A 70,024-nucleotide genomic window follows, 5' to 3' on the forward strand; every position below is an offset into this window, starting at 1 on the left:
TTGAAGATTACATTTGGAGGTAAGAAGCTATTGCTTGTCAGTTACACTGATTCTGACATGTCGGGAGATGCTGATTCTAGCAAGTCTACTTCGGGTACTTGGTAACATTTGCGGGTGGAGCTGTGGCATGGCAGTCAAGGCTGCAAAAGTGTGTTGCACTATCTACCACTGAGGCAGAGTTCATTGCCGCAACTGAAGCTTGTAAAGAGTTGTTGTGGATGAAGAACTTCTGTGAAGAGATCGGTTTCAAGCAAGAAAAGTATGTGTTGCTTTGTGATAGTCAAAGCGCTATTTGTCTCGGGAAGAATTCTACATTTCATTCGAAGTCAAAACACATTCAGAGGAGGTATCATTGGATACGTGATGTGGTTGCTTCTAAGGAAGTGGAACTTGAGAAAGTTCATACGGATGATAATGGAGCTGATATGATGACGAAGTCATTACCGAGGGGGAAGCTTGAGGTATGCCGAGAGATAGCCGGAATGGTTGTCTCTTCCATCTAGTCGGAGGGGGAGTTTGTTGGGTCCCTCCTAGATGGAGAGGACCAATTGGGGTGAACTTAAGAAATAATAATGTTCCCCCTTGTCACTAGACACACAATAATAGAGTTTTGACAAAAGAAGAGAGAGAAAAAGGAGAAAAAGAGAGAGAAGGAGAAAACTCGTAAGGTGTTTTCAAGACTGGATTTGGAGGGTCAAACGGATCCTGATCGGGCTGATATTTTGTGGGAAGCTTCTTCAGTCAGTGGGTTAGAGGTTCACCGAAGGGATTTGGATTTCAACGGTTGGATCTTCTGTTGTCTGGGTTTTCTTGAAGCTGGTCGCCATAGTTCTTCAGCAGAGCAGTCTTGGGTGTTTGGTAAATCCAACGGTGAGATCTTCTCTTATTGAGCTGAAATTTGGCAGAGGTATTGTCGACTTGTTTATCTTGGATTTGTACGGTTGGATTAGTTTCTGGAAGCCGGAATCTTTGTGAGCTGAGGTCGTTTGGTTGCTGCCGGTTTTGAAGCTTTGTGTTGCTCTCTTGTTGTTGTTGTTTGTGTTGGAGATAGCTATTTGTAGCTAGATTCTCTGTTCTGTTCAGGCTGTTGAACAGGGAGGACGTGGTTGTACTCACAAACATTTATATAGTGGATTGTTGAATGGACTACGGTCCCGTGGTTTTTTCTTCTCACATCGAGGAGGTTTTCCACGTAAAAATTGTGTGTCTCATTTAGTTATCGCAACTTTGATATCTTGCCATCGTCTAAGTATTTTCCTCACAGGTTCGCACAAGGTCAGGGGAACACGACCATTAGTATTTCCGCTGCGCCGTGTGACTTTCCCCAACATGTAGCTGTAGCTTTATGAACAACAAGGTCTTGAATTGGATGACAGAGTTAGTTTGCAGTTTTAAAAAACGAGGCTTGGGTGGAGTTTGGTCTTTAATTAGATGTTACTATGTAGCTGATGATGTCTTGTTTTTTTCTTTTGTATTGGAGATAATAATGATCTAATGTTGTGCTTTTTCTAAGGGTGGTATCATACAAAATAGTTTTTGGATAAAGCCTTTTGTGCCTTGGTATCGTGTTAAGAATGTGTCATGTCTTACGTGTATGATGTGTTGATGTTCTCTTGTGTTGTGCTTTTCTTAAGGCTAATATTATACAAAATAATTTATTTGTAAAACCTTTTGTGCCTTTTTATGGTGTTACGAATCTCTCATAGATATGCGGTGTTGATGTTCTCTTACTTATTCCTTCCGTTCTCCTTTGTTTATGATTGCAGAGATGGTCTATGCAGGAAGATGGTTTGATCCGCTATGGACGCTTTCATGGAGAAGTTAACCAAGAAAACAGCGGGTTCCGTAACACTGAAGCTGTACAAAGGATCTGTGTCGGTGACAAGGCGTAAGAGTATTTGACCCCTTGGAACAAAACATTGTGAAAATACTAAATGCAGTATTTGACCCCTTGGCAAGGACATAGCCAGTGTAGTGCATGACTTAGTTGCAGCTGGATCATACTGCAGAAACAACCCGTATCCAATAATAACCCCGGTGATCATGCCCTTGGGGTCTCGCCTTTGTCCCTTCTTTCTCCGGGAGCGCAGAGGTTCCTATCTCTTATTGTGGTTATCTTTGTTCTATGTGAGAAAGTTCTAACTCTGTCAATGGTACAGCAGGATCATGAATGTGACAGATGGAGAGTCCGCCATAGTTCACATCTTCTAAATACATCGTAGCTTCTCTGGAAAAATCGAAGGCTCCCGTACAATTGCAAAGTTTGCCGAGAAGCATAGGCGAATTATGAATTCATTTGATAGGCAAAATCCAAGATTACTAGAGATGTCCCTTTCAACGAATCTAAGGCACCAAGGTTGAAGGATTTTGGAAACAAGAAAGGTGAAGGCCATTGCATATAAGTGTTTGCTGAGCTTATGTGCTGGAAGATTCATACAACCAGTTACGTATGCACTCCCCATAGGGTCTAAAAGGACGTCTGAATGTGCAGTTTCAAGTTGAAGAATGTTGCTGGTGGTCTTACAAGATAATGGTATAAGTTAGTTTCAACAATTATATTTGACATATGTACAGTCATTGTTTCAAATCAAAGATAATTTAAAATATGTTTCCATTTCTTGACCGAGAACTCAAAACTATATTTGATGAACTATGTAACTGTTTCTCGAATTATAAATTAATAAAGATTTTTCTGATATTGTATCTTCGTCGTATCTGAATAACATAAGATTGATAACCAACGTTGATGTGAGTACTGCTATTAGATTGCAGTATTGAATCATATTTGTGCTCTGGAATATCAAATTATTTAATTAAAGTAGAATATGCTCAAGCGCTAGCTAAAATAGCCTTTCCAAGATTTACATGCCAAATACGTATCCAGTTACATCATTTTAATATTTTGAAAATTGACTAATAAGCATTTGAACTATTAAATGAGCTTTTTCATCTATATAGTAGAACTCTTTCATTCTTTCTTCATGTTTCTTCTCATTTTAATTTTGTTTATTTTTATTATCATTTAGATATTTTATGAGATATTTACTAAGACCATTTTCGATGGTTTACTCATTTTTCATCAAAACAGAAATATTCTAGAAGCAACTATTAAAACTTTAATATTTTATATAACAGTATCTAATAACAAATCATATTAATTAATTTTGGTTATATTCACTCTTTATTCACTTCATTTTAGATGCATAGTGAAATTTTCATCAACCTAAAGAATTACAAATAAAATAAATTAGTGAATATTATACATGATTAAAAGAAAAATATAAAATCAATTAGTTTATTTTTTCTAAAAAAAATTTCACTCATTTGTTAACACGTTCTTGAGTCTTAGGTTTTAATGAATTCTTGCATGTTTTGAGGGGTTTTAAATAAATGATTTTAAGAAATACCAAAACGAATTACATATCATCACCGGATTTACCAGTTAGATCACAGATCCGTGTCAGGTTTAAAAACATGAGATATTTATAAAGAATAATTAAAATTATTTTTTACCATTTGAATTAACATGAAAAATTGTTTCAAATTTGTATAAAACTTTTTTTCTCCACATTCAGTTAACTTTTCTGTTTACCAAATATCCTTTCTAATTTAATTTTTCGTTACTTCCACGTCATTGGAGATGTCCCTCATGTGTGTAGATATTCCAAAGTTATATATAGTTTTCAAACTGTTTTGGGCCAATATTCAACAAAGATATCATTAATACTATTTATATGTAAGAAAATTTAAGGAAATTAAAATGTTTATTCGATATGATCCGCACATAATGCTCAAAATATGGATGTAGAGAATTTGGTTTTAGACATTTTTACGTGGTAGAACGGAAAACCATACATATTTAGATAGTGAAAAAAATTGTGAGAGTTTTACTCATTTTAATTTAATTTATTAATTTTATAAAGTTGTTGTAATATATTTATTATAAATGTAAAAAATATTTGTATAAACCCGGGCGTAGCCCGGGCAAAAACTCTAATCCCACTATATAAAAGAAGCTAAATTTGAGCTTCGTAAAACTATCCACGTGTGCACAAATATTCAGGACGAACCAAAGTGTCAGGTCATCTTTGTGGGCTTGCAATTTTAAAAAAATTTGTCACCTACGTGGCCCGTATGACCCATCTCTCCCGAGCCTCTCTTCATACCGTATTGGTCGCAGCCCATTACCCATCTCTTGATATGGTTCGGGTTACATCGCTGTCCTCTCTGAAATATCAAAATCACTAACCCTAATCACCGTTCTCTATCTCTTTGTCGATTCTCTTCCTCCCCCAAACTCATCCCGATCTCTTTGTCGATTCTCTTTCTCTCCCCAAATTTTGATTTTGTTTAGCGACCAAGGTACTTCAATGTGCTCTCATAAAGCCTTCAATGTTTTCTTCAACCATGCTGTTGCCTGTTGGTGATGTTTTCAATTTAATATGCGGAGAGGATGAGATCGACTTGGGGAGAGGAGGTTATTGTTTGGAATTGAAACCCGAAAATGGATTTCACAATCGTAAGCTCTCACTTCTTTGGGCTCGCTTCGTCTTCTTAAAGAGGCTTTATCGGCTGCGTTGAGGCTGTATCGTCCGGTGCCGGAGTTCTTCAACCCCGGCTTGAAGGGCGACAAGATACGACATGGGACTTTTGTTCCGCAGTGATGTTTTTGATTTACTTGGCTGGGAGGATGAGATCGACTCTGGGAGATTTTTTTTCGAGTTCAAACCGGAGAGATTGACTTTGAAATCGTACGCTCTTAGTATACATAATTATGGGCCAATACACACAGATTACGATACAAACAGCAACTAAAGTAAGATTCCAAATTCGTCCTCTGTTCAGCCTCCAGTCAATTTCTTTCACTTTTTTAATCTTTGCCTAATGTTCATTACTGTGATCAAAAATAACTCGCTTGCATATGTCTTCTTTTTCAGGTTGTTACTTGGCTTTCTATTTCATGAAGCACAGAACGTAGTATATAAAAGGAAACAGGAATACACTTTGCAAATATTCTCTGTGACTTTGGATTCTTGTGATGTAGATAGATACAAAAGCTTCTTACGGATCTCCATGGAGAATTCATGAAGGTAACCTGAAACAACTCTCTATCTCTTGCAAGTGGATGCCAGACTAATGTCATAGTTTGGTAAAATTCCAGATTAAGTTTTGGTGAATGACGTTGTGTTTTGTACCGAAGATAAGAACTCATGTTCGTTATGGGAAGCAGTTATCACAATACAACCTTACTTATCGAATTTTCATCAAGTAATATTACATGATTTATAATTAGTTGTGTATTTTATGACTTTTTACAAGTGTGGTTGACGATAAAAATGACAAGCTATCACAAAAGATACCTCAAGTTCAGGTATTTTAGATATGGGACTCTCTGGACCTTTAATATGTGATAATGTATCGAAGTTTTAAGTCTTCTTCCGACAATACTCTAATTCGATTTTGTGGTGTATCGATACATTTCCTGAAGGGCTTACTCGGAAGCTTCCAGTTACCAACAAGTATGTGAAGCCAATATGTATAGGATTTGGAGAGGCGGAGGACCACGACCTTGAAAATCTGAAGAAACAGCTCGAAGATGATGATCTCATCAGAGGTACAATAACTGCGGAACATCAAGGCAGTGAAGGTACAATTTTACCTGTGCATGTCAAAACCGAACTCTGTAGCCATCTCCCTACACCGGTTTAGTCATAACTGTCATTTGATTAACAAACAGAGTCTGGTGTTAATTAGCTGATACAAAAGACAACCGCGCATACAGCTGAGAGGGTCACGTGGTCTAAGTCTTGAATTAACGTTTGAGTTGTTCCGTTCAGTGACAAAGGCTTCTGTCCATTCCAAGTCAAGCAGGTACACATATGAATCCGTCTCCTGTGTTTAGAATCAAGAAACAAAGTTCCTTCGCGTCAAAGGCTTGTGTGCGAGTCTCTTCAGTGCTCTCTTTGGCTTTCTTATGTTCGATTCACACAAGTATTGGTCTTCCACAACAAAGACTCATCCACATTATTACATGTTCTGCTATAAACCTTTTCTTTTACCTCTAGGCTCATTGTCAATACCAAAATACAGCTGCGTTTTGACCTTGATTAGGTGTGATTGTGACTCTCTTTCACTTCCTCGATGCACATGGCTACACTTTTCTTTGCGGTGGTTGAGATGTCGATAGACATAATCACTCTTGGGAAAATCAAGGGACTGCTCAGCATGGGTCGCCTCTTCTGCTTGAAATATTGGAGACCAATGAGTTAGAGTTTAGAGACATCAATTGGTAGATTCATACAATATAAGCTTAGAGTTTTGTTTCTTCTTTGTTTTTCCGGTTGATTGGTTTTAAGAAATGGAATCCTTTCTCTCAAAAGATTATAAGCATATTGTAGTGTCAGATGGCTTGATAATTCTTCGATTTTGAAACCAGAAATCTATATTCCTGCCAAAATGCTTCTTTGTTATTGTTACATAGTGGAGTGTTTAAAACATTACTAAACCAGTTCAGTCAAATTTTAATAGAACGAAGCAAAACGATTAGAACCAGTTGTATTTTTATATCTTTGTAAAACTCAGCTTCTCAGGATCAATCTTATCACTACGAATCATCATCACGAGGCTACTATATTCTATAGAAGAAGATGAAGTCGGATTTGGAAAGCGTTTGGTAATTTTTAGAAGTTTGAGAAAAGGTAATAGAAGTTGTATTAAATAGTGGATATAGTGGACGTTTGAATTAAGTTTGTACACTTCTCGGATTGATACATTTATTCACGTTTTGAAATTGAACACATCTATTCATTAAACACGTTCCCAAAGTCTTAGAAACAAATACATTATCAATTCAAATCCCATTAGAATAAGTTATTGTTCATACGTTCTAAATATTTAATAATAAATTAAACAACAAATTATTTATATCTACAAAATTTTCATCATAACATAAGTATTTTTATCACGTAAAATAAATTGAAATGCATTTGAAATATTTAGTAAGAATTAAGTATCCAGTTTTTTAATATGACAAAAAATATCTTTTATCACGTAAAAACTTGAAAACATCCATATATAAAATTATATACAATCTGTGTAGACATTTATCTCTTTTGAAAAAATATTAAAAAATATATGATGTAAAATATTTTTTAATGATAACACAATACAAACTATATATAATGATAATTATCAAATCAATAAAATTCATTTCTAATTTATGGTTAAGTATATATTAACAAATTTAATTATTTATTAAAGTTAATAAAGACTTTGTAACACAGTATAATTTAGTTTTGGACAATGATAATTATCAAACTAATATTTTAAAAAATTTATGGTTAATTATATATTAACAAATCTAATTATTCATTAAGAATAATAAATATTTTAGCCGCTCTACATTTTAAAGTGAAAGTTTAGAAGATGAAAAAACTCACTTCACAAATAATATTATAAATTATTTAAAATAAACATAAATAAATGATTAAATATAAGTTTGATTATAACAAACAATCCGCGCAGGGAGCGGATAAAAAATCTAGTAATACTAAAATCACTAAAAATTAAGGAATTTACTTTGCTAAAACTATTTTGGATAAAAAAAAAAAACAAATGCTAATGATCAAAAGAGTCATTATGACGCAAAAGCAAAACTTTTTCAGCGGCCCATATTAGAGTCCAATTACGGCCCATTAAACAGAACCGCCTTTTAAGACCGGAACTCACGAACTAAACTCATATATGTGTTCAGTCGTTTCAGATTTTTCCCAATCTCCTCCGTCAGTTCGATTCCACTCCGACCTTACAAACATGTCGAAGGATCACCAAGCAATCGCCATCAACGATGCGGTTCACAAGATCCAGCTCTCTCTCCTCAACGGCATCACTTCACAAACCCACCTCTTCTCCGCAAGGGCCCTGATGTCCCAGTCGGACTACGAAGACGTCGTCACGGAGCGAACCATCGCCAAGCTCTGCGGCTACCCTCTCTGCCGATCCCCCCTCCCTTCCGACGACGTTTCCAGGAGAGGGAAGTACCGCGTCTCCCTGAAGGAGCACAGGGTCTACGATGTTCGGGAGAGTCAAAAGTTCTGCTCGGGGGAGTGTCTTGTTAGTAGCAGAGCGTTTGAGAAGAGTCTGCAGGAGGTTCGTACCTCGGAGTTTGATATGGTGAAGCTTGGTGGGATTGTTGGTTTGTTCGGTGGTGGTGGTGGGGATGTGGTGGAAGAGGAGGAGGGTTTGGGGTTGGGGAAGTTGACTATTTGTGAGAAGAGTGATGTGATGAGTGGTGGGGAGGTGGATTTGGAGGAGTGGATGGGTCCTTCTAGTGCTGTTGAAGGTTATGTTCCTGTTGATCGAAGCAATTGCAAATTTAAAGATGGCAATAAGGGTAAGTTGGATGATGAAAACCATATTCTTTCACTTACTATTAAAAAAAATCAATGTTCAAGAAATTTTATATGAGATTAGACTGATTTCTTTTAATAATTGTTTCATTTAGGTCCAATTTGCCGACTATACATTAAAAGAATTGTAACTGGACATGTTATCTGTTTGGTTTTTGTTTTCTTATGTATGTTAGTAGTTTGGTTTACTGTCGCTATACTGGTTATAATATGAGATTTGATTCTTGACAGATTCCAAGGCTACTAAGAATAGACAAAAGAAGCAGGAGGATCCGTCTTTTAGCGAGATGGGTTTTACTAGCACAGTTATTGTTCCTGATGAGTGTAGTGTAAGCAGTTACAACTCCAAACAGGGTAAGTTAGATGATGAAACCATATCTGTTATAAATTCTCCATTATAAAGAAGAAAGGAGACAAAGGGTTTGAAGGAGGAATGGTTTATTGGTTCAGCACAAAATAGAGTGTTAAAATGGAATCATGGCTATAAGTTAGGAAAAGATAGAATTTTATTTCTGAATTCTATAGATAAGTTACACTTGATGTGAAGAAAAGAACTTTTGAATTAAATTTAACATTCAATTCAAAAAAAAAGAAAAAAGAAACTATATCTGTTTAGTTTGTTTTCCCATATTTCTAAGTAGTTTGGTGTCTGTCTCTCTGCTGCTTATAGTATGTGCTTGGTTTTGAACAGATTCCAAGGCTAAGAATAATCAAAAGAAACAGGCGGATCCGCCTTTTAACGAGATGGGTTTCACTAGTGAAGTTATCATTCCTGATGATTGTAGTGTTTCAAAGGTTCCACCACAGACCAAACAAACTCCTCCTGTGGTGAAACCCGAGGATGGCCAAGGGAAAACCCCAAAAAAATCGAGTAAGCACTAAGGAAGTGTTAAGATTAGCATTAAGTGTTTAAAATCTTGTGATGGTTACTAGGCCATTTCTTGCTGATGTGTGTGGCAATAGATACCGTTATATACCATTCTCTCTCTCTCTTTATCTATATGGTTTTGAAGTTCACTAGCGCATGTGCAGGGTTTCGTCGTGAAAAGGAAAAGGAAAAGATCGATTTCGCGAGCTTTGGGTTTGATGCAATGGGCTGTGCGAGCCCTGTCACTGCAAGTGATGGATACAGCGTTGAATACAGCGTGTCTAAGCAGCCACCATCTTCAACTGAAGACCCTCTTGGTGGCCAAATGAAAGATGGTCTAAAGCCTTTGGATGAGAAGAGTTCTCTATCTGCGTCTAAAGGGAAGGGGTTTAGGCCTCCACCACGGCGCAAACAAGCTTCTCTTGTAGGCGAATCAAGCAAAGGGAAAACAGTTGTAACAATCACGGAGAAGGACATTCAAAGTTCTCTGGTTGATGAGATGGGTGTAATGAGCGATGGATACAGTGTGGAATATAATGTGTCTAAGCATCCACCATCTTCAATGGAAGATTCTCTAAGTTCTCACCTAGAAGGTTCTCAGACGTTAGACAAGAAAAATGCTCTACTAGGATCATCATCTGGTTCTAATACAAAAGCCTTGGGAAAGAAAGTTATTTCTGATTCTTGTGAGGGGCTTAAAGCTCATAAGGATATGTGTTCATCAAGTGAAACCGTCACTAAGTCATGCCTTAAAGTCTCTGGCTTCAAGAAGCCTAGCCATTCAGTTACTTGGGCTGATCAGAGTGATGGCGTCCGTGGTGATCTTTGTGAGGTTAGAAGCGATGATATCGAGTCAGGTCTCAATACAGAGGATGTCTCACGCCTTGCATTAGCAGAAGCCTGTGCTAAGGCGTTGAGCCAGGCTGCTGAAGCTGTTTCTTCAGGAGATTTAGATGCAAGTGACGCCGGTAAGTCCCCATAGGAAGTGTTTATTATGTACAGACTTCAATAAGTTTCTGAACTTTTTCACTTTTGTTATGTTTTGTATATAGCTGCAAAAGCTGGAATCGTTTTGTTGCCAAGCACACATCAACTTGATGAAGAAGTTTCCGAGGAGGAAATGAGTGAAGAAGAGGAGGAGGAGGAAGCAACTCTTCTGAAGTGGCCAAACAAGCCAGGGACGCCGGATTCTGATTTGTTCGAACGTGATCAGTCTTGGTTCGATGAAACTCCAGAGGGATTCAATCTAACTGTAAGTCTTTTGTAATTAACCATCAGGACTATACATGGGAACTAACGTTCACTGACCTTTCCTCAGTTATCACCTTTTGCAATGATGTGGGACTCACTGTTTGGCTGGGTGTCATCCTCTTCACTGGCGTATATATATGGGAAAGATGAGTCTGCTCATGAGGAGTTTTTGTCGGTTAACGGGAAGGAGTACCCCAGGAGGATTAGATTGGGAGAAGGGCTTTCATCGGAGATCAAGGAGACTATTGCTGGATGTCTTGCAAGAGCTGTGTCTACAGTTGCCACTGTTCTCAAGCTGCCAGTACCTATATCCGAGTTAGAAAAGGGACTAGTAAGTACTCTACTCTCCTAAAAGGAAACTTAATTAATATAACATGCTGTGATTTTGGGCCTGGGGATTACGGGCCCGGGCCCGAACCTCCTGATATTCAAAAAATAAAAAAGATGCTCTTTATCTAGTTGTAACATAGCAATATCATCTCACAGTTATGCTGGGAAGTTGTATAATATATAGTTTCTTAGACCATCTCCAACCCACTCCTATTTCTATCTCTATATTTTCCTCTAAAATAGAGGAACTCTATTATAAAGGCATACATTTGAGCATTTTCAGCTCTATAATAGAGATCTCTATTTTAGAGGAAAATATAGAAGTGTACATTGGAGATGCTCTTAGCAGTGTGGTGGTTGTGATTTGGTGTTGAGCAGGGAAGCTTGTTGGAGACATTGTCGTTGACAGGGGCGGTTCCGTCGTTTAGGGTTGAACAATGGCTAGTGGTTGTACTTCTGTTCCTGGACGCTTTGTCTGTGTGCCGGATCCCTCGGATTGCACCTTATATATTGAACAGAAGCAAGGTTAGTAGTTGCAGTTAACTTGAACATATAGACAATAATGTGAAGGCTATTGAGTTGATTGTGTTGGTGGAAAATTGAAAAACAGGTGTTGGAAGGAAGTGGAATTGGAAATGAAGAGTATGAGACAATGAAGGAGATTCTGTTACCGCTTGGCCGTGTTCCTCAGTTTGCTACACTATGCGGGGCTTAGACAAAACCCGGTTTAGAGTTTTACTTGGGGAATATAAAAGCAACTTTGAAAAAAATGAAAAAATCATTTTAAAAGCTGGCTTATGTTATTTTTTGACTGATGGATTGTTTAGTTGGAAGAGAATGTGGTAAAAAAAAATCAGAAATCAGGCTTGGCTACTTGGAACAAAATGTTTCGATATGAGTTTGATAAAAATGGGGTGAGAGATGATGTGTTATAAAAATGGAAAGCTTTTTAAGTCGTGATTAGTGAGTTAAAATAGCTGAATTGAAATGTGAAAATTGATTGACTCGGACCTTGCTGTTTTTAGTCTAAGATGGTGTTGATTCTTGACGATGTTAGGACTCCTGTTTTTTCCATGTGAGAAGGAAAATAATGATATTGACCAACGCAAATATTACTTATTTCGTGTTTTGTTTGTTGAACTCAATACATGCCACTATTCAAAATCCGTTTTTTGTTTGTTTGTACATGAATGTCCTTGGAAGTGGAACTAACTAAAACGAAACATAAAAGACAAATTGTCCAACCATATAAGAAACACATATAATTAAGATTATTTATTAATTCGTTTCCAAATACTTAGCTAAAGAAAAACTAACAATTAGAGCAGGTATGGTTAGCCTAACTGAAAAAACAAAGAGCAAGATTAAAATAATTTTCGTTTCAAATATAACTTCCAAACTATTATTTTTTCCGCTTTTATTAGATGTCATTTTAGAACTCTGTACGTAAATTAAGAATTTTATATATTTTTTTCCGTTTCAGTTTAAATATCGTTATAAAGTAAAATTTTAGTTTTAAAATAAGTGTATTTTGTAATTTTGATGCAAAATTTATTGATTTTCTATTTCAATATATCTTTTTGTTGGTTGAAATGTGGTTAGGTATATTGTTAATGATGTTTTTATTTAATAAGTATATATCATTAATTTTTTAAAATATTTATGTAGAAGTCTAAAACAACAATTAAAATAAAACGAAAAAAATATATTTTTAAAACAGAAACATCACTTTTGTATGCTGAATACGAATGATCATATAACATTAAAAAATAATAAGTATTATTCTAAAAATAAGAACATCATTTAATTTAAGACAAATAAAATCCTTTAAAATGTCATATATTTGGAATGCCTGGAGTACAATAATCCTGAATATGAAAAAATATATGGACCTTTATCAAAAATCTCTTAGCCAAAAGAAAAATCAATCAAGATTAATCCATTCAAATCCCAAAAGAATGAACCAACATTTTCTCTATATATATTCCCTATGAAATTCGATAACGATCACTATTGGTGGTGGATTAATTTATACTTTAATTATAGCTTAAAATATCCAGTTTACTGGCTAAAATATTACTATATAAGATTTGGATATTTGTATGAAAAAGTCTTCAAGATATTCATTAACTAAGAATTGTTGATTATATATGTTTGAATATATTCCTCAAAAAACGAAAACGAAAGAAGAAGCTCTTTGTCATATGCAAACATATTTTCAGTGTGTGTGCTTCGAGAGGTTTCTTTTCATTTGCCTTTTGACTACATCTTCTTCTATCTTCCTTGATTTTACATTAATATTATTGGACAATCTCCACTAAACCATAGCTGAGAATTCTTATTTATAGAATTATATGAACTTACTGTAGTTTAGTATACGATTTAATATAGTTATTGTAATACTTTAGTTATGTTGTTATAGTATTTGACCTAACGTGTTTACCAATTTTTTTGTTGACAAAACGTGTTTATCAATTTGTTCAACAGAGATATTTAGTATTGAAGTATAAACATATGTTACTAGAGTCTATTTATATTAAAATATGCAACATGTTACAATTTCAAGAAAACGTATATTTAAGCTTAAAATTTGTATGTGATTAAGGGCTGAAGACAAAATTGAATAGTTTTTAAAAAGCCAAAAGAAAATCATGACACTAAAAATACCTTTCTTATTTACTTTGACTGATTTTAGGCAGATGAATCTAACTGTTAGAGTTTGGCACTTCGTTGAAATTTGAGAAAGAGATATCTAGAAGCATAAGTAAGATAAGGAAGCAAGAACCAGCAAAGAAACACTACTATGTCTGGACATCTATTACAATAATTCTATCTTTACATGTAGAGAAACATAAAATAATACACACTTTTTGTTTGATTCTATCACTCGAATAAAAATTGTTTGAAGAAAGATAAAAAAAAGACTTAAAGAGATAGAGAACTTAATAACAATAAAATAAACTAGAGCAAAGACTCTTAGCTATAAAGTGAATTCAGACCCCTTTGAGATTAAGCTTGTTTGATGAAATCTCAACAACCGTCTGATTGTAATACCAGTTTCCACGTTTCTTCGCATTCTTCCTTATCCCTCCCTTTCAGATTCTCGCATAATATCTCCATCACTATGATTTTCTCATGATCAACACTTTTATGTTAGTGTAGAAAATAATTAAACGAAAACAGTTCATTGTGCCAACGATGCGTTGAGTTATGGTTTAGTTCAAAGAATTGGATCTGTTGTGTCCCTATTTTGATTTCCCTGAAAGAAACGCTTGATTCATGTTATCAATGTTATCAAGTATTAGTAATAGCTGGTCCCAGCCTAGAAAAAAATAGGGTTCGACCAAACTCTTATGGATTAATAACGATAAAACAACAAATTAGCAAAAAAACGTTAGACCATAATGCCTCAATATTTTATTGATTAATTAGACAAAAAAATTACACGAACATAACTTATTAGGGCAAATCTCCAAAATAGCACATTTCTAAATTTATATCACAAAAATAGCACTCAAGAACTAAAATGACCAAAATAGCACATTTCTAAGTTTATCCTTTGAAAATTTTAATTTTTTTTATTTTTCAAAATTTGAAATCTTATCCCCAAAACCTCATTTCTCAACTCTAAACCCTAAACCCTAAACCCTAAACCATAAACCCTAAACCCTAAAATCTAAACCCTAAACCCTAAACTCTAAACCCTAAACCCTAAAATCTAAACTCTAAACCCTAAACCCTAAATCCTAAACCCCACCCTTTAACTCTAAACCCTAAGTTTGTGACTTTTGATAAAACATTAAGTGTTATTTTTGTGACTTTTGACTTTGAGTGCTAGTTTGAGAACATAAACTTGATTTAGTGCTATTTTTGTCTTTTTCTCCACTTATTATCATGTAGCTAATACTGAATAAGAAACTGCATGCAATACTCCACAAAGTGTATGGGTTTTATATTGTTTTGAATACTACTATCAGGTTTGAGTTAGAATACACGACAAATAATTCCACAAAGGAATAGGTCCAAATAATTGCAAGCGACACATAAAAGAACGTTGGTCCTACAATGTAGTAGCTGAACAAAACTTTATTTTTTCTTTGATAATTTCTAAACACAACCAACCAACCAAGATTCTAACCAAACCGGACAATAAAGAACTCCCACAAAAAGCTGTTTTGCTCAGTCACCCTATAAATACATCCCCAAACAAAACCCATCTCTCCACATAAATACAAACACATCAACCTTAAACAAATTTACAGTTTTTTTCTTGAATCTTGGTGTGTTCTTTTTCTAACTAATGGGCAGTCCCGGCTTTGGACTATGGCAAGTGGGGCAATGGCCCTGGGCCCAAGGGTCCAAAAAAAAATTTAATGTAATTTGACTAATTGTAAAAGGTCCATTTTAGTTTGTTAAATGATCAAATAGTTTAATAAACCTATAATAAAAGGCCCATAATCAGCTAAACCTAATTAACCTACAAGAAATATTTCTTTACGTTTCCTATTTTCTAGTCTTACCATTGATGGTAAAAGAGAAGCTCTCGAATCCAGTAAAAGTGAACAACACAAATCAAACTAAAATATATATTATATTCATTGATCAGTTAGTGAGATCTCATTTCAAAGTAGAGGTTTGTTTAATTGATTACATCTATATCTTTTATTCTCTTAGTTTATTGTTTCAGGTCATAAAAATAAGTGGACACGATACTCGTCGAAGAATTAATCACGATCAAGGCAATGGAATGAAGAAATGTTTTATAGGAAGAGTCCATATTTCAAATTTCGCCCAAGGCTATAAAATAGTTTAAGACGGTCCTGCTAATGGGAGGCAACAGCAGAAAGAAGTTCTCTCTCTTCAGCTTCTTTAAGTCACGAAGGTCGTCTCATATGATTGAAGCAGACGCATGGGACGACGGCGTATACACAAGAAAGGCATGGGCCAGCGACGAGGACAAGCGATATTGGGTGGCTGAGCCAGGTATTGACCGTAAGGCTTCTGCCTTTATCGCCAAGTTCCATGCCTCTCGCGTTTCAGAGTCCGAGTGCCAAACTCTCCCTCCTTGCCACTCATCATAACTAGCCATCATCACAATCATCATCATGATGCTGCTAAATGAAAGAATGCTAATAGCTAGCTTATTTAGTGTGGTTCTATGTATATTCTCTTTTATTTGATGTTCATAATGATGTCCTTACGATGATTTGTTTATAAAACGGGTTATATGCAGTTTAAGTTAATTCTATCTAACATTAATTACTATTATAATCAGACTTGACAAGTCTATAATTCGCTACGTTCAAGTGTTGAACACTATATATGATCCATAGAAATATTTCAAATATACTCACTCTAACAAAAAAAATCTTATATAAATAGATATATGCCAAGAACATCATGCCAGACGTTCGGAGTACTAAGATAAATACAATGATATGGTTCTAGACTTGAGTCTAGCTAGTGAATATTAAGATCTTACACTATAGTATCGATCTCTAGGCAGCTAGTACTTGCACTAACACCTTCGCAATGTTTGTTAAAAAATTTAGCTATACTATGTATAAGTAACCATCGTAAAATACCAACAACCAAAATCCCTATAATCTAGTATTATCTGAAAACGACTGTAATATTCGTACTCAGTATGTAAGATTTTGTTTTTGTATTACTTTGATATATTTTTACAATTAGTATCCAAGTAGCAATTAGAAATGACATGTATTTATTGAGACTAATTAAATAAGAACAAAGATTTAGAGCCAGCTGTGTAGAATATATAACAAGATGTGGAGGATATTATTTTCCCACATATATTGTAGTTTGTATACAAAGGTAATTTCTAAGAGTACATGTATTCCTTGCTTTTCACTCTTCCTCTCACCTTCTTTTGTTTTAACATCTGCACTAGATTTTGATCCGCGTTTTGATCCGCGTTTTCAAAGTGCGGATTTATTTATTTATTTTTTTCAATGGTCAAAATATTTAGTTAATGTCATATTTCATATATTTGTGTTTTATTTTATAAAAGACTTAAACTTTTTATCTTTCTTTATCGTGTTTCATTTTAAATGACTATTTATGTTTAAAAAATTAAAATTTTAATGAATTAAGTTGGTATAACTCTGATAAATTAATTTTATTATGTGGTTAATATTTTTAATAAAATAATTATATACTTTTAATAAAGATTTATACTTTTCAATGAAAAAATCATTTTTTTTTATGAATGCTTAAATTATATTAAGAAAAGAAAAAAATAATAATTAAGAATGGTTGAAAAAAAAATATTTGAACTTGGATTCAATGGCCCAAAGGAAAAAAAAATGTGAGAATTGGATCTGATTTCTTAATCGGTCCAAATGACCCAAAAGAGATCTGATGTGGACAGTGGGCTGGATCCGAAAAAATGACCTAATATAGATGTGTTATTAATATTATTTGATTGCCCTTAATGAAACATGCAATGTTAGTAAAAAAAAGACAGACTAAGGTAAAAAGGACAATATGATCCTACTTTAATAGTATAGATCGGTGAAAATCTACATTAATTTCTCAACAATAATATTTTATTTATTTAGTTTTAGTGAATTAAACTGTTGTAAAAAAACATGTACATGCGTAGTTTGAATTCCAGAAAAAAATTAGTAAAGACCATTTCTCATCTTTTTTTATTTATAATTTTTAGTAAGAAAGTTCATCAGAGATTTTCATGAAAAATGACCTTAGCTTTTTTGTTTTCTTGATTTGGATAATCACTTAGTATCCTGTTTAACTCTTTTGTTATTCACTCAAAGGCGTTTGCCATTGCAGCATAGATCATGAAATGGATATATAAATCTCTACGATATATATGAACACTATCTTTTACCATATATGTAGGAATAATGCATATAAACCTTATGATTTCAGATTTTCATCAAACCATTCCTTAAAAAAAAAAAAAATTCATCAAACCAATTCCCTATAATTACAAGAGAAACGCAAATCTGTTAAATTTTAAAAGTAGTTTAATGGTCCTGGTACGTATCTTCAGCTTTTCTTAAAGGTGAAGTGAATAAGTACTGGCCACAAGTTTATGTTTACTAAAAAAGTAACATTGGAATATAAAAAGCCATCTGAGTTTTAGCTGCAGTATCTTTGCAGTTGAATGATTCGGCAGTAGCCAAATATCTCTTCTCTCTATCTGAATTGGCCAAAATGGTTTCCTATATACTCCGTTTACATCTGTCAAGTATACCAACCCGGTCTGTCACTATTTGGTTCAACGGTGTTTTTCCCGGTTGAACATATAAAGAATTTCGGGAAGAATATTGATAGGCCCAAACCAGGGCCAACCATTCGCATTGAAAATTCGGTATTTCCTAAACCGAAACATACCAAAGTTTACTTATAATCGAACTACGGACATTCTAGCCGTAATATAAAGTTTATAAACACAACAAATTCAGGAGCATGAACAATAAATTTGATCTTATAATCATAAAGAGAACAATGCATGATTCTCCTAATCAAAATAAGTAAAGCTAAGTTTTACTCGATTTGTTGATTACATCAACAACGCACAATGCATGATGATCGAAAGCCACACATAAACTGACAAGAATATTTCTTAGTAATTACAGTCAAAATGTCAAATCTATAACTTATTCACTTTTAATGGGTTGGATTCTTATTAGCTTGCAAGTCCCAACAAATGAAAGATATATAATTATATATCAAGAAAATTTAATTGACAAGTCTTTGAAAATAATAATATCAAAATATTCTTAATTTTCTTTGAAATATATTAAAATATCTCACTAAAAATTGAAAAGGTATTCTTTCTATAAAAATCCACAATTATTTATAGTTTTCGGAACACACTAATGCAAAATGAAAACACTTTCGAAATAAAAGTTTTTTATAACATGGATTATTTGAACCTATGCCGAACTAATCTTCTTTTTTTGCTAAAAGTGCCGAACTAATCTTCCAAATGAGACAGTATCGATGAGTAGCCTAACCCTGAGTTTTCTAATAAGATCTTAAATATGGTCTTATATTCGTCTGGCCAAGGAGGAGCAACTTCATTTTTTGTCAGGATGCGAACCCTGACCGGCAGGTTCATACCTTGTCCCAAGTTCTTCTCTTACCACCAGACTATCACTGTTTAGTTATGCATTTGAAAATGTTTTGCATTTAAAATGTTCGAAATTCATTATATAGGGAGTTTGTATCTAAATTATAAAAGTTTATGGTTATAATTAAAAGATAAAAATAATTAAAATTCAAAATCATATGTTTTTTTTTTCTATTTTCGTACTTTCCAAATTATGATCCATCACACGTAAACTGAAGTTCAAGTTGTTCATGGAAAGTGGAAATTAACCATATATACTGTTACTAAGTGATCGTACTTGGTTAATATGGGTAAGGTCCTAACTTGAAGATCAAAAGATCAAGTGGACAATAAAGAGATTCATGTTTTTGCATCTAGCTATGGATTGGTTTAGATTTGTTTAAGATTAATTTGGAAGAACCCACGATTCACTTTTAAATAGTGATATTGGCAATGTCTAGATGATTTTCTGTCTGATGCATTGAGAAAGTGTCCATGCATGTCTAGAGACTACTATAAGATGCGTACCTTTACTAATTATGTAGTTTTTGACCCGAAACAAATATTTTTGAGCTGGGTCTAATTCAAAATGTCAAATTGTTACTAAAGTGGATCATCAGTGGAACTAACCTTTTAACATTGCCCAAAATTTCGTGATCAATTATTATGCTAAAAAATTATATAACTTCATCTAGCGAAGACCATGTATAGTTGATCATACTCCATAGTCAATTCACTGATGAAAGTCAACTTTAGGGATGGGTTACGTATTTGGTAAATTAAACCTTTTCGTATATGAAATTGATCTTTTTGGTGTATACAAATATATGAAATTGAACTTAACGTAAACAACTTAACTAAATTTTTAAATAAATCATTTTTATAAAATATAGGTACACTAGTAAATATTCATCATGTTGTTTTGTTGGTAAAATATATTCATTTGGCAAAACGTATAATTTATCATACATTTTTACGTGTCCCAGTCAATAACAAACTCGAATAGTAATGTAATTTTTCGATAGAGGGAGGATAGGAGAGAGTTAAGAGACTTAAAACCTCCCAGGCGACTTTACGGAGAGTGTGCAATATCCAGCATTCTGTGAGGTCCACCACCTAGATCTTTTCTATTGACTGTTGAATATTAACCTGTCTATTTCAAATCCTTTCCTTTTTGGGAGATATCCTTTGGTTAATAAGAAGTCTTGAGCTCTTATTCTCCGGGTTCTTTCCCCGACCCGTGGTCGGCGGAACCGCTGTGCAGCAGCTTGTCAACCGGAGCAACTCCCACCGGAGACATGAAAGACTTCCCACCGTAGACAGAGTCATGAACCTCTGATGCTCGCAACTAATATACTCCATCTCTCACCTGTGTGAGAAGAACCTTATCTGAAACAGCTTCAAACCTTCTTACCCCCAACCATCCTACACCCACCAAAGATTACCTCAACCACTAGCTACAGCTGAAGCATGAGCAACAGACGCTTCTCTGTCGCTGAGAAAGGAAAGGGGGTGACTGCTCCCCAAGACCCACCAAGAACTGCAAGAGTTAGAGTCCCACCAGTAGACAACTCTGAACTTTTGCGTAAACACTCTCTCACCCTCGTGGGGAGAGTGACTAACCCAAAATACCAGCGGATGTGGTCTCTCATTGCCTTCTTTGGAGAGCACTGGAAGGTCGAGACGGCACCAGTGGGTGCAGATCTAGGCCAAAGATGTTTCCAGTTCCAGTTTGCATCCGAGAAAGACCTACAAAAAGTCCTCGATGAAAGACCCTACCACTTTGCCCATTGGATGCTCATCCTTCAACGATGGGAACCTTCATTGTCTCCAAAATTTCCGAACTTAATATCTTTTTGGATCCAGGTCCAAGGTATCCCTCTCCACCTATGGTCAGACGTCGCTCTAAAATCTCTGGCCAATGACATAGGTATCTTCGACAAGGTTGAGATAACATCAACGAAAGCTCGGATGAAAGTCATAATAGATGGTCTCCAACCCCCTCATAAAGAAAGCAACGATGGAGTTTGACACTAGAGAGGAAGTTGAAGTAACACTTGTTTATGAGAAGCTCGAGAAGCACTGCTCCCTTTGTCTCATGCTTGACCATGAGCAACTAGACTGCCCTACAGTTGTGAACAAAAGTTTCCAGAGTCAGGAAAGAGCAAGTGAAGCCAGTAAGCGAGAGCATAGCAGAAACCAAATAAATGACGCTTACCCTGAGTATCACGCAAGAGCTACCTCCCACTTCAACTCTCGTAGCCAAAGAGACAACCACCGAAACCCTACTCCGGGAGAGGACAGACACAGAGCTGAGAGAGAAAAACCCATCTACTCTGGTGGTATTAGACAAAGATCCCCGCCTCTGAGAAATAGAGAATTCAATCTCCCTTACTCCCGCAACGAGCGTGCTAACTATTACAGCCCCAGTGAACTCAATGAGACGAGTTCCACCCACTCTAGGGAATACAGGAGACAACTCAATCAGTCGTCTGATAGAACCCTTTCCGATAAACCACTGTCTCACCATATCCAGGAGAACACTTTCCACAGGCAGATCTGGGTGGAGAAACCCTCACGCCCAAGGGAACCAGCACCTGAGATGATACCTCGCAGTGAACACTCAGCGTCCTCTAAACCACCCTATCAACAAAACGAAGATATGGCTCCAGATACGGCTTTAAACGCTGCAATGACGGAAGTCAGGGAGGTTATGAACAACTATACAAACTGCGCAGACCCTGTTGAAAGTGCAGCCAGGAAAGAACGCTTCCGCCTTGCGGAAGAAGCTGGTGAAGTGGTAGAAGCTGCTACCCTGATGCTTAGAGTCCCACCATCGAACAACCCACAAAATGCAAATCCAAGCGTCCTCCGAGAAAACATGTCTCCAAACCCATCTAGAATCCCTACTACCATGCGACTTGGGCCAATAAGGAAAACTGAGGAGGACCCTGTGACCCCCCCCTGAAACACTTCCAGTGGCTACAAAACGCAGACCTGGAAGACCTCCTGGCAGAAGAAATGTAATCCTTTATCCACTTAGCTTCCTGGGTGTTGGAGTACGTCGCCGTACTATTTCAAAAACCCAACCATCCCCACTGAAAAGAAGAATCCCTTCAACTATCCCTCGCAGAGAGGTGAACATTCGAAAAAACATGAAAACTAATGGAGCAGGTCCTAGCACAATTCACAAAGGTCCTAAGGTACCCAAGACATCAAAGGCTCCACCAAAAAAGCTATGGGCTGATGTGGAGGCGGATTTTCGGCATCCGTCCTCTCCTCTTCCTTAAAAGTAGTATGCTGGAACTGTCAAGGGGTGGGGAACCCCTGGACAGTTCGACGACTCCGAGAAATCTGCAAAAAAGTCGATCCTGACATCATATTTGTCTCGGAGACAAAAAATCCCCATCATGTGGTGGTTAAAATACTCGAATGCTTAAGGCTGGGGAACATCAGAACGGTACCTCCACATGGAACTGCAGGAGGAGGACTAGCTCTACTTTGGAAAGAGGGAATTGATCTTGAAGTTGTCTCCTCATGTACAAATTATTTCGACACTAAGTTGATCTATGAAGGGAAATTAAGCTTTGCTACATTCATTTATGGAGACACACATAAGAAGAAGCGAAAGCAAACCTGGGACTTCCTTTCCGCATTAGCTTTTGTGCGTGACGCTCCTTGGTTCTTATCTGGAGATTTCAATGATCTCACGGGTAATATCGAGAAAGAAGGAGGACCTGAAAGACCAGAGGGATCCTTTGAAGACTTCAGAACTTTCCTTATCGAAGGTGACCTCTATGACCTCCAACACTCTGGTAATTGCCTCTCTTGGAGGGGAAAACGATGGGATCACAATGTCAAGTGTCGCCTAGACCGTGCGCTCTCAAATAGCTCTTGGGCAGAACTTTATCCGTCTGGCCGCTGCGAGTACCTCAGATTCGAAAGTTCTGACCATCGACCCATTGTTACATATTTTGAACCCCTGCGAAAGAAAAAGAAGGGAATCTTTAGATACAACCAGACCTTAAGTACCAACCCTGAAGTGAAAAAACTGGTGGAAGATATTTGGGCATAGGAGATACAACTTAAGGTCAAACAGAAGATTGACAAGTGCAGAACAGCTATTATCAAATGGTCAAAACAACAACAAGTTGAGCTAAAGACGCGATTGGAGGACTTAAAGAGACAAATTGACCAGCTACTGTCGGCTTCTATACCCAATGAAACACGTCTTGCTGGACTCTATGAAGAGTTGAAAAAAACATACAAGAACGAAGAAGACCATTGGTACCAACGAAGCAGACAACTCTGGTTAAACTTGGGAGACAAGAACACATGCTTTTTCCACGCCCCTACTAGGAAAAGAAGAACACTCAATAAACTTACTGTAATTGAGGATGCAGATGGTAAGCCGATGTTCACAGAGGAAGATATCGCAGCCACTATGGAGACATATTTTGCTAATATCTTCACTCCTGTTCCCGCGACCCTGACATTATGGAAGCAGTGATCAATGAAGCCATCCAACCAATCATCTCTGAGGCTACAAACCAGAGACTGATTCGCTTACCTGATTCAGAGGAGATTAAGAACGCTCTCTTTTCCATTCACCCGGGCAAGGCACCGGGACCTGATGGTTTTTCAGCTTGCTTCTTTCAATCAAACTGGCAGGTGATGGGAGACGATGTGGTTAGAGAGGTCAAAGAGTTCTTTCACTCAGGCCAAATGCCAAGCTCGATCAACGAAACCCATCTCAGGCTGATTCCAAAGATACTCAGCCCTATGAAGGTCTCAGACTACAGGCCGATAGCGCTATACAATGTGAGCTGCAAAATCATCTCGAAACTCCTAGCTAAGCGCCTCCAGCCTCTCCTTGGTGACCTCATCACCGAAACTCAATCTGCATTTGTCCCACAAAGAGCCATATCAGATAATATTTTGATCACCCATGAACTGCTACACTATATGAAGAAGTCAAAGGCGAAGAAACATTGTTATATGGCTGTCAAAACTAACATGAGCAAAGCTTATGACAGGTTAGAATGGGACTTCATCAAGCTTGCTATCCTAAGATTTGGCTTTCACCCTACCTTCACAGATTGGATCATGCAATGCATTTCGACAGTCAGCTTCTCATTCATAATCAATGATGCATCAAGAGGAAATGTCAAACCCGACAGAGGAATAAGACAAGGTGACCCTCTATCCCCCTATATCTTTATCCTCTGCGGGGAACTCCTATCAAGTCTATGCAACCTGGGACAAAGGAATGGGAAACTCAAAAGAATAGCCCTTGCATCAGGCGTACCAAGCATAAATCAACAAGATCCTAGCTACCTATGAATCACTCTCGGGGCAGCTAATCAACACTCAAAAATCTGCAGTCTCTTTCTCAAAAAATTCAAGCAATGAACTAAAAGCGCAGATAAAGCAGATCCTAGGCATAGAAAATAGTGGAGGCTTTGGGAAATACCTAGGACTGCCTGAGCAATTTGGTCGTCGGAAGCGCGATGCCTTTGGATTCATAGTCGATCGTATATGAAGCGCAAAGCTATTTGCTGGTCCTCAAAACACCTATCCAGAGCAGGGAAGATGGTGATGCTACGCTCTGTATTGGCCACAATACCATCGCATGCAATGTCCTGCTTTAAGCTCCCCCAAACCCTCTGCGCCCAAATTCAATCTCTGCTAACGCGCTTCTGGTGGGATTCTACACAAGATAAGAGGAAAATGTCGTGGATTTCGTGGAAGAAGATGACAAAACCAAAAAAACTGGGAGGTCTAGGATTCAAAGACATACCTACGTTTAATGATGCTCTTCTAGCGAAATTAAGTTGGAGAATAATCACAAAACCTTCCTGTCTCCTTGCTCGATGCTTACTGGGGAAGCACTGTAAGGAAGAACCTTTTTTATCAGTTCAAGCAGCTAAATCATCCTCCCATGGATGGAAGAGTGTACTGATTGGTCGAGACCTGTTAGTAAAACACTTGGGGTGGATTGTCGGCACAGGTACTAACATCAGCGTGTGGCATGATCCTTGGTTGTCAACATTATGCCAACAGCGACCCTTTGGACCTGCCCCAGAAGCATTTAAGGATCTTCTAGTTGCAGACCTCATGATGGACAATTCCACAGAATGGGACACCCACAAGATCGATCTCGTTCTTCCCTTCCATAAGGTAGAAGTACTTAAAATTAAACCTTCCATCTGCAAAGGCCATGATGAACTGGTGTGGCTCCGAAGCCAATCAGGTGAATACTCCACAAAATCCGGATACAAAACGCAGATGGAGACACTCATCAATGAAGAGAGACCTGTACATTCGATGAATCAAGACTGGTTAGCAAATGTATGGAATCTGAAGGCAGCAGAGAAGATAAAACTTTTCCTCTGGAGCGCCCTTCATGATGCTTTACCAGTTGGAGAACAATTTTCAGTCAGAAACATACCTCTATCAAATAGTTGTACTCGATGTAATGAGACTGAATCTGTGTTCCATGTCCTCTTCACTTGTACGTATGCCCAGGAAGTCTGGGACCTAGCTCCGCTGGCTTCGACCTTGACCGTAACTCTCACTACAACTACGTGGACCTGTCTTGACCTGCTCCGACGGATTCCTTCCCTACCGCCTACAGGACTAGGCCCAGGGGTACTCTCTGCTTGGATCTGTTGGAACCTCTGGATCTCCAGAAACCAATTGATCTTCCAAAAATGCCACTTCTCACCAGAGGAGACAATCCTGAAGGCGATCCGAGAAGCCCGCGAGTGAACCTCTGCTCAGAATCTAAACCCTACCCATCATCAAATCAACCCTCGCATCAACCAGGATCCCAATCTAGTCCCGTCTAGAACTTGCATGTACACGGACGCCGCATGGAATCCATCGACGAAGTGTGCAGGACTTGCTTGGATCATTGATGATGCGGGTTCATCCTCCTCTCATTCAGCGACAGCTACCTTCGTAGCGTCGTCCCTAACTGCGGAAACCTTGGCATTGAGAGATGCCATGACCTCTGCTCTGCATTGCGGGATTAACTCTCTCCTCATCTGTTCTGATTCTCAGATTCTCATTAATCTGGTGAATTCAAGGGGAAGACATGTCGAGATCGCCGTTCTCCTCAAGGATATTCAATTCCTATCTACCCTCTTTAATGTCGTTGAGTTTAAATTCATTCCTAGACTAGATAATCATAGAGCTGACCGTGTGGCCAAACATGCTCTATCCATTATGTAACCGATTTAAGTTTTAATTTGAAGGTTGATTTACAAAAAAAAGAAAAAAAAAGTAATGTAATTTCTCGATCAATGCTAGTAACCATCCGTTCAAAACACGACACATTTTTGAAAATCCAAGACACGTGATCATCCAAGAATAGTAGTGATATCTCTTACTTAAAGATTTGATCTATAGATTCTTTAATAGGATTTATATATGCTTAGACCTAGAAGAAACAAAAGACAAAGCCTAGACTGTAAGTAGGCTATAAATTGTATACCAAACTTGTTCTAAAATCGGAATAAACAGGTTCATTATTTGCAGATCAAGTCAAGCCCATCAATTTGGTTTTGAAACATTTTCTGTCAAAATGGACAAGACATCACTCCCTTCGTGTCTTTCGTATTAGAACCACCCATCTAAAATCTCTTCTTCTTTTTTCTACTATCGTTTTTATTTCATTTTCAGCTTTTTGTCTGCTATTTGATTTCTTTCCTTGGAGTATCTATTTACATAGTTGCCGAATCATAGGGAACTAATAATTAGATGAATAAAGAGGATCGGAATAAAAAAGTTCTACCGCACACTGTAAAAGCAAAAAGAAGACTGATTGTTGCTGAAATATAGCATTCACGTGGTAACCACTTTCTATCAAATCGAAAAATGTAAATATATATATCAACTAACATGATGTTTCTTCGGACTTTGCTAAGGACTACCAGATTTTTAGTAATACAAATGTAACCAAAAGAAAAAAGAGGACGACTTGAGAACTTTGATTTCAGTAAAAAAAATCTGCAGAACAATGCAATAATACTAAATTTTTTTATTGGAAATTTTCCTTATTTTTATTTGATTTAAAACGTATTATTCCAAAATTTCGTATAAGACAAAAATGTGGTCTATTTTATTAATTATTTTTTTGAATTTTTTTATTAATTTTTCCTTATATTTATTTGATTTAACACATATTATTTTGAAGTTTCTTAGGCTGTAAATAGTTTCAACTTTCAAGTATATATACTTGGTTAAGTAGTAATAAGTTAATCAACTAGACAAATCAAGACATATAGCCAGCCTATTAATTGGATTGCTTTATTATTGTGTTGTTTCACCACTGGAATTTAAATTCACATAATTAATGTTCTAGCCAAAGAACTAGAAAAAATGAAATGTCATTCAAGATAAAATACATTACTTACATGTAACTAAAACACAAAATGTTTAAATATATTTATTTGATTAAGACATATTATTCAAAAGTTTCGTATAAGACAAAGATCTGGTCTATTTTATTTATTTATTTAGTTTTTTCCTTAGTTCTTCCTTATATTCATTTGATTTAACACATATTATTTCGAAGTTTCTTAGGCTGTAAATATTTTCAATTTTCAAGTATATACATACTTTGTTAAGGAATAATAACAAGTTGATCAACTAGACAAATCAAGACATATATCATATTAATTAGATTGTGCATTGTGTTGTTTCACCATTGGAAACTAAATTCACATCATTCATGTTCTTGCGAAAATGAAATGTCATTAAAGATGAATTACATTACATGTCAAAGCAATGAATACATGTAACTAAAAGACAAAATGCTTAAATATATTTATTTGATTTAAGACGTAATATTCCAAAGTTTCGTATTAGACAAAAAAATATGGTCTATATTTATTTAAGGACAATTCTCTCAAATAACCCTTTTTAAGTTTTGTTTTGAATTTTTTTTTTTTTTAAAAAAAATTTGATATCCTATCCCTAAAACTCCATCTCTTTAACTCTAAGCTCTAAGTCTAGATTAGTTAACCCTAGGATAAAAATATATTTTTACCTTTTAATAAAACTTATTTTGATCATTTTCTTCATTGAATGTTATTTTTGTGACAAAAAATTGAAAATAACTATACTAGGGAATTTCTCTTTATTTAATTTAACACATATTATTTCGATGTTTTTTAGGCGGTAAATAGTTTCAACTTTCAAGTATATATGTACTTGGTTAAGGAGTAATAAGAAGTTAATCAACTAGACACATCAAGACATATAGCCTATTAACTGGATTGTGTTAGTATTTTGTTGTTTCACCATTGGAATTTAAATTCACATAATTTAGGTTCTTGCCAAAGAACTAGAACTTGAGAAAATGAATTGTCATTAAAGATAAAAATGCATTACATGTAAAAGCAATGAATATTGAATACATGTAACTAAAACAAAAAGATGCTTAAATATATTTTTATTGATAGTTTGACGAAACAGAAACATGATCAGAGACCTCTTAAGGATGTTCACCAATGCTCACCACTGTTGCTGATTCAGATCCAAGCCCCTAACGTTCTGATTCATATTACTTTGAATCTGCTGTTGACGAATCATATCGCAAAATGAGGTTGAAGAAGAACCCAACTCAACTATAGGCATGGCAACAGATGTTGTAGCAGCAGCATGAACAGATGAAGAAGACGCTCCGTCGTTCTTACTAAGAATCTCAATCCTACGATTAAGATTTCTTAGGTACTGCTCAATGACATTACCACAACCACGAAGATCACTTTTCTCAATACGAGGTGGTGAAGTCTTGCCACTAAGACAATCAAACATTACCTCTTTCATCTCCAACTCTTTGTTTTCTTTGGTCAGCTTCTTACATGTCTCAGTTGCTTTGGAGATACTCTGTTTAAGATAAGACTCTTGGTTTAGCATCTTCTTGGTCCTGTCCATCACCGGCAACCTCTGCCACTGGGACAGAACATTGTCCATATCTTCTCTCGATGGCCACACCTCCGGGGTCAAGTCGTACGGACTGTCGATGATTACACCGACTGGGACGCCACAGAGAGTTGCTAACTCGTTGGCTTTCTTCAAGATACCTCTCTTTCTTTTCTTGTATGTTGCTTTCCTTGAGAACTCATTTTCAATGAAAGCCATCTTCACCTTTTGTCTTGTCATGGTTAACTCTGTTTTTTTTTCTTGTGTGTATATTATAATTTGATAATAATGGAGTATCGTTTATATATACATATCAATGTCTGAATTATTTTAAATGGATGTATATTATCTAAATCTAAACATATTCATCTATATATGAATATCATACCATTTCAGGGATATTAGATCTGAATGCAATTTTTTTTGGAGGAAGTAAATTTAGCATTCAGTTTTGGAGTATAGTTACATTTTCATAGCCAAACTTTCATGATAAGAACTGATACTTGTATTAACAAGTGTCTGGTTCTGAATTATGATTGGTAAGTGCATGCAGTTAAAATTATTTTGCATAATTTTGGAGAAATATGATTTAAATGGAACATAAATATGCATAAATTTAGCAGAAATAAAAATCATTAGATATTATCAATTATAAACAGTAAGAAAATCGAATATTCTTTTTAATTTGATATTAGAAGTTTATAAAATTTCAAGTTAAAATAAAATAAAAATGAGTAAAAACAATGAAAATAACTCTATTATTGAAATGTATAATTTTTCTTTTATCATCGGAATTTTGAAAGACATCCGATCGATCTCCTCTGGTTTTGCAACAATTTCTTTCTATCATGGTTCTAGATCGGACAATTTAGTTGCTGATGATTTAGCAAAATGGCTCTTCAAGCTCATTTCTTTTTGTAACGGACATCATGATTTTGACCATCGTTTTGGGCTCATTTCTTCTTCTTAGTTTCTAGTGAAATATTCAGTGACAAAAAAAAAAATTAAAATATGCCGAAGTTGTTGTTTATGAAAAGAAAAATAATTTTCTTTTTTTTAAGTTTATGTTTTTGATTTTATAATTTAATGATACTTACACATTAGTCTCTAGCAAAATAAAACTTGTTGGACTGCAAATAAAGTCAAAAAATTAATTAAAAAAATTTCAAACAAAACATTTAACGATTAAAATATATATATATGTCTAAATAATAATAAATAAATAAATATATATATATATATATATATATATAATATAATTATATTTTAAAAAACTGAATCAAAATAAGGCAATTTAAAAATAATCTATGAATTTAATGGGAAAATATATAGATAATAATTAATTCAAAAATAAGAAGATATTTTGATATCTAATAGCTGTAAATAGGCCTGGGACGGATTGGATATCCGGGCAATTTTAAGATATCCGGATCCGGATCCTTATCCGGCGGATCCATAATTTTACTATCCTTATCCGGATCCGGGGTTCGCGGATATCTGGGTGTCGGATATCCTTCTAAAAATTATAATATCCGACGGATATCCGGATCCGGATTTGGATCCTTAAAATAAATAAAAAATAATATTAATATATATAAAATATTAACAATAATTTAAAAATAAAAATATATAATGTTTTTAATTATTTATATGTATAATTGTACAAAATTTACATAAAATTTATATATACTATTAGAAAAATGAAAATATATTAAATAAAATTAATTTTTATATATAGATATTACTATTTTTGAAATAGTTATTAATAAAATTTACGGATCCGGATATCCGGACTAAAAAATCAAGATATCCGGATCCGGATTCGGCTTTGACGGATCCAACATTTTACTATCCGGATCCGGATTCGGCCTCTCCGGATATCCGGATTTTCGGATCGGATCCGGATCGGATCACGGATCGAATCCGGATCTCGGATAAAAGTTCTCTCTCCCAGATTCACTTATCTTAAAGACGGATCTGAAAAAGATTTACAGTTTGTATCTATCTTTATTGTAGGTGTGCTCTTTTCCGATTTATGATGGGCATGGTGGTTGTTTAGCTGCAGAGTTTGCTAAGAAGCATCTTCACCTTAACGTTTTTCAGCTGGGTTACCGCGTGAGTTGGTATGTTTTACTTTGTTCAGATTAATAATGTTTTTCTTTTTTTTTGCAAACTAAGGCTGTTTTCAACATGATTGAGTTGTTCTTGTGAATTCTTACATTTGCTAAATTCTGAACCTTTTGTGGTTTTGTTTGACCAGCAGAATTTCTATATGATTGGGAAAGATAAAATGACCGAACCTTTTGAAGGGCTCTCAAGCTAGATATGACAGACTCATCAAACAAAGCTCAACTTTTTTTACCAAGATTGAACAGCTTACACAGATGCCTCGAAAATTAGAGAAGGACATACAAGGGAAAATCATGAAAATTGTGGTTTGGTGATTGTGTATGACAATTGTATCCGCTTAGCATATTTAATATCATGTTCGTTTACAGTGTTGCGCGATCAAAATTTTTTTAACTTTTAGTCGCTGTTTTTTCGGGCGACTTAAATGGGAATCCGCGACTGGTCGCGCGACATCAAAACGAACAACAACTTGCGACTTGCGACCAATCGCAGGTCGCATGTTACGCGACAGTAAAACGAACAACAACCTGCAATCAGTCGCAGATCGCATGTCGCAGGTCGCAGGTCGCGCGGCATGTAAACGAACACGGCCATGGACCATGTTCGTTTATCTATCGCGCGACCTGCGACTGATCGCAGGTCGCAGGTTGTTGTTCGTTTTGCTGTCGCGTAACTTGCGATTGGTCGCAAGTCGCAAGTCGCAGGTTGTTGTTCGTTTTGATGTCGCGCGACTGATCGCGCGACCAGTCGCGGGTTCCATTTAAGTCGCTCGAAAAAAACAGCGACTAAAAATTAAGAAAATTTTGATCGCGCGACTGATCGCAGATCGCAGGTCGCGCGACACATAAACGAACATAGTTTTAGTCGCAGGTCGCATGCTTAGTCGCAGGTCGCAGGTCGCGCGACACGTAAACGAACATAATCTTAGTCGCAGGTCACGCGATCCGTAAACGAACATGGCCCATATCCTAATAACTAAGTGGATGTGTAGTTGTTATCCAATTATCATTGAGTTTATACTTGCATTTTCCAAATATCGAGATTTTATTGTTAATATCCGGTTTTAATCCTTCTGAAATTATTTATATAACCTGACAACTATTTATAGTAGATACCGGTTTTGGAAAACTTTATCCAGAATATAAACGTTAATCACAAACCAGATTTCAGAAACTAAAACCGGATACAAAGTGTATACATGTTATGTATATGTAATATCCGGTTATAATACACATTATCCAAAGGTGTATACATGTTATATATGTTAAAATGTGTATGGGAGAGTTTGCAATATACATAAAACAAACTGTAATTAGGTGAGTGGATACAATACTGTTGAAAGCTCAATATCCCGAGACTAACACTACAGCTAGGTCTGCAGGAAGACCTGACACTTGCGTATATATTCCCATTTATTGTGTATCCGAAATACTATAAAAATACCGGTTTTACTTGTAGGTATCTGAATTCAAATCTCGACTAATAACTTGGCTTGGTGCCATAATGTATTATCCGGTTCATTCCTATTAACTTTACAAATATGGAAAACTATTTTTTGGCTATTACCATTATAATCAGGATTATCGCTTTACTAATATAACCGCTATAATCCCGATTACCGCTTTAAAAACATAGAGAACTATTTTCTGGATTTTATCGTTATAATCCGGATTATCGCCGAATTATCTGTTTTTCTATTTTTAAATTATCCGGCTTATTTTTCAGAGAATAAAAAAAATCCAGTTTATTGTTTCGAATGATCCGGTTAGTACTCCGCCAAAAAAATCGTAAATGTACACGTAGTTACATATCTGGATTCATATAAAAATACCTTGTTAACAATACTTTGATCCGTACATTCGCCGAGAGTCCCAGTAATCTAAAAACCATTTCTTTCATTTTGAACTGTCTCTATATTTTGTTATTAACTTCCTATGGAGTTACTAACATTAACAATATGCACTGGCTTAGATGGTAGGTGACTCTCTCCATTTTCAAGAAACCAGGCTTCGAGCTATGCCATGAGCCTTTTAGTTTATTTTTCATTTTTCTTTTAATAGATGGCAGAATGGTAATTTCAGTACCATCTTCTTCTCTTGCAACCTGCAATTTTTATGGGTCAAAAATGGCTATCTCTCCTTTTTTTTTTCCAGATCTTTCACGTTTTTCATCATGTTTCTTTTCATTTTGATTTAGATTTGGATTTTTAGTTTCATTAAACGAGTTGCATTGAGTCGCTTATAACTCGCCGCCTTGCACTGTAAAACGGACAACACAGCCATAACATCCATTGATTTGCTCCATCCTGCCACAACCAAGCTCTGATAGTCGCACGGACAAGCTCCGATAGTCACACGGCCGAGCTCCACTGATTCGCTGCATTACTCCTCCGATTTGCTACGTCTTGCCATGGCCAAGCTCCGCTCTGATAATCACACGCACCAATGTAAATCCAATATATTTCAACTTCAAAGCGTTAACTGATTTTTCTCAATAAAATATCTACCCCGACAAAACTCTGACACAAAATCTGAATAAGCTGATAATCGAGAAGGCTATCCTCAAACAATATTCCTCTGAGGCCAATAACGTAATATCAGTTGTTAACGATAACCAGTTACCCAATTACACAAAGTTTTTGCATGATCACCTAATTACCCATTCTTTTATGGTTATTAAGCTAAATAGCTCGGAACTTAAATAGGAAGGGATATTTCTCCTAATCAAAAGATAATTAAAATAATAATAAAAACAATTTAGATCAATTTCTTGACTTAAACTTTTAATTAAAAAAAAAAAACTTATTTGTTATTGTTAAAGAGCCGCTTATAGTTCAATTTCAAATAAAGCCGAATCTCTTATATACTAAAGCACAAGTCAATCAACCAATAATATTTTGCCACATAATTTAAAAAAAAAATTTAGCAAAATCAAATAAAATCAAAAAGCAAAAGACCAAACCTCATGCATTACGTTTGATTTTAAATATTTACCAAAAGTAAATATTTTCTTAGTCCACTTCTCCATCGGTTGTTTTTTCAACAACCCACAATCACCATAAAGAGCACTTTAAAAATAACTAACCTCTATTCAACTATTTATATTTGTCTGAGATAATTCTATGAATATTTAATATCTTTTTCTTTATAAAAAAATACATTCTCTCTTTCCTAATCCAAAAACCTGATAAAAGCATGCAGTGCTTCTTTTCCGATATAATGGTTAACTATACTATGGCCAACCTGACTATGGCTATTATTTATCAAACCTCTTCAAGGCATCAACAGTCTAAAGGTTATAGTTCTTTTCAAAATTTTATAATCTGAGATGAGGCAAAATCGATATATCTAAATTTTTCTGTCTCTTAATATACTGTTCAAATATCTCTATTTATCTTTTTGTAGTCTTTGCATAATTGAAGAAATAGTATCCAGGAGCTAAAAAAATAATGATTTGACTGATGCAATTCTTAAAAACGTGAAAAGAGCAACAAAACTCACACGCTGAAAAACTATCATAAAAAAAAGAAATTATATGTATAAGTATTCTAGTTTTAAATAAAGCCCCATAACTTGAATCATTGATTTCCATTCCCAATCTCGCCGCTTCTTCTGTGTCGCAGTTCGCTTCTCTATCATCGCCGGTGAGTTTCTGAATTTTCTGATTGCTTTATTCCTTTCTGTTGATTACATTCTCCGGATTAAAAAAGGCGATATGTTTCATGCTCGAGTACGAAAGCATCAAAACATGATGATATGATTTATATGAATGTATTTCGTCTAAGCTTGCAGACGATCAAGCCTTAACAGCTTTAGATTTAGAGTTTAATACTGCGTTCTGTAAAAAGGATATTTCTTTCTCGGGTTTCTTCTTAGTGGGTATTCAAGAACGAGTTTGATACTTTAGAGTCCTCAAACATCTGAGTGTCCACCAGGTGTTCGATCAAATGTCTGAGAGAAATCAATACAGAGATATATTTTGTTTCTTTTGGATTTATTGGCAGTCTATTGAAACTATCGAACTTTTGGGGAAACTGAGATGTATATCCACTCTTTGTGTTTAGTAATCTCGTTGCTAATTGTGAGTTTTAATTTAAAAATGTTTCTTTTTTTGGTTTTCTTATTATCTTATAGTTAATCTCTCTGTTTGGTGTTGTGTATGAGTGCTTCATAACTTGGCTTTGTGTTTTCTCATTTGGTGGGTTTGTAAAGCTGATGTAAGATTTGTTTTGTTCCTTCAGGAGGAAGACATGAAAGTCAAGATCTTGCGTATCCTTCTACTTCATTGTCTCTGCATATCATGCATCCAAGTTTCATGTCAATGATGGTCTTCCAGTACAGATGTTCTTTGATGTTAAAAACATGATTTTTTTTAAGATGCAGCTTAGGTTTCATGATTCATAAGATCTAAAGTTGTTCTCTTTTCATGAAACTCAGTTTTGATTAACTGATTTTGATGGGTTTCTAATAGATTTTTTCGGCGAGGATTCTTGTTATTAACTCTCAACTAGTTCATATAGGGTAGGCGAAGATTAGCTCAAAGTTTCTTAATTTAGGATTTTATTTTCAAAGAACTGTTTCTTCCTTGACTCTCAGTGCTACAATGTCTCCTGACTTGAAAAAAAACAGAGTAAGTTTCTTTGTCCCATTACTACGTTTATTATATGCATTCTCGATTCCAGTACATGAACTCTTACATTGTAGGTGGCATGCGGTTGCGTCATGGACATGGGATGCTCAAGATGAGACATGTGGGATATGTCGTATGCCATTTGACGGTTGTTGTCCAGACTGCAAACTCCCTGGAGATGATTGCCCTCTAAGTAAGTTCCTCTCTTTGTCTATTTCAGAACTAAAACCCCTGCCTTATATTCTTACGCCTTGATCGTTGTGGCTATTGAGCAGTTTGGGGAGCTTGCAACCATTCGTTTCATCTTCATTGTATACTGAAATGGGTTAACTCACAGACGAGTCAAGCTCATTGCCCCATGTGTCGTAGAGAATGGCAATTCAAAGAGTAATGACTGAAGAGAGACCGTTTGTGCTGTACCTTGATTTAGATATCTAGCTTTGGTTTCCATCTATGTTGGATCATTGTTCCGAATTTAGTACGACTCTTGATGGGTTGTTAATGGATGCATATATAAGTAACTAACGATAAAAAATGTAGCAAAGAGTTTTTGGTCCATTCTATGCGGGCACATGTATAGGGCAACCTGATTATAATTGACATGATAACTTGGTCACATGAGTCCAGTGAGATTAAGACGAGGTAATTTTTTTCTAAAATGTTGTCCGTGTTGATTACGTTAGGTTTTATGGTAGTCCTCGTTTGAAAACTTAACTCCATTATCAACGTTACAATACTTAAATAAGAATTTTTTTAACTAATACACAAGAATTTCTTAATTAATACACACTTCGTCATTTACTAATCCATTTAAAAATGTGCGGTGTGAAGAAACACAGATCTTAATATGAGAATGGGGAAGCATTCATAAAACACAAAGTACTGCGGTTTAGCTTCTTTTGGTTTTCTTGATTATATAAGAACGAAAATAAAATAAAATCATTTGAATGATAAAAAAATCATATGGAAAATACCATTAAGTTTCAGTTCAGGATGATAGAACTTTGGAGCAACTAGAAAGAGTGAGAGACATGGACATGGTCTTGACGGGGGGAAAGTGTTTCATGCATCAGCGAGCCTCTTCTTCTGACTCTGGGAAGAGAGGCTTGAGCGGAGGAAATCTTGTTTCACAGCGTTCTTGACGGTTCCATTAATGAACCTCTGGTACCATTTGCCAGATTCTTTGAGGTTTCTATCGTCCAGATCTTCCCAATTAACGTAACTGAGTCCAAATCTGACGGTAAAGCCTTTACAGAATTCATAGTTGTCTCCAAGAGCCCATGCGAAATAACCTCTTACGTTGACACCCTTCTCCCTAAAAACAAGAGATATATATTACCAAAAAGAGAAAGAAGTTGATAAACATTGGAAGAAAAGTATCCATATAGTATAGCATCTACTCACTTGATGACCTTGCGGAGAAAACACAGATGGCTGCATAGATAATCAATTCGCTTGTAATCGGCAAAAGCCTGCTCACGGGTTTCTTCACTGGGGGTACTAAATCCTAAATAAACCGCCACATTAAAAATATTCCACAATATTTGAAAATCAGTTTCTTCGACTAATATAAAAATACAATAATTATTATGTATAAACTCACCGTTCTCGGTGACATAGATTAAAGGGTCTCCGTATTTGGTTTTGAAGTAGTCCATAACGTAGTAAATGCCTTTTGGGTAGTAATAGCTGTTGCCGTTTACCTTGTCTTCAACGAACTGTTAAAATGGAAGTAAATAAAAATACGTATCAATTAGAAAAACATAATTAGGGTTGTTATATTGAAAACTGAAAAATAATGAAAGAAAAACAAATCTTAGGGGTGGATCATTGATATATACCAGTGGACCAAGAAATTCACCACGTGAATTATTATCTGTACGTAAACACAAGGATGAAAGCAATTGATGGTCACTCACAAAGTATATTGTAACAAAAAGGAGATAAAAAAATATTTATATATATAGAAAGGTTGTATCTAAGAGACGGTTAAAATCAATGTTTTTAAACCCGACCCGAACACTGAATCGGACGACTTACTAGGTTGCTGGGTCACTGGATCGACCGCGGGTGAACCGCAGGCTAATAAATAAATTAATTTTATTATATAATAATATATCAGCTATGTAAATAAAAATATAGAAACTAAAGTTTAATATTTTGTAAATGTTTTTTAAGAAAGTAAAATAATAGTTTGGATATGTATATATTTTTAAGTTTAAAAACATTTAGAAAATACTTAAATTTAGTTTAATATTTTTATTTACATAGCTGATATATTATTATATAATAAAAATAGTTTAAACTATTTAAAAATTTCTCTAACAAGGTAAGATGTATGACATCTAAAAAAATCAAGACATAAAATTTATAAATATTTAAATGTGTAATGTGAATAATAAATTAAACTTCAAATACAAAATAAACCAAAAGTAAAAGATCATTGTAATAAATTGTCAATAACGAAAATAAACTAACACCAAATCACATCAACTAATTTTGGTTCTCTCTACCATCGTTCATTTCATTTTCTTCAGATGGCATAGTGAAATCTTCATCAAAATCTAAAAATTACAAATATAAAATTGAAAATGGAAAACCTAACCTTTTTTTAATCATCACCTAATTTCTTAATTGGAAATTTATAATATAAAACATAATCTAAAAACATAATTAAAAACTAAAAAAAGAAGTTAAAGTTATTTATTGGTTCAACCGGTGGTTCAACCGGTATGGGGTTCCGGGTTTTACTGGGTTTTTACGGGTTTTTGCGGGTTTCTAAATATTGGGTTTTTCACAAAACCCAAACCGGATTTTTTTCTGGGTCACCGGGTTTACCGGTTCAACCGCGGGTCCGGATCGGATTTCAAAACACTGGTTAAAAGTTAAGAAACGGTTTCTTATATTCCGTTAAGAACCTCACCCTAAGAACTTAATGCTCTAAGTGGTAATAGTCTAGGTAGTACATGTGAGCTTTACGCCAGCGTCCATCATGGCAGTGTGAGTCTCTGAAGGATATGGGTTAGGTTTCGGCTGGGCGTACTGAGTGACGTAATAGTTGAGACCAAGAAAATCATATGAACCAGCAACGAGTGCGGCTTCTTCCTCGGTAAAGTTGGGAAGCCTACTACCCACATTCTGCCTCATGATGTCTGGGTATCTACCCTTTGTAAGCGGCTCCATGTACCTGATCCATGTATATATTTTCATTATACATACATACAATATGTATTGATACATTGTTGGTAATATTTAAAATATATGTACCATCCATGGAAGAATTGGTTCATCCTCTCAGCTGCTTCTATGGAGGCAGGATCAGACTCATCATATGGAAGAAACCATCTAGTTATCATCACAGGTCCAATCTTCCCTTTTTTGGCACTGTTAAACACGTGATATATATATGACTAGATTAGAATCAGATATGTGAAGATTACACCACCTTTTCACATATCGAGACTACTCACCGCATAGTTCTTCCTGTAATGATCGGCGACCGTGGCATGAGCAAGAAGCTGGTTATGTGCAACGATGTAGGCTTCTGTTGAAGAATTTCCACCGTAACACCTGTGCTTGGTATAAACCATAGGAGAACATCGACCTGGTGCATCTGTTCTGATAGCATAGCCTCTTGTAGGCACTGTGTATAGCTGGTTGATGGTGATCCAGTGCTTTACCTTTCCACCAAATTCTTTGAAACATAGATCCGCGTAGTCTTTGAAATTTTGTCTGTGCATATTAATATAGAATCATTTCAGTAATGCATGTAACTAAAACCAAGTCTTTTTCTTCTTTTATTAATAATATAAGAAGCATGGCACAGATATAAACATACATGATCTGGCGGTCCAAGAAACCTTCATACTCATCTTGGAGTGTTTGAGGAAGATCCCAGTGAAAGAGGGTAACGAAAGGCGTTATATTCTTTTCGAGTAGTGCATCTAAGAGTTTGTGGTAGTAATCAAGACCTCCTTGGTTCACTCCCCTACTCACCTTTCCTTCTGCTCATGTATAGATATGTCGTACATTAATTAGTACTTTTTCAACTAAATGATCCCAATTAAAGTACATACTTGGAATGACTTCTGATACTTCAATTCTTGATATTATTTTTCCATCATTCAAGCGTATAATACAATGTTGAAATACAGACAAATAAAAACAAAGGATTGCGGTTTAGCTTCTTTTGGGTTTATTGGTTATATAAGTGATAAAATTCCCTCATTACTCTAAACCTCTCCTCATGGACTGTATTTCCTTTTTATTGGATGAAAGGTAGTTTGTTCAAAAAAAAGTAACAAAATCAAATAAAATTATATGAATGATAAAATATCATATGTTTAGAGCATCTCCAATGGTGTTACTACCATTAGAGTCCTTAGCATTATTAAACTAATTTTTTTTTGAATAGTTAAGGACCCTAATCAAAATTCTATCTCCAATGGTGTTCTCCAATTTGAAGTTCTTAGGAATAAAACACAACTCTTGAATTTTCTGAATCTTGTCTCAGGAGTGATGTGTGCTCATTGTGTAGCTGTTGACATTGGTGAGACAAGTGTAATAGAGACTTGTTGATTGCTATGAGCGTAAGAAGCTAACACTTTTTAACCTTTTGATTCGTAGGGCTTGAGAGAAAATCGAAGGTACTTGATGCTGGTCTTCTTGGTATACTTGGTTGGCTAAGGACACTCGCATAGTTCTGAGGGTAGTGTTCCTCAAGTCCATGAGAGCAGGACAAAAGAGTTGCACATATATATAAGAAAAATATTTTTCCATACACATATAAAATCAAAATTAAGGAATCTAATCCTAGAATCATGAGAAAGGAGTCTAATTCCAACTTCCTATGTTAAGAAAAACATACTACTTTAAGAACCTGAAGTCTTACATTTGGAGATTGAAGTTTGGTTCAGGTATCATCATCATCTTCATGATTCTCATTAGAAGTAGAACCTTCCCACCAAGAAACAGGGCCCAAACCATCATCATCTAAAGTCCCATGCCCATTTCACAAGTGGAATAGCTTCAGTAGGACAAAATTAGGAGGCTTTATACAACTAGTTTCATTATTTATATGCTAATACAAGTAAGATATCTTCAGAGAATGAGAACTTACAGTAACCACCATAGGAGCAAAAGGCTTTCCATCATCTCCTCGCTCAGTTGGTACACGTGGATAGCTGATGTTCTTGAAACGTATAAGTAATCATTATGCACAACAGTAGTAGTACTCACAGCGCAATCCATTGGAATCAGATTCTTTGAACCTTGCAGCAATGACTTCACTAACGAATGGACGAAACACTACAATTCTAAAACCTACCTACAAAACAATCACAAGAAAAGATGCAACTCAATACACTGCAGAAACTGCAATAGACGTTGATGTGTCAAACAGTGATGGTAACAATGTGCAATGAAGAAGAAGATGAGAAAAAGATGCATAAGTTGAAATGTACCTTATAAGTGGCAGCACCATCACCGGGTAAAACAAAACCTCCTTCCACTGATCCTATGTCGTGAATAGACACGCAAAGCTCAATTGAACGTCACCTTCCAATCCAATAGCCTTGGAGATACATTCCAAAGAGAACAAGCAATTCAACAAGCAATCGAATACTATTCAATCCCAAATCAAAAACGAAAATCCTCTCTGAAAGGTTACCTGAATCCCGAGGGATCGGAGATCAGAGACGGCGGCGTCGAGGACTTGTTTCCTGCGTCCCATGATGGCGACGGAAGCTCCATGTTTGCCTAACTGAGAAGAGATCTCGAAACCGATTCCATATCCGCCTCCCGTGATGAGAGCTACCTTACCTTTGAGGACGTCAGGCTTGAACGGAGATTCCACGTCAACAAGAACCGACTGATTTTAATCCCCGTTGCGGATGGTATAAGATCTCATTAAGTTTTAGTTGAGGATCATAGAACTTTGGTTTAGAAACTTTTGAGTTTGTATTAGGTTTGGTTGTTATTTATTATGTTGAAGATACCTTTTATTTATTATGTTGAAGATACCGTCCGTTAATATTTTTTTTACACTAGACTAGTTTGAGATTTCCGAGTGTTTTATGTTTTAAATTGTGTTATTTCCCCTCTTTCCTCGTCCTCTTGACTTGTCATAATGTAGCTGTAGATAAATTATTTTTATTCATTTAATAACTGATCATCTTTTTATTGAGATTGTTTATTTAGTACATTGTAGATCGAAGAATCTCCTTATCTATTGAGTAAGTAGGAAGAGTGAGAGATATAGAGATGATCTTGATGGTGGAAAGTGTTTCATGCATCAGCGAGCCTCTTCTTCTGACTCTGGGAAGAGAGGCTTGAGCGGAGGAAATCTTGTTTCACAGAATTCTTGACAGTCCCGTTAATGAATCTCTGGTACCATTTGCCAGATTCTTTGAGGTTTCTGTCGTCGAGATCTTCCCAATTAACGTAACTGAGTCCAAATCTGACGGTGAAACCTTTACAGAATTCATAATTATCTCCAAGAGCCCATGCAAAGTATCCTCTCACGTTGACACCCTTCTCCCTGAAAACAAGAACAATCATATATATAAATGTTACCAAGAAAGAAGAAGAATATAACATATGTAGAAAATCATTTATAGTAGCATCCACTCACTTGATGACCTTGCGGAGAAAACATAGATGGCTGCATAGATAATCGATTCGCTTGTAATCGGCAATAGCTTGCTCACGGTTTTCTGAACTGGGGGTACTAAATCCTAATTAAACCGACATAACATGAAAAAGTACATAACATTTGAAAGTCAGTTTCTTGGATTTATTTCGAAATACACAAATTATAGTAGTACTAGTATATGTTATAGATGAAAAGAGATGCATGTAGAACTCACCATTTTCGGTGACATAGATTAAAGGGTCGCCGTATTTGGTTTTGAAGTAGTCCATAACGTAATAAATGCCTTTTGGGTAGTAATAGCTGTTGCCGTTTACTTCGTCTTCAACAAACTGAGAAACGGGAAGTAAACATATACATATCAATCAAGAAAACCTAATTAGTGGTGCTTATATTGAAAATTGAAAAAATAAAATGAATTAGAAATCATAGGGGTGGATCATTCATATATACCAGTGGACCAAGAAATTCACCACGTGAATTATCATCTGTAACCACAAGAATGAAATAACTGATGGTCACTCACAAAAAAGAGATAAAACATTTATATATATAAAAAGGTTGTAACTAAGTGGTAATAGACAAGTACATGTGAGCTTTACGCCAGCGTCCATCATGGCAGTGTGTGTCTCTGAAGGATATGGGTTCGGTTTTGGCTGGGCGTATTGAGTGACGTAATAGTTGAGACCAAGAAAATCATATGAACCAGCAACGAGTTCTGCTTCTTCCTCGGTGAAGTTGGGAAGCCTACTACCCACAATCTGCCTCATGATGTCTGGGTATCTACCCTTTGTTAGCGGCTCCATGTACCTGATCCATGTATATTTTTCATTATACATATATGCAATATATACTGATACATTTTTGGTTATATATATATATATATATACCATCCATGGAAGAATTGGTTCATCCTCTCAGCTGCTTCTATGGAGGCAGGATCAGACTCATCAAATGGAAGAAACCATCTTGTAATCATCACAGGTCCAATCTTCCCTTTTTGGAACTGTTGGTCACGTGATATATGACTAAGTTAGAATCAGATATCTTGGATTACATTACACCTTTGATCAAAAAAAGAAGAAGATTACATTACACCATCTTTATCACATATTGAGACAACTCACCTTGTATTTGGTCCTGTAAAGATCGACGACCGTGGCATGAGCAAGAAGTTGGTTATGTGCAACGATGTAGGGTTCTGTTGAAGAATTTCCACCGTAACACCTGTGCTTGGTATCAACCATAGGAGAACATCGACCTGGTGCATCTGTTCCGACAGCATAGCCTCTTGTAGGCACTGTGTATAGCTGGTTGATCGTGATCCAGTGCTTTACCTTTCCACCAAATTCTTTGAAACATAGATCCGCGTAGTCTTTGAAATCTTGTCTGACCATATTAATATAGAATCATTTCATTAATGCATGTAACTAAACCAAATCTTTTTCTTCTTTTATTAATAATATAAGAAGCATGGCACAGATATAAACATACATGATCTGGCGGTCTAAGAAACCTTCATACTCATCTTGGAGTGTTTGAGGAAGATCCCAGTGAAAGAGGGTAACGAAAGGCGTTATATTCTTTTCGAGGAGTGCATCTATGAGTTTGTGGTAGTAATCAAGACCTCCTTGGTTCACTCCCCTACTCACCTTTCCTTCTGCTCATGTATAGATATGTCGTACATTAATTAGTACTTATTCAACTAAATGATCCCAGTTAAAATACAAACGAATCGATAACATGTACATACTTGGAATGATTCTTGACCACGCAAAGGAGAACCTGTAGCCAGTAGCATTGAGTTCGCCCATCACGTCTACATCTTTCTGCAGTTTACATATTTTAATCACATGTCAATCCACACGTATAGTTTTATAGTTTTTATACATATATAGTTCAGTCGTATGAGTATCATTGTATTAACCTGCCATCTCGTGTATGACTCACAAGTAGTGTCTCCATTCTTCAAATCTGACCCTGATTTCTCTGATAGTAATTACAAATACATTAATACGTGTACATATAAACCGACGTTCATCTCATGTATATATATACACTATGACGTACCTGGGTATCGGTGACTGAAGCCATCCCAAACGTTAACACCACGACCTCTCCCTCCTTCAATCTGAAATGAATAGAAACAACCATGCAAAGTTGCATTTTAGTGTTTTAAATTTTATTTCAAAATTATGGTGTGACAACATTTGCTACATGCCTGGTAAGCAGAAGATGCAACACCGAAAATGAAATCTTTTCCGAAGTTCTTACTGCTTAAAATATCAGTGTTACTACATGTGAATGGGTTGTTCTCTTCGCAAGTAATTTCTTCATCAGCTTTGCAACTCGCAGCAGCTAATAGAAAAACTAAAGCGAGTCCATGAAGAAGCTTCATGGTTAATATGTTGATGTATGTGTTGTGTTGTGTGGAACCTTGTGCCCATCTAGGGTTTATATAGCCTTTTCGAAAGAAGAGTGTCGTATGTATTTTTTGTCTTAGTATCTTGATATTTTGGGAGAGGTTTAGGTGAGATGAATCCCGTGGATTCACTTACTTTAGCTCAGTGCTCACCTATTTTGCTTATATTTCTTGTTTGTTTCCACTTTTTAGTCTTCCATTATCTATTGCAGATAATTCTTTTAGTTACATAGCACATATTTTGTCTTCCTTTTACCTGAACACGTACTACTTGGAACACGAATTGTGTCACATCTACAAATTGATCCGTCGACAGTGGTGCAATGCAGCATGTGTATATCGAAGGTTTGCGCGAAACTTGAACGACAAGAATTATATATCAAGATTGGTTGTAGTAAATAATGTTCAAAGCTTCGTCATAACGCCATAAAGTTATTGAAGATTTTTATCGTAACATTATCAAGTGTTGAATCTAGAGTAACACCGATTCAAGGCCACACTTTTCACGAGCTTCACCGCTATCACAATATATCAAAAAAAGGAAAAGAAAAAAACAATCACAACATATCTTATTGGTTTTGATTCTTTTGACCTCTCTATGTATATGTCTTTATCACATGAGACCGGAGTCTCCGAAAGAACATTTTTTGCTTTTTTCTGTATCGTTTATAGATGATTGGAAGGGTTGCAATGCAAGAACCTTGTGTTAACATATAGTTTATTCAATAATTTAGCTCTATACTTATTTTTTTATGTTTTTCAAAATTAGATATTCTTTTTAACAAAAGATTCTTCTATTGAAATGCCTGAAACAGTGCTAGCTATGACTTCAAACATGAATTAAAATAAACAGTTCATATTATTTCAAAAATAAAATATTTAATGAAATTTATGTGCTTTACCGCCTGCCTTCTATAATAGTTTCAGTGTAAGTAACATTTTTTTGAGAACTACTAGATATAAATAACATTTACGTTACGAGTTTACACTGGATTTTTCTAAGATTTCACGCTCTTTCTGCAAACTGCCATGTATAAAAATGCACTGCATTTAAGCAAAAAAAAAAATGCACTACATTAAGCTACGAGTTACGGACAGTGGCGAAGGCAGGTTATAGGGTGTGGCGGCATGTGCACCCTAAATTATATTAAAATTTAAAATTTTGTATTTAAAACATAAAAAACAGTCGTCATATTTAAAACGTGAGCAGCCATCGAGGTATAATCCAAATAGATAAACACTGTAAATTTTTTTTTTAACCACAGTGTTATTTGTTTCTCGCTTGTTAGAAAAAAACTGTCTCCAGATATCCCCTCAGTCGGTTGCTCTCCTAGATTTCTCCTTCTATTTTCGGGGATCTATGGAGAAAAGATGATTTGACGCTCTCGTTGGGGACTTCTCCTCGGTATGATTCTCTTAACACCAAAGCATGACTGCTCTTCTAGTCATCTGATTTCAGAGCTTTCGGGTCTCCTGTTCTTCAATGGTCCAAAAAGAGGTCGAATGATGCTGCGCCCTGCCTTTTCCTTGCTTTGAAGCCGAATTATTTTGAGTGGTCGGCTTGTGTTAAGGAACCAGAGTTGAGTGCCATAAACCTCGTCTTGCTTCTGCCACAGTCACTCCACGCTTTAACTGTTGAATTCTTTTCATCAGAATAGGGTTTTCAAGGAACCGTCACGTTACTTTGGAGTTGTTCCGTGTCTGGAGTGGACCTCACCGGATGTTAGCCGGACCAGGACTTAGTAAAACCTGCTTCGATTTGATTCCTTTCGAAGTCGCCTTTGGGATAAGCTTCGGTTCCTAGGCTTATTCTCCGGCTCATATACTCTGATGTTTAATGCTCTTGGTGCAGGTACCAGCTACAAGAGTAAGCTTTATTAGATAAGGATAAACTTATAGTTTAGATAAACATAAACTATTATCAGCTGTCGTTGTTATCTCCTATTGTTAAGGATGATCTCTGTATAAATATGCTTGCATTGACTTCGGTATGAATAACAGAAACAGAGGTTGTATTAGTTTGTTATGGTATCAGAGCCACACAAATAATTTTTTTTTCCAAGCTAATTAACCCTTGAACCATCGTATTGCGGTGAGAATTATCTTGATCATCTTGTTCTTTGATTAACTATGGCGTCCGATCCAAAACCTGTTGACATGACAACGCTTGTTTCACCCTACTACCTTCATCCATCAGAAAATACAGGACAAGCACAGACACCCATTCTCTTGAATGGAGCAAACTATGAGCGTTGGGCAAAATTGATGCTCAATTCGTTGAAAGCAAAACGAAAACATGGGTTTATTGATGGAACCAAAGAGACCTGCTGACAAACCAGAGGATGCAGAGAAGTGGGACATGGTGAACTCCATGATCATTGGGTGGATTTACAGCAGTGTTGAGCCAAAGCTGCGTCCGTCTATATCTCTTGTAGATAGTGCAAAGGTCATGTGGAGTAGCCTTAAACGAAGGTTCTCAATCAGCGATGATACTCGTATTCATCAGCTTCATGCTGATATTGCTTCTTGAAAACAGAACGGAGACATGGTGGAAGTTTATTTTGGGAGAATAAAGATCTTGTGGGATGATCTTGCAAATCTTGACAAAGGTTTTACATGCTGTTGTGGCGATTCAGATTGTGCTTCAATGCTCAAATATGAGAAGAAGGAATAGAAGATACGGGTTCACCAATTTCTCATGGGCTTAGACAACTCACGTTTTGGTATAACTCGTTCCAATCTGTTGAGCAGGCAAGCAGAACTCAATCTTGAGTCTGTGTACTCGCAAATCATTCAGGAAGAACGCCATCTGGATGTTGTGCGACAAGAAGAAAAGACATCTGTTATTGGACTATCCGCAACCACACAAACATCTCAGTCATCACAACAGTCACTGACTAATGCCCAAGCTGCTGCAGTCCGTTTTGCGTGAAACAACTCTGTCTGCTCTCATTGTGGAAAGCAAGGACATGAAGCAAGTCAATGTTTTCAAGTCATTGGGTATCCAGAGTGGTGGACAGAAAACAAAAATACCAAACCTGCAGCTGGCAGAGGAATGGAGAAAGGAGGAAGAGGAAGAGGTGATATGCAAGGAGGCAGAGGACGTGGAGGTCGTGGATCAGGGTTCCGTGCATACAACACTAATGTGGACTCCTCTGGCTCGACTGAAACTCAGACATCAGGGATTCCAAACCTCACACCAGAACAATGGGCCACTTTGACACAGTTTATGATCTCACAAAAATCAGCACACAGTTTATGAGCTCACAAAAATCAGCATCAACAAACAATGAGAAGCTTTCGGGTAAGACAGAAAAACTTGTCTTTTATGGCACAAACAGCAGATTCGACATTATCATCGACTCAGGAGCTTCTCATCACATGACTGGAGAAATTAATCTCTTAAGTGATGTTATTTCCATACCTCCTTGTCCGATCACGTTGCCTAATGGGAACATAACTTGGGCCACAAAACAGGGAAAACTGAACCTTGGCGGACGTCTCTTGCTGAGACATGTCTTTTATGCACCACATCTTTCAACAACTCTTATGTCCGTGTCACAATTACTTCACGATATTGCTGGTTTCGTTCTGTTTACTAAGAATTTTTGTGTGATACAGGACCTCGCCTCGAAGACTTTGATTGGTGCGGGTGAAGAGCATAATGGAGTTTTTCGATATTTGGGGACTGTTGCGGCTCAAGCAAATCACGGACAATCACTTCAGACTCGAGATTTGTGGCATGCACGCATGGGTCATCCATCTTCTGCAGTTCTTTCAGTTTTATCTTCAGTTGCTGGATTTGAAAATAGTGTTGGTGTTTTAGAGAGTTCTTGTGGTACTTGTCATCGTGCCAAACAAACCCGAGCTGTGTTTCCAATTAGCATTAATAAAGTTGATGATTGTTTTGCCTTAATACACTGTGATTTATGGGGTCCATATCATGAACGTTCTACCTCAGGAGCATGATATTTTCTAACTATTGTTGATGACTTCTCTAGAGCTGTCTGGACAATACTCTTACTGGAGAAAAAAGCTGCTCCACAAGCGTTGAAAACGTTCTGTGCTTACACTGAAAGACAGTTTAACAAAAAGATTAAGATAGTGCGCAGTGATAATGGGTCTGAGTTTATCTGCCTTCGAGAGTTCTTTGCAGCTCAGGGAATCATACATCAGACTTCGTGTGTGGAGACACCACAGCAGAATGGACGCGTCGAACGAAAACATCGCCACATACTTAACATTGCTCGTGCTCTACTGCTCCAAGGAAACCTACCAAAACAATTTTGGGGAGAAAGCATTTTAGCTGCGACTTACTTACTCAACAGAACACCATCACGCATTTTACACAATAAGACACCGTATGAGATGCTTCATGGACAATCACCAACATATGAGCATATACGAGTATTTGGCACACTCTGTTACGCACAACGGATAGCACGTGGCAAAGATAAGTTTGATGAAAGAAGCACTCGGTGTGTATTTCTTGGTTACCCTATGGGCAAGAAAGGCTGGGTCGTTTGTGACCTTGAAACAGAAAATTTTTTTGTCTCTCGTGATGTAGAATTTCATGAGGATATGTTTCCGTTTACTACAACCAAGACATCTACAACCACAGATGATTCACTACCAGTCCAACTCTCTACACATCCTGCGACATTTGACGATGACTTTGATCCATTCCATTCTACGGAAATATTGGAGACAGGGGGAGTTTTGAATACACCAGCAAACAATGATCCTGCAGCACTTGACACAACCACAGAACCCATTTCTCCGACCATTGCTGAACCACACACAAGTGGAGAACCAAGATAAACACAAAATCCCCCGACAGAACAGCCAGAGACTTTGACAGAGACTACACAATTGGGTAGAGGACATCAAACCAAGAAAACTTCAGTTCTAATGGGTCCTTATGTTACATACACTACACGTATCAATGAAAAACCCTCACATGCTCCTCACTCGCCTGATACATCGTCTTCAGGTAAGTGTACCTATCCATTGGATAAATATGTTTCCTTTGATAAACTTGCTCCACACGTACATGCTTTTCTATTGGAAGTTGAGTCTCACATTGAGCCAAAATCCTTTAAAGAAGCCATGAAAGACAAACGCTAGAGAGATGCATCTTCGGGAGAGATAAATGCTCTTGAAGAAAATGGTATGTGGACTGTTACCACATTACCACCAGGGAAACAGGCCATAGGATGCCAATGGATATTCAAAATAAAGTTTAATGCCGACGGCACAGTGGAGAGATACAAAGAACGCTTGGTTGCGTGTGGAAACAAACAGGAAGAAGGTGTTGACAATAATGAAACATTTGCCCCAGTTGTGAAGATGAATACGGTGCGCATTCTATTAGGTATAGCAGCTGCTCGACAGTGGGAACTACATCAAATGGATGTACATAATGCGTTTCTTCATGGTGATCTTGAAGAAGAAGTGTACATGAAGTTACCTTCTGGCTTTGTCTCATCGAAACCTAATCAGGTCTGCAAGTTAAATAAAGCTTTATATGGTTTGAAGCAAGCTCCACGTTGTTGGTTTGCTAAGCTGTCTAAGTCTCTTCTGGAGTTTGGATTCAAACAAAATCGACTTGACTACTCATTGTTCACATTACATCGCAACAACACTACTCTCTTTGTTTTAGTGTATGTTGACGATTTGATTATTGGTGGTGATAATCCTACACTGATTCAGAAGTTCAAAGAGCACTTGCATCGTGATTTTCATATGAAGGATTTGGGAGGTTTGAAATATTTTCTAGGGATTGAAGTGTTAAGAAGCAATGAAGGTATCTACTTGTCCCAACGAAAATACGCTCTGGATATTGTGTCTGAGTGTGGACTCCTAGGATCGAAACCAGTGGATACACCAATGGAGCAGTACCATAATTTGGCTCGTGACAAAGGGGCTTACTATACAGAACCGTCTCAGTACAGACGATTGGTGGGAAGGCTAGTTTATTTGGCCATAACAAGACCAGAGTTGAATTATCCAGTGCACATTCTTGCTCAGTTTCTCCAACAACCACGACAAAAGCACTGGGAAGCAGCACTTCGGTTGGTTCGTTATTTGAAAGGTCTACCGGGGCAAGGTATTTTGCTAAGCTCCACAAGTGATCTGTCGCTCTCTGCCTTCAGTGACTCAGACTGGGCAGCGTGTCCCTTGACGCGGAAGTCTCTCACGGGTTATATTGTTATGATGGGAAACTCTCTTGTGTCTTGGAAGACAAAGAAACAGCCAACAGTGTCGAGATCATCAACAGAAGCTGAATATCGAGCTATGGCTATGACTTGTAGTGAACTCAAGTGGATGATTGGTGTCATGAACTCGTTAGGAATCAAGCAACGTCTTCCTATTCCATTTCAGTGTGACAGTAAGGCGGCTATTCATATTGCAAACAATCCAGTGTTCCATGAAAGAACGAAGCATGTCGAGGTCGATTGTCATTTTGTTCGAGACTATATTCAAGCTGGGATTATTGCGACTCATCATATTGGTACAATGGAACAGTTAGCTGATGTCCTCACTAAATCTCTTGGTCGACAACAGTTAGTCTACTTACTTGCCAAGATGGGTGTTCGAGATCTTCACGCTCCATCTTGAGAGGGAGTATTAGATAAGGATAAACTTATAGTTTAGATAAACATAAACTATTATTAGCTGTCGTTGTTATCTCCTATTTTTAAGGATGATCTCTGTATAAATATGCTTGTATTGACTTCGGTATGAATAACAGAAACAGAGGTTGTATTAGTTTGTTAAGCTTCAAACTCCTGGACTGTTTTTGGTTTTCTGAAATCATGTTCTAGTTAAGCTTCACTGTTCTTTAGTTGATGATTAAACATTCTTCGTCTTTGATCTTTGAAAGTCTTTTTAATTTCATTGGGGGACTTTCTAAGACCTTTGCTTTGATTAGCTATCCTAGATGCATTAGAATTTGATCTCTCAAACTCTATTTATATTTCATTGTATCATTATCTTGAGTAATGAAAAATTCACATACTTACAAAAAAAAGAAAACTACATATTGCAATAGAAATGATAGTTTTTATTACTTGCAGTGCGTATGGTGAGTTTAAAATGGTCTATTACGTTAGAGAAGCTTTTTTTTTTTTGAAAGAATTTTAAATTTTATTCACTTCAAAAAACCTTTTTACAATCTAATGCTACCTTTATGTAAGAGAAAACCTATCTAATGCTACCTTTATGTAAGAGAAAACCTATAGCAAATTTATAGACATGGAAAAAAGATTATCTACTTCCAAACCAAATCTCCATAGCTTTCTCGTAGAGAAGCTTTTCAAAGTTTGTATTAATGGCTAACCACGTCTTTATTTTTGGTTTGGGAGATCCGCAGAAAGTCTTAAAGAATATAGGAAGGGAAATATCATAGGATATATAACACTAAAAAAGTTAATGTCACAAATATAGACTCTAAGAATCAAAATGACAAAAATATTTCATTAGATAGGTAAATATACACTTATACCCCTATGGTTAATTAACCTAAATCTTAGGGTTTAGAGTTAAGGGTGAAGATTTAGAATTGAGATTTAAAAATTTATAAAATAAAAAATAAATATTAAAATTTTGAAAATAAAAAAAATTTAAATAGTTTCAAAAAGTATTTTCAAATTACAAAAAAAAAATTTGAAAAAAAATAAAAAAAAAATTTTGAATTTTTTTTTTAATAAATTTTTTTTTTTTAATAAAAAATTCGAATTTGAAAACATGTAATCTAAAACTATAAAAAAATTATTTTTTTATTTCTTTATTATTTTTTATATATATCTAGGGTATTAAGGTCATTTTACTTATTAAATGAAATATTTTGGTCATTTTCCTCCATGTGGTATATTTTTGTGATCAAAACTTGAAAATGTTATATTTAGGAGAATTGCCCATATAGGAAACCGAAAATGACATGTTCTTTCAGAAACTTCTGATACTATCAATTCTTGATATTATTTTTCCATCATTCAAGAGTAGAATACAATGTTGAAATACAAAGAAATAAAAACAAAGGATTGCGGTTTAGCTTCTTTTGGGTTTATTGATTATATAAGTAACAAAATTCCTTCGCTACTCTAAACCTCTCCTCCCACGATAGATTGTATTTCCATTTTATTGGATGAAAGGTAGTTTGTTCCAAAAAAAAAGTAACAAAATCAAATAAAATTATATGAATGATAAAAGATCATATGTGAGATCTCATAAAGTTTTAGTTGAGGATTATAGAACTTTGGTTTAGAAACTTTTGAGTTTGTATTAGGTTTGGTTGTTATTTATTATGTTGAAGATACCTTTTATTATATAAGTTGCACTTATTAAACTAATTAGAGAATTTAGGCTAATCCGTCCGTTAATATTTTTTTTACACTAGACTAGTTTGAGATTTCTGAGTGTTTTATGTTTTAAATTGTGTTATTTCTCCTCTTTCCTCGTCCTCTTTACTTGTCATAATGTAGCTGTAGATAAATTATTTTTATTCATTTAATAACTGATCATCTTTTTATTGAGATTGTTTATTTAGTACATTGTAGATCGAAGAACCTCCTTATCTATTGAGTAAGTAGGAAGAGTGAGAGATATAGAGATGATCTTGATGGTGGAAAGTGTTTCATGCATCAGCGAGCCTCTTCTTCCGACTCTGGGAAGATAGGCTTGAGCGGAGGAAATCTTGTTTCGCAGAATTCTTGACAGTCCCGTTAATGAATCTCTGGTACCATTTGCCAGATTCTTTGAGGTTTCTGTCGTCCAGATCTTCCCAATTAACGTAACTGAGTCCAAATCTGACGGTGAAACCTTTACAGAATTCATAATTATCTCCAAGAGCCCATGCAAAGTATCCTCTCACGTTGACACCCTTCTCCCTGAAAACAAGAACAATCATATATATAAATGTTACCAAGAAAGAAGAAGAATATAACATATGTAGAAAATCATTTATAGTAGCATCCACTCACTTGATGACTTTGCGGAGAAAACATAGATGGCTGCATAGATAATCGATTCGCTTGTAATCGGCAATAGCTTGCTCACGGTTTTCTGAACTGGGGGTACTAAATCCTAATTAAACCGACATAACATGAAAAAGTACATAACATTTGAAAGTCAGTTTCTTGGATTTATTTCGAAATACACAAATTATAGTAGTACTAGTATATGTTATAGATGAAAAGAGATGCATGTAGAATTCACCATTTTCGGTGACATAGATTAAAGGGTCGCCGTATTTGGTTTTGAAGTAGTCCATAACGTAATAAATGCCTTTTGGGTAGTAATAGCTGTTGCCGTTTACTTCGTCTTCAACAAACTGAGAAACGGGAAGTAAACATATACATATCAATCAAGAAAACCTAATTAGTGGTGCTTATATTGAAAATTGAAAAAATAAAATGAATTAGAAATCATAGGGGTGGATCATTCATATATACCAGTGGACCAAGAAATTCACCACGTGAATTATCATCTGTAACCACAAGAATGAAATAACTGATGGTCACTCACAAAAAAGAGATAAAACATTTATATATATAAAAAGGTTGTAACTAAGTGGTAATAGACAAGTACATGTGAGCTTTACGCCAGCGTCCATCATGGCAGTGTGTGTCTCTGAAGGATATGGGTTCGGTTTTGGCTGGGCGTATTGAGTGACGTAATAGTTGAGACCAAGAAAATCATATGAACCAGCAACGAGTTCTGCTTCTTCCTCGGTGAAATTGGGAAGCCTACTACCCACAATCTGCCTCATGATGTCTGGGTATCTACCCTTTGTTAGCGGCTCCATGTACCTGATCCATGTATATTTTTCATTATACATATATGCAATATATACTGATACATTTTTGGTTATATATATATATATATATATATATATATATACCATCCATGGAAGAATTGGTTCATCCTCTCAGCTGCTTCTATGGAGGCAGGATCAGACTCATCAAATGGAAGAAACCATCTTGTAATCATCACAGGTCCAATCTTCCCTTTTTGGAACTGTTGGTCACGTGATATATGACTAAGTTAGAATCAGATATCTTAGATTACATTACACCTTTGATCAAAAAAAAGAAGAAGATTACATTACACCATCTTTATCACATATTGAGACAACTCACCTTGTATTTGGTCCTGTAAAGATCGACGACCGTGGCATGAGCAAGAAGCTGGTTATGTGCAACGATGTAGGGTTCTGTTGAAGAATTTCCACCGTAACACCTGTGCTTGGTATCAACCATAGGAGAACATCGACCTGGTGCATCTGTTCCGACAGCATAGCCTCTTGTAGGCACTGTGTATAGCTGGTTGATCGTGATCCAGTGCTTTACCTTTCCACCAAATTCTTTGAAACATAGATCCGCGTAGTCTTTGAAATCTTGTCTGACCATATTAATATAGAATCATTTCATTAATGCATGTAACTAAACCAAATCTTTTTCTTCTTTTATTAATAATATAAGAAGCATGGCACAGATATAAACATACATGATCTGGCGGTCTAAGAAACCTTCATACTCATCTTGGAGTGTTTGAGGAAGATCCCAGTGAAAGAGGGTAACGAAAGGCGTTATATTCTTTTCGAGGAGTGCATCTATGAGTTTGTGGTAGTAATCAAGACCTCCTTGGTTCACTCCCCTACTCACCTTTCCTTCTGCTCATGTATAGATATGTCGTACATTAATTAGTACTTTTTCAACTAAATGATCCCAGTTAAAATACAAACGAATCGATGACATGTACATACTTGGAATGATTCTTGACCACGCAAAGGAGAACCTGTAGCCAGTAGCATTGAGTTCGCCCATCACGTCTACATCTTTCTGCAGTTTACATATTTTAATCACATGTCAATCCACACGTATAGTTTTATAGTTTTTATACATATATAGTTCAGTCGTATGAGTATCATTGTATTAACCTGCCATCTCGTGTATGACTCACAAGTAGTGTCTCCATTCTTCAAATCTGACCCTGATTTCTCTGATAGTAATTACAAATACATTAATACGTGTACATATAAACCGACGTTCATCTCATGTATATATATACACTATGACGTACCTGGGTATCGGTGACTGAAGCCATCCCAAACGTTAACACCACGACCTCTCCCTCCTTCAATCTGAAATGAATAGAAACAACCATGCAAAGTTGCATTTTAGTGTTTTATATTTTATTTCAAAATTATGGTGTGACAACATTTGCTACATGCCTGGTAAGCAGAAGATGCAACACCGAAAAGGAAATCTTTTCCGAAGTTCTTACTGCTTAAAATATCAGTGTTACTACATGTGAATGGGTTGTTCTCTTCGCAAGTAATTTCTTCATCAGCTTTGCAACTCGCAGCAGCTAATAGAAAAACTAAAGCGAGTCCATGAAGAAGCTTCATGGTTAATATGTTGATGTATGTGTTGTGTTGTGTGGAACCTTGTGCCCATCTAGGGTTTATATAGCCTTTTCGAAAGAAGAGTGTCGTATGTATTTTTTGTCTTAGTATCTTGATATTTTGGGAGAGGTTTAGGTGAGATGAATCCCGTGGATTCACTTACTTTAGCTCAGTGCTCACCTATTTTGCTTATATTTCTTGTTTGTTTCCACTTTTTAGTCTTCCATTATCTATTGCAGATAATTCTTTTAGTTACATAGCACATATTTTGTCTTCCTTTTACCTGAACACGTACTACTTGGAACACGAATTGTGTCACATCTACAAATTGATCCGTCGACAGTGGTGCAATGCAGCATGTGTATATCGAAGGTTTGCGCGAAACTTGAACGACAAGAATTATATATCAAGATTGGTTGTAGTAAATAATGTTCAAAGCTTCGTCATAACGCCATAAAGTTATTGAAGATTTTTATCGTAACATTATCAAGTGTTGAATCTAGAGTAACACCGATTCAAGGCCACACTTTTCACGAGCTTCACCGCTATCACAATATATCAAAAAGGGAGAATTTGGTGTATATACAAAAAAAAGAAAGAAATGAAGAATATACGCTGATTTTGACATAATGAAATCGATGACAATTAGCCCAATAAAGGCCCGGTTTTTCCCCTTTCCAGTACAAGTTCCCGGTTACCGCGAGCGAAGGGAGAGGACTGCTATGTTTCAGATGGAATAGTAATCTCCGCTGTGTTTGAAATGGTATATACATGTGTAGCTGATATTTTACAGAAGACACGTTGCAGTTGTAAAAATCGCATATGGTATCACGGTATTCAGTAAAAACATGTGGAAACTAGTTGATACAAGTATTCCATTTTCACCTAACCACATGCTAAAATTCGATGGTATGGAAATGAGTGGCCTGTAAACTATTTACCATCACATCATTACCAGAAGGCAACGTCACCAACGTATTTACCGCATACGTTGGCACGGTGATCACTAAAAACGTGTGGATAATAAGTGGTGATGTTCTCAATATATGTGTATTCTATTTACTCCAACCTGTTAGTCTACCTCTGTAACAAAAGACACTGAAGAAGGTGAACACAAAGAAGAAGTTAATGCTTAACTGAAGAAGGTGAACACAAAGAAGAAGTTAATGCTTAACCGCATCGATCAGGTAATAGTTCTCTAATCATATGATAATAAATGTTGGGGAATGTATATGCTTATAACTTCATTCAACAGTATAACTACTGGTCCACATAATGGAATAGTATTTGTACAATCTGCTTGGCAGTTCCAACTCTTCCATTGCGAGCCTAGCAAAATGAAATAGCAAAGACTGTTACAACCTAATGGAATAGAACAACACTGATGTATTTATATAATGGAATAGAACAAACCATGACTGCTAAAAACATGATTAAAATCCGAGAGCAACACAAAATACAATTTGGAAATTGAGTACTAAACACCACGCATGAACAAATACGAAGGATTAACGGGAACAAACGGTTGCGATACACGTACATCAGGTAGACAATAAGCCCCCAAAATCCGATTTCTTAAAAACAGATCATACCATATGACATAGAACAGTGAATACATGGAATAAAACAAAACCAAAAGACAAAAGCATTTATAAACAACGAAACCTACCTTATAAACAGATCATACCATATGACATAGATCAGTGAATACATGGAATAGAACAAAACCAAAAGACAAAAGCATTTATAAACAGCGAAACCTACCTTAAAAACAGATCATACCATATGACATAGAACAGTGAATACATGGAATAGAACAAAACCAAAAGACAAAAGCATTTACAAACAGTGAAACCTACCTTCGACATGTAATAGAAACAAAAGAGACTGACGATTACATAGTACAAATTGTAAGGAGTCAGTCAATTATACATAAAGGCCAGACATATATAAACCCCCAGAATCAGATCTACATGTCAACAGAAGCGGATTCAGACATGCAATGAGGGGATAACCATAAACGAAAGGCGAAGCGCATGACCACAGAAAGAACTAACCTTTTCGAACTTCAAATCCTCGACGATTCTCTGGCTTGACGTTTCGGAAGAAGAAACCTTTTCGAAGTTTTCGAGCTTCAATCCGCCTTATACGCAAGCAATTACCGACGCCCTTCACCGACACCGGAATGATTGTCGACGACTTTCCCCGGAGTTGTGAGAGATGCCGTGAAATTAATCTTAGAGGAGAAGATAAGCGGAAGTTACTTCCCTTGTGTTAAAAATGAAAGGTCAGGGAAGTTACACGACGTAAAAACTCAATAAAGTAAAAATAGGTTTATATATTTATTTAATTTTAATGCAGACGGTGAAACCGGTTAATCATGGGGGCATAATTGCATTTATACATATTACACACGATGTATCCTAGCAGATTAGGTCAAATAGTCATAAACTGAATTATAATTTTATTTTGTGATATACAATCCAATTTCTCTATCAAAAAAAGGAAAAGAAAAAAACAATCACAACATATCTTATTGGTTTTGATTCTTTTGACCTCTCCATGTATGCCTTTATCACATGAGACCGGAGTCTCCGAAAGAACATTTTTTGCTTTTTTCTGTATCGTTTATAGATGATTCGAAGGGTTGCAATGCAAGAACCTTGTGTTAACCTATAGTTTATTCAATAATTTAGCTCTATACTTATTTTTTTATGTTTTTCAAAATTAGATATTCTTTTTGACAAAAGATTCTTCTATTGAAATGCCTGAAACAGTGCTAGCTATGACTTCAAACATGAATTAAAATAAACTGTTCATATTATTTCAAGAATAAAACATTTAATTAAATTTATGTGCTTTATCGCCTGCCTTCTATAAAAGTTTTAGTGTAAGTAACATTTTTTTGAGAACTACTGGATATAAATAACATTTACGTTACGAGTTTACACTGGATTTTTCTAAGGTTTCACGCTCTTTCTGCAAACTGCCATGTAAAAAAAAATGCACTACAATTAAGCAAAAAAAAATGCACTACATTAAGCTACGAGTTACGGACAGTGGCGAAGGCAGGTTATAGGGTGTGGCGGCATGTGCACCCTAAATTATATTAAAATTTAAAATTTTGTATTTAAAACATAAAAAACAGTCGTCATATTTAAAACGTGAGCAGCCATCGAGGTATAATCCAAATACATAAACACTGTAAAAATTTTTTTAACCAGAGTGTTATTTGTTTCTCGCTTGTTAGAAAAAAACTGTCTCCATATATCCCCTCAGTCGGTTGCTCTCCTAGATTTCTCCTTCTATTTTCGGGGATCTATGGAGAAAAGATGATTTGACGCTCTCGTTGGGGACTTCTCCTCGGTATGATTCTCTCAACACCAAAGCATGGCTGCTCTTCTAGTCATCTGATTTCAGAGCTTTCGGGTCTCCTGTTCTTAAACGGTCCAAAAAGAGGTCGAATGATGCTGCGCCCTGCCTTTTCCTTGCTTTGAAGCCGAATTATTTTGAGTGGTCGGCTTGTGTTAAGGAACCAGAGTTGAGTGCCATAAATCTCGTCTTGCTTCTGCCACCGTCACTCCACGCTTTAACTGTTGAATTCACTACAAGAAAATACGCCGAATTCCGACGGAGGTTCCGACGGACATCAATGTCGTCGGACGTTTGTGACGGATTACCGACCAATTTCCGACGAAAACCAAAAATTTGAAGTCGTCGGAATTTCGTCGGTCATTTCCGACGGAATTCCGACGAAACATGACTCGTCGGAATATTTTGACGACTTTTCGACGACATTCCGATAAAAAATGTAACCGTTGTAGTCGTCGGAAATTCGTCGGAGTATACCGACGAACTTCCGACGACATTCCGATTAACAGTACAGTCATCGGTATTCCGTCAGAATTTTCTGACGAATTTCCGACGAACCATGTGACCGTTGCCGACAAATTATATGACCGTTGTATAGCCGTTTGAGATTGGAAAATACCGACGGAATTCCGACGGACTGCTTTACATCCGTCGGAAAGTCGTCGGAGGGCCGTAAGCAATTTCCTATAAATACAACCCCTCCTCATTCAACTCATTCACACTTCATTCTCTCTTCATTCTCTTTAGTCATAACAATTCCGTGAAAATCATGTCTTCAGAAGTTTATTATCGTTCGTGGATGGATAAACCTCATTTGGATCCGAACACCAATTTGCTTACGGAAGAATACGTTCAAGGGATTGGAGAATTCATGAGGCTTATTCAACATCAACCGGATGCAAAAAGTGGTATGTTAAGATGTCCCTGCTCTACTTGCAATAATAATAAGGTTATAAAAGAATTTGATGTTTGGACTCATTTGTATATGAAAGGGTTTTCACGTAATTATAAAGTTTGGTACCTTCATGGGGAAACTGGTTATGAATATGGCAGTACTAGCGAACCTCAGCCTGTTAGTGAACATCAGCCTGATATTAGGTTAGAAGAATCTAGAACGGATATAGATTATGGTGTAGGTACTGAGCAGATGTTACATGATCATTATAGAGGGGAATAACCAAATCCCGAATCTAGGAGATTTTTGACATGTTGGATGCAGGAAAACAACCTTTGTATCAAAATTGTAGAGATGGTCATTCAGTCTTATCATCTGCAACTAGATTAATGGGTATTAAAAAAGACTATAATTTAGCTGAAGAATGTATGGATGCGATTACTAATTTTTTCAAAGGTATTCTACCTGAGGATAACCTTGCACCGGGTTCATACTACGAGGTTCAGAAACTTGTTGCCGGTCTTCATCTACCGTACGAAGTGATAGATGTATGTATTGACAACTGCATGATCTACTGGAGAGCGGATGAGACATGGAATGTATGCAAATTTTGTGGGAAACCTCGTTATCAGGAGACGAGGGGAAGAGTTCTGATCCCATTCAAAAGAATGTGGTATTTGCCTTTGACGGAAAGATTGAAGAGGTTGTATCAGTGTGAGCGCACAACAAAAGCAATGAGATGGCATGCAGAGCATTCCACAAATGGTGAGATTAGACATCCTTCAGATGTGAAGGCTTGGAAACATTTCCAGTCAACATATCCAGAATTTGCGGAAGAGAGAAGAAATGTTTATCTTGGATTATCTACTGATGGTTTCAGCCCATTTGGAAAGCATGGAAGACAGTATTCTCTATGGCCAGTTATTGTGACACCGTACAACTTACGGCCGAGCTTGTGCATGCGACGAGAGTTTTTGTTTCTCTCAATTCTCGTCCCCGGGCCAGATCATCCTAAAAGATCACTAGATGTGTTTCTTCAACCACTGATATATGAGTTGCAACAACTATGGGCGCATGGTTTTGAGACATACGATGTTTCGTGCAAAGAAAACTTTCAGATGCGGGCAGTACTTATGTGGACAATAAGTGACTTTCCAGCATATGGTATGTTATCTGGATGGACAACACATGGGAGGCTATCATGTCCATATTGTCAAGATGACACAGATGCTTTCCAACTAAAGAACGGAAGGAAAACGTGTTGGTTTGACTGTCACAGACGATTTCTACCACCTGATCATCCATACCGCAGGAGTAAGACTTCGTTTACGAAGAACAAGCAGGTGTTTGATGGTCCACCTGAGGAAGTTAGTGGGAAAGATTTGTTGAAGCAGTTTAGGTATTTTGATGCAGAAAGGACGCCAGATGTAGGTGGACATGAAAACATTCGAGTCAGTGCGGTTGGAGAGCTACATAACTGGCACAAAAAGAGTATTTTCTGGGATCTGCCATATTGGGAGAGTCATCTATTGCGGCATAATTTAGATGTCATGCATATTGAGAAGAACTTCTTCGACAATCTGATGAACACAGTCCTTAACATCCAAGGTAAAACGAAGGATAATTTGAAGTCAAGGTTGGATTTAGTCGATATCTGTGATCGTTCTGAACTTCACGTTGATGAGAACGGTACGGCCCATTTTCCCATTTATCGGCTGGATGGTGCTAGAAAAGAAGAGTTCTTTGATTGGATTACAGATAAAGTGAAATTTCCTGACGGATATGCATCAAATTTGGGGAACTGCGTTGATAGAAGCGAAGGAAAGTTTACTGGCTTGAAGAGTCATGATTGTCATGTAATTATGCAGCGCCTCCTTCCGTTTGCTTTTTCAGCATTATTGCCACGTAATGTTCATGAAGCAATTGCAGGTATCTTATATTTTTACAATTTAATTTATTTTTATATTTAACAATTATGCTTATAAAAACTTAATACTTACGAAAATTATGTCTTTTATCTATGTAGGGATTAGTGTTTTCTTCCGCGACTTATGCAGCAGAGTAGTGACTGAAGAGGGTATTAATAATTTGAAGACAAACGCACCAGTCAGCATGTGCAACCTTGAGAAGATATTTCCTCCATCATTCTTTGATGTAATGGAACATCTTGCTATTCATCTCGCAAGAGAATTGGAACTTGGTGGTCCTGTGCAGTACAGATGGATGTATATTTTTGAGCGTTATATGCATCATCTGAAGAAGATGGTCAAAAATCAAAGCAGGGTGGAAGGATCTATAGTGGCACAGGTGATCAATGAAGAAACTGCAATCTTTGCTGAAAATTATTTTCCACCAGAAGTGCATTCAAAACACCGAAGACCTGCTCGGCATGATGATAGAGGGGAGAGAGCAACATATCATGTTACTGTCCCAAGCATGTTCAAGGAAATAGGACGACTTAGTGGAAAATTCACGAAGCGGAGACTTACGGACACTGAGCACGCTCATTTGCAAACATATTTGCTCACCAACTGTGAAGATGTTCTACAATATGAGAGGTAAAAATATTTATTCATTTATTGTTAGATTAATATTCAATAAATTTATTTCATATTGATAATATTTTGTATATAGTGTATATATGGCGGAGTTGCGTATGACTCACAGGCATGCAACAGAAGATGAGCTTCGACAACTTAGAGATAACGGATTTGCTGCGTGGCTTCGTAGTTATGTGAGTCATATATCATATTACCCTATGCAAATGATTAGTTTAAATTTAATATAAACTAATTAACTTTTCAATCATATATGTTTTTAATTTATAGGTGAATGATGGTTTGGCCAGAGTTCTTGTGTTCGATGATTGGATACGCGAATTTGTGCAGGAACCAAACTATGTGGTCAAATCATATCCTAAATTTTGTACGCGAGGATATGCATTCACAAGGAAAGGTCATTCTAAGACAACATATGATGCTGGTGTTTCATCTTCTTCCGGTGACGATGTCTACTACGGCAACATAAAAGAAATATTGGAAATCCAATTTCCTGGAATGGTTGGATTGCGTTGTGTAGTATTCTATTGTGATTGGTATGACACCACCCCAGATAGAGGAGTGAAGATTGATGCGTTTGGTGTTACATCAGTTCATTCGCGGCGGAAACTTCAATATTATGATCCCTTCATTCTTGGTTCGCAAGCTGATCAGGTATGTCAATCTATTCATAATTTTTTACCAATATAATTAATTAATGTTATATATTTTACTAATACTTGTATAATTGATATGTATAGGTGTGCTACATCAGTTACCCTCGGGTGACGTACAGAGACGATCCATGGGTTACTGTAACGCAAATCAACCCAAGAGGACGAGTGGATGGAACTTCTGATGATGATGAACCATTGCAACCAGAGTCTACCAGCAACGCCCAGGCAGTTGAAGATTTGGAAAATGTTCAACTCGTTGAGAATTTGACTGTGTTTGGACATGATGCTGTTGTACATTCGGAGCCAGAAGCCGAGGTTGGGGAGTTTGATGAAGATTCAGAAGGTTCTGATTAGTTTTTTTTTTTTATTGGTCCGTCGGAAATCCCTCGCAATATACCGATGACATAGCGACGACATTGGGTTTCATTGAAATTTGGAAAGTTCGTCGGTATATTCCGACGAATTACCGACGACATGTGTTTTTAAAAAATTTCAATCATAAAAATCTATAAATTTAGATGCTAAAACTATGAAAATAACACATAATAAGTGTTTAGTATAGTATTAGATCGCAACCGTTCAAATATAACAAATCATTAAAATATTTATGTATGCATATCATTGTTTTCATAACATCTCATCTTAACACTCATATACTTATACAATCATATTCATATAATCTTACACTACAAAAAATGTTGTTGTGTAAAATCGTGTTATAAAAACATTTTTATTGTTAAATCTTTATGCAAATACTATATATATTATCAAAGATTTGGATTTTGCATTTAGAAACTTGTAATCGTACACCCTAAACACTAAGTCGTCGGAATTCCGTCGGAATATACTGACGGATACATTCCGTCGGAATATACTGACGGACAGATTCCGTCGGAAATCCAATTTGCCCGGGAGAACCAAACCGCGTGAAAATTTTCGCGAATCGCCAATTGGTATATTTTTAATTATACCGACGGAGTACTGACGAACCCGTGTCCGTCGGAAACTTTAGATATAATAACCCTTCTTCTTCCTTCTTCGTTATTTCCGCCTCTCTCTCTCAAACATCCTCTCTCTCACGGCGATTTCTCCCTCTATACCGGCGATTCCGGCCCTTATCCACCTCCCTTCGCCGGCGAATCCTCTTCTCACCCTCATATCTCTTCTCCAAACCCCAAATCATGTAAGAATCATCCCAAACCTTGTTTTATCTCAATTGTTTAGGGTTTTGGAAGTTCGATCTTGGATTTTAGGTTGTTTGATTGAAAATTTTAGGATTGAATGGATAGTTTAGGATATATAAGTTAGGATTGTTGTTTGGATTGTTGTTTTAGTTTTTTTGGAATTAATAAAACGTTTTTAAAACATTTTTTTGATTTTTAAAAACGTTTTTTGATTTTTAAAAACATTTTTCAAGTTTCCAATAATAAAATATGTATAATAAAACGTTTTTAAATTTTTTTAAAAATATTTAACAACATTTTTCTATATTTATAAATTTTTTATAATTGTGTATACATATATATATATATATATAAATCATGTATAATAAAAAATTTTAAATTTTTTATTATTTTTTATAAGTTTCAAGTAATAAACTATGTATAATAAAACCTTTTGTAAATATATAAATGAAAACATTAAAAATAGAAATGATTTGAAAAGATTTTTGATGTATTAATTTTTTTTTTTAGGTCTGAGGATGAACCCCGCCCCGCAGCCCATCTTCGACGTAGTTCGGTGAGCAGTTCCCGTGCATCGGGATCGTCTCATGAACAAAACTCGGTTCCCGCATATATTCCCGCTCCAGGTCCCGCTGCCCCTCCCGCTGCTGCTCAACATGATCCGGGGGTCATGCCAGTTGAACTATTGGTTCAACAACCAGGTCGAGAGCATCTTCCGGTTCTCCAACCCAACCCACGACGAGGACATAGCACTTGGTTAGTATTTTTTTTATTTGTAGCATTATTTTTTTTTCCATTAATTAACTTGCTAACTTGTATTTTTTTTAAAGGTTCACCAAGTCGAAAAATGGCATTAGCAGGAGCATCAACCAGATGATGTACTCCATGCTCCGTTTTGGATATTCAAAGTGGAGTGTGATCCCTTCCGACGAACGAGAGTTGTGGTTTCGTCAGTTTGCGGTATAGTAACTCTTCATTTTTTTAAAGTTTTTACATTTTTTTAAATATATTTACTTATTAAATTATGTTTGTTTTGTAGCAAGAGTTCAACTGGCACTCCGATCTCACGGAAACGGTCCGTAAGAAATTCAACGAAAAGGCCATGGACTCTTATACGAAGCAGATAAACGCGTGGAAGACAGTTTGGCAGAAGAACAAGAGGCCACGGTTCATCAACGGGACGGTGTGGGAGCAGTTGATAGCTCATTGGGAGAAGAAAGAAACTGTAGAGACGTCTTCCAGGAACACCAAGAACCGGAAGAGCGATCGTGGCGGGAAAGGTATGTATGTGCACAACCTCGGCGCTTGCTCTATGTCTACTAAGGAGGATGAACTTGTAAGTTTTTTATTATTATTTATCTTTATATTTTTTAAATAAATATTTTATATATTCCTTGGCTAATAATGGCGGTTTTTTTAGATCGAAGCAAATGACGGTAATCCCGTTGATCGTCTCCAACTCATTAAGGTGGCTCACACTAACAAGACGACGGGTCAAACTCAGGACCCCGTGATCAAAGGTGTCGTTGATTTGGTGGAAGCTGAAATAGTATCTCAATCTCAGCCTCTCTCTGATGACGGCGATTCTACGAGAGCTTCAACCAACTTGTCTCTATTGCAAATAAATGAGATGGTTGAAAAGGTAATTTTTTTTATTAATATATTTTTTTTATAATGTCGATTACTAACTTGTCCCTATTTACTAACTTTAAATATTTTTGTAGGCGGTTCCTAAAAGGAAAGTAGGCCGTTTAGTTGGGTTGGCCCGCCGTATCCGGCATCTTCTTCGCAAGCTCCGTATGCCGATCCCATGATTCTCGAGGAGCTACATGACAAAGATGAACGGATTGGGGCATTGGAGGAGCAGAACACCACTATCATTTCTGAGAATGCCACTATCCATTCGGAGAATGCCACTATCCTTGCTGAGTTGGCATCCCAGAAGAAGTTCAACACTGAGATAATGCAGAAGGTAGATCTTTTGATGTCTTCGAGTTCTTCTTAGTTTTTTTCGGCTTTTTTAAACTTTCTGAATGTTTTTTTTCTATTTCGGTTTGTATGAATTTTAAACTTTCTGAATGTTTTTTTTCTATTTCGGTGTGTATGAATTTAAATTCTATAATATTATTAGTTTTAAATTTCAGATTTTTTTTTAATTTATTAATTAATTTTTAATATAAAAAATATATAAAAATGTAAAATTAATTCGTTTTTATAATTGGTATATTCCGACGAATTCTGGGCGTCGGAATATACCGACGTACACGGTTCCTCGGACAATACCGACGGACACGGTTCCTCGGACAATACCGATGGAGAGCATCCGTCGGTATATTCCGACGCCCAGAATTCGTCGGAATATACCGAGGAATCCACTCCGTCGGAATTATCCGAGGAACGTTCTCCGTCGGTATATAGTTTTTCCGATGAACTCTGGTCTCGTGTGTCCGCTTCGTAATATCGTCGGAAGTTCGTCAGAATGACGTTTCTCGGTATTCGTCAGAAAGTCGTCGGAAATTCTGACGAAATTTCGACGAATTTTTTTTTCCGACAAAACCATACCGACGGATAGGTTTGTCAGAAATTCGTCGGAATCGGTCTGTTCCGACAAATTTCTAACGATTTCGGCCATCACAATCCCATCTGTATCGTTTATAGATGATTGGAAGGGTTGCAATGCAAGAACCTTGTGTTAACCTATAGTTTATTCAATAATTTAGCTCTATACTTATTTTTTTATGATTTTCAAAATTAGATATTCTTTTTGACAAAAGATTCTTCTATTGAAATGCCTGAAACAGTGCTAGCTATGACTTCAAACATGAATTAAAATAAACTGTTCATATTATTTCAAGAATAAAACATTTAATTAAATTTATGTGTTTTACCGCCTGCTTTCTATAATAGTTTCAGTGTAAGTAACATTTTTTTGAGAACTACTAGATATAAATAACATTTACGTTACGAGTTTACACCTTCTAAGGTTTCACGCTCTTTCTGCAAACTGCCATGTAAAAAATGCACTACATTTAAGCAAAAAAAAATGCACTACATTAAGCTACGAGTTACGGACAGTGGCGAAGGCAGGTCATAGGGTGTGGCGGCATGTGCACCCTAAATTATATTAAAATTTAAAATTTTGTATTTAAAACATAAAAAACAGTCGTCATATTTAAAACGTGAGCAGCCATCGAGGTATAATCCAAATACATAAACACTGTAAAATTTTTTTTAACCACAGTGTTATTTGTTTCTCGCTTGTTAGAAAAAAACTGTCTCCAGATATCCCCTCAGTCGGTTGCTCTCCTAGATTTCTCCTTCTATTTTCGGGGATCTATGGAGAAAAGATGATTTGACGCTCTCGTTGGGGACTTCTCCTCGGTATGATTCTCTCAACACCAAAGCATGGCGCTGCTCTTCTAGTCATCTGATTTCAGAGCTTTCGGGTCTCCTGTTCTTCAATGGTCCAAAAAGAGGTCGAATGATGCTGCGCCCTGCCTTTTCCTTGCTTTGAAGCCGAATTATTTTGAGTGGTCGGCTTGTGTTAAGGAACCAGAGTTGAGTGCCATAAACCTCGTCTTGCTTCTGCCACCGTCACTCCACGCTTTAACTGTTGAATTCTTTTCATCAGAATAGGGTTTTCAAGGAACCGTCACATTACTTTGGAGTTGTTCCGCGTCTGGGGTGGACCTCACCGGATGTTAGCCAGACCAGGACTTAGTAAAACCTGCTTCGCTTTGATTCCTTTCGAAGTCGCCTTTGGGATAAGCTTCGGTTCCTAGGCTTATTCTCCGGCTGATATACTCTGATGTTTGATGCTCTTGGTGCAGGTACCAGCTACAAGAGTAAGCTTCAAACTCCTGGACTGTTATTGGTTTTCTGAAATCATGTTCTAGTTAAGCTTCAACCGTTCTTTAGTTGATGATTAAACATTCTTCGTCTTTGATCTTTGAAAGTCTTTTTAATTTCATTGGGGGACTTTCTAAGACCTTTGCTTTGATTAGCTAACCTAGATGCATTAGAATTTGATCTCTCAAACTCTATTTATATTTCATTGTATCATTATCTTGAGTAATGAAAAATTCGCATACTTACAAAAAAAGAAAACTACATATTGCAATAGAAATGATAGTTTTTATTACTTGCAGTGCGTATGGTGAGTTTAAAATGGTCTATTACGTTAGAGAAGCTTTTCTTTTTTTGAAAGAATTTTAAATTTTATTCACTTCAAAAAAACTTTTTTACAATTTAATGCTACCTTTATGTAAGAAAAAACCTATCTAATGCTACCTTTATGTAAGAGAAAACCTATAGCAAATTTATAGACATGGAAAAAAGATTATCTACTTCCAAACCAAATCTCCTTAGCTTTCTCGTAGAGAAGCTTTTCAAAGTTTGTATAAATGCTATACGGACCATTTCAATAGTGTTTTGACCCCAGATTCACAGACCCTCCCCACCAACTCAATGAATACGGCCACTTTTCACCTAGTCCCACGATTCATAGAAATGTTCTATCGATTCTATCCTTGATAAGGCTTTGGTTTAGGAACAGTGAAGACATGGTTGTTCATGAGTTGTCTTTTGTAATGTGAATATCTTTCTGCTCAGTGAGAGAAATATTAAGGAATCACTGAAGACTTTTTTTTCAATTGATATGAGCATGCATCCTTTTTTTCTTAGTGAGAGAAAATTAACAAATTATTGAAGACTTGTATCTTTTTCTGTAATATATATCTGCTTCTGCTTAGCGAGAGAAACATTAAATAATTATTGGAGATTTTTTTTTTTCAGTGGATATCATCAGTTATCTTGATAATATGAGTGATTATTTATTGCATGACATGTGGCTTTGGGAAGATAATGGTGTATCTTAAATAAGCATTCTACATCCACACGCAATTACATGTCACCTAACTCTATATATATTTATGTCTTATGGCCACATTTCTTGATTACTGGTTTGTCTGATAATATTTTTTTGCGAAATGCTCGTTGCATTCTTCCTCCATGGCCTTAAGGAAAAAATACAAAAAGCAAAAGTCTTTATTCGAAACGATAAAATATTCAAGGACAATATGGTACAGATACAATATTGCCTGATAATGATAATAACATAACTGATTTAAAGGCCAAAACCTTTAATCATTACAATATAAAATTTCAGAAATGCAAACGCAAAAACTTCAGTCCAAACCAAACCTCGTTGGCCAACCATTGTTGATGCT

The 70,024-nt window shown here is 36.2% G+C and overlaps 9 protein-coding genes and 1 long non-coding RNA gene across 10 annotated transcripts in view; 3 read left to right on the forward strand and 7 right to left on the reverse strand.

Annotated features, from left to right (window-relative positions):
• Positions 1 to 7,731: 7,731 nt before the first annotated feature.
• Positions 7,732 to 11,817, forward strand: LOC106382546 (putative RNA polymerase II subunit B1 CTD phosphatase RPAP2 homolog). The gene is made up of 8 exons (XM_013822579.3): positions 7,732 to 8,392; positions 8,640 to 8,762; positions 9,100 to 9,279; positions 9,441 to 10,244; positions 10,329 to 10,528; positions 10,595 to 10,858; positions 11,236 to 11,382; positions 11,468 to 11,817. The coding sequence occupies exons 1-8, from the start codon at positions 7,744 to 7,746 to the stop codon at positions 11,570 to 11,572; spliced, it is 2,472 nt and encodes an 823-aa protein (XP_013678033.2). The 5' UTR covers positions 7,732 to 7,743; the 3' UTR covers positions 11,573 to 11,817.
• A 16,500-nt stretch (positions 11,818 to 28,317) lies between these two features.
• On the reverse strand, positions 28,318 to 29,973 carry LOC106380354 (agamous-like MADS-box protein AGL80). The gene has a single exon (XM_048748028.1). The coding sequence runs from the start codon at positions 29,129 to 29,131 to the stop codon at positions 28,481 to 28,483; it is 651 nt and encodes a 216-aa protein (XP_048603985.1). The 5' UTR covers positions 29,132 to 29,973; the 3' UTR covers positions 28,318 to 28,480.
• Positions 29,974 to 34,254: 4,281 nt separating this feature from the next.
• Positions 34,255 to 36,211, forward strand: LOC106380021 (anaphase-promoting complex subunit 11). The gene is made up of 4 exons (XM_048749243.1): positions 34,255 to 34,315; positions 35,262 to 35,289; positions 35,725 to 35,843; positions 35,926 to 36,211. Exons 1-4 carry the CDS (start codon positions 34,255 to 34,257, stop codon positions 36,039 to 36,041), a joined length of 324 nt encoding a protein of 107 aa, XP_048605200.1. The 3' UTR covers positions 36,042 to 36,211.
• Positions 36,212 to 36,508: 297 nt separating this feature from the next.
• On the reverse strand, positions 36,509 to 37,551 carry LOC125581871 (myrosinase MB1). The gene is made up of 4 exons (XM_048748029.1): positions 37,492 to 37,551; positions 37,254 to 37,368; positions 37,055 to 37,157; positions 36,509 to 36,965 (listed from the first exon to the last, which is right to left on the reverse strand). Exons 2-4 carry the CDS (start codon positions 37,306 to 37,308, stop codon positions 36,713 to 36,715), a joined length of 411 nt encoding a protein of 136 aa, XP_048603986.1. The 5' UTR covers positions 37,309 to 37,368; positions 37,492 to 37,551; the 3' UTR covers positions 36,509 to 36,712.
• Positions 37,552 to 38,625: 1,074 nt separating this feature from the next.
• Positions 38,626 to 41,381, reverse strand: LOC106378912 (myrosinase-like). Its single transcript, XM_048749244.1, has 9 exons — positions 41,319 to 41,381; positions 41,207 to 41,222; positions 41,113 to 41,165; positions 40,889 to 40,976; positions 40,770 to 40,833; positions 39,727 to 39,752; positions 39,489 to 39,654; positions 38,918 to 39,382; positions 38,626 to 38,837 (listed from the first exon to the last, which is right to left on the reverse strand). The coding sequence occupies exons 1-8, from the start codon at positions 41,379 to 41,381 to the stop codon at positions 39,100 to 39,102; spliced, it is 759 nt and encodes a 252-aa protein (XP_048605201.1). The 3' UTR covers positions 38,626 to 38,837; positions 38,918 to 39,099.
• A 399-nt stretch (positions 41,382 to 41,780) lies between these two features.
• Positions 41,781 to 44,726, reverse strand: LOC106378911 (myrosinase-like). Its single transcript, XM_013818962.3, has 12 exons — positions 44,521 to 44,726; positions 44,370 to 44,430; positions 44,227 to 44,288; positions 44,053 to 44,128; positions 43,794 to 43,959; positions 43,427 to 43,688; positions 43,190 to 43,305; positions 42,889 to 43,109; positions 42,753 to 42,787; positions 42,517 to 42,631; positions 42,282 to 42,384; positions 41,781 to 42,188 (listed from the first exon to the last, which is right to left on the reverse strand). Exons 1-12 carry the CDS (start codon positions 44,695 to 44,697, stop codon positions 41,936 to 41,938), a joined length of 1,647 nt encoding a protein of 548 aa, XP_013674416.3. The 5' UTR covers positions 44,698 to 44,726; the 3' UTR covers positions 41,781 to 41,935.
• Positions 44,727 to 47,017: 2,291 nt separating this feature from the next.
• LOC106378910 lies at positions 47,018 to 49,542 on the forward strand. The gene is made up of 6 exons (XM_013818961.1): positions 47,018 to 47,193; positions 47,473 to 47,638; positions 47,684 to 47,946; positions 48,066 to 48,237; positions 48,343 to 48,559; positions 48,758 to 49,542. The coding sequence occupies exons 1-6, from the start codon at positions 47,018 to 47,020 to the stop codon at positions 49,540 to 49,542; spliced, it is 1,779 nt and encodes a 592-aa protein (XP_013674415.1).
• Positions 49,543 to 53,359: 3,817 nt separating this feature from the next.
• LOC106382545 (myrosinase-like) lies at positions 53,360 to 56,134 on the reverse strand. Its single transcript, NM_001316199.1, has 12 exons — positions 55,958 to 56,134; positions 55,807 to 55,867; positions 55,664 to 55,725; positions 55,490 to 55,565; positions 55,231 to 55,396; positions 54,864 to 55,125; positions 54,626 to 54,741; positions 54,313 to 54,533; positions 54,177 to 54,211; positions 53,941 to 54,055; positions 53,706 to 53,808; positions 53,360 to 53,612 (listed from the first exon to the last, which is right to left on the reverse strand). The coding sequence occupies exons 1-12, from the start codon at positions 56,132 to 56,134 to the stop codon at positions 53,360 to 53,362; spliced, it is 1,647 nt and encodes a 548-aa protein (NP_001303128.1).
• Positions 56,135 to 57,235: 1,101 nt separating this feature from the next.
• LOC111202504 lies at positions 57,236 to 59,650 on the reverse strand. Its single transcript, XR_002655422.2, has 2 exons — positions 58,189 to 59,650; positions 57,236 to 57,460 (listed from the first exon to the last, which is right to left on the reverse strand). It is a non-coding gene; the product is annotated as an uncharacterized LOC111202504 (long non-coding RNA).
• Positions 59,651 to 68,958: 9,308 nt separating this feature from the next.
• LOC125581872 (MADS-box transcription factor PHERES 1-like) overlaps positions 68,959 to 70,024 on the reverse strand; it is a 4,154-nt gene continuing 3,088 nt past the window's right edge. Inside the window, exon 1 of the mRNA XM_048748030.1 lies at positions 68,959 to 70,024. This exon is cut by the window's right edge and continues 3,088 nt beyond it. The gene's annotated coding sequence lies outside the window, so the exon portion shown is untranslated.

Source organism: Brassica napus, chromosome C2, assembly GCF_020379485.1.
Source record: "Brassica napus cultivar Da-Ae chromosome C2, Da-Ae, whole genome shotgun sequence".
NCBI lineage: Eukaryota > Viridiplantae > Streptophyta > Magnoliopsida > Brassicales > Brassicaceae > Brassica > Brassica napus.

Excerpts from the sequence above, each read along its gene's own strand:
- LOC106378912 (XM_048749244.1), bottom strand. The coding sequence starts at position 41,381 with ATGGGACGCAGGAAACAAGTCCTCGACGCCGCCGTCTCTGATCTCCGA. Across the intron at positions 40,834-40,888 it reads TGATTCCAATGGATTGCGCT|CTATCCACGTGTACCAACTG; the intron begins GTGAGTACTACT and ends CAAGAACATCAG. Across the intron at positions 39,753-40,769 it reads TTGCTCCTATGGTGGTTACT|AATTGAAGTATCAGAAGTCA; the intron begins GTAAGTTCTCAT and ends AATAATATCAAG.
- LOC106380021 (XM_048749243.1), top strand. The coding sequence starts at position 34,255 with ATGGCCAACCTGACTATGGCTATTATTTATCAAACCTCTTCAAGGCAT. Across the intron at positions 35,290-35,724 it reads CATGAAAGTCAAGATCTTGC|GTGGCATGCGGTTGCGTCAT; the intron begins GTATCCTTCTAC and ends CTTACATTGTAG. Across the intron at positions 35,844-35,925 it reads TGGAGATGATTGCCCTCTAA|TTTGGGGAGCTTGCAACCAT; the intron begins GTAAGTTCCTCT and ends GCTATTGAGCAG.
- LOC106382545 (NM_001316199.1), bottom strand. The coding sequence starts at position 56,134 with ATGAAGCTTCTTCATGGACTCGCTTTAGTTTTTCTATTAGCTGCTGCG. Across the intron at positions 55,566-55,663 it reads AGTCATACACGAGATGGCAG|AAAGATGTAGACGTGATGGG; the intron begins GTTAATACAATG and ends TGTAAACTGCAG. Across the intron at positions 53,809-53,940 it reads AATCTATGTCACCGAAAATG|GATTTAGTACCCCCAGTTCA; the intron begins GTGAATTCTACA and ends CGGTTTAATTAG.
- LOC125581871 (XM_048748029.1), bottom strand. The coding sequence starts at position 37,308 with ATGGACTACTTCAAAACCAAATACGGAGACCCTTTAATCTATGTCACC. Across the intron at positions 37,158-37,253 it reads AATCTATGTCACCGAGAACG|GATTTAGTACCCCCAGTGAA; the intron begins GTGAGTTTATAC and ends CGGTTTATTTAG. Across the intron at positions 36,966-37,054 it reads TTTCTCCGCAAGGTCATCAA|GGAGAAGGGTGTCAACGTAA; the intron begins GTGAGTAGATGC and ends TCTTGTTTTTAG.
- LOC106380354 (XM_048748028.1), bottom strand. The coding sequence starts at position 29,131 with ATGACAAGACAAAAGGTGAAGATGGCTTTCATTGAAAATGAGTTCTCA.
- LOC106382546 (XM_013822579.3), top strand. The coding sequence starts at position 7,744 with ATGTGTTCAGTCGTTTCAGATTTTTCCCAATCTCCTCCGTCAGTTCGA. Across the intron at positions 8,393-8,639 it reads ATTTAAAGATGGCAATAAGG|ATTCCAAGGCTACTAAGAAT; the intron begins GTAAGTTGGATG and ends GATTCTTGACAG. Across the intron at positions 10,245-10,328 it reads TTTAGATGCAAGTGACGCCG|CTGCAAAAGCTGGAATCGTT; the intron begins GTAAGTCCCCAT and ends TTTTGTATATAG.
- LOC106378911 (XM_013818962.3), bottom strand. The coding sequence starts at position 44,697 with ATGAAGCTTCTTCATGGACTCGCTTTAGTTTTTCTATTAGCTGCTGCG. Across the intron at positions 43,689-43,793 it reads TTCTTAGACCGCCAGATCAT|ACAAGATTTCAAAGACTACG; the intron begins GTATGTTTATAT and ends TAATATGGTCAG. Across the intron at positions 42,788-42,888 it reads CGCTGGCGTAAAGCTCACAT|ATGATAATTCACGTGGTGAA; the intron begins GTACTTGTCTAT and ends TTGTGGTTACAG.
- LOC106378910 (XM_013818961.1), top strand. The coding sequence starts at position 47,018 with ATGGGTTTATTGATGGAACCAAAGAGACCTGCTGACAAACCAGAGGAT. Across the intron at positions 47,194-47,472 it reads TGGAGTAGCCTTAAACGAAG|GCAAGCAGAACTCAATCTTG; the intron begins GTTCTCAATCAG and ends TCTGTTGAGCAG. Across the intron at positions 47,947-48,065 it reads CAATGGGCCACTTTGACACA|ATTCGACATTATCATCGACT; the intron begins GTTTATGATCTC and ends CACAAACAGCAG.